The 72,089-nt window shown below is 35.0% G+C and overlaps 3 long non-coding RNA genes across 3 annotated transcripts; 2 read left to right on the top strand and 1 right to left on the bottom strand.

The window, feature by feature from the left end:
* Window positions 1–13,555: 13,555 nt before the first annotated feature.
* Window positions 13,556–51,438, bottom strand: LOC102157144. Its single transcript, XR_005357639.1, has 3 exons — window positions 51,351–51,438; window positions 17,249–17,349; window positions 13,556–13,931 (listed from the first exon to the last, which is right to left on the bottom strand). It is a non-coding gene; the product is annotated as an uncharacterized LOC102157144 (long non-coding RNA).
* A 48-nt stretch (window positions 51,439–51,486) lies between these two features.
* On the top strand, window positions 51,487–64,761 carry LOC111095722. Its single transcript, XR_005357638.1, has 3 exons — window positions 51,487–51,510; window positions 64,421–64,509; window positions 64,621–64,761. It is a non-coding gene; the product is annotated as an uncharacterized LOC111095722 (long non-coding RNA).
* On the top strand, window positions 51,517–52,576 carry LOC111095721. The gene is made up of 2 exons (XR_005357637.1): window positions 51,517–51,725; window positions 52,388–52,576. It is a non-coding gene; the product is annotated as an uncharacterized LOC111095721 (long non-coding RNA).
* Window positions 64,762–72,089: the final 7,328 nt, after the last annotated feature.

Below are 72,089 nucleotides of genomic sequence, written 5' to 3'. Positions count from 1 at the left end.
TTTCTGTTTTCTCTCTTTTAGATATCCCTCTTATCTGACCAATTTGAGATCCTCATCTATAGAACCACCTGAAAATCTTACTAGCATATCAGAGGAATGACTTGTGTGTCAGAACCCAAATCTGGCTCAAATGTGCAGTTAATGTGCCTGTAGATGATGTTATAATCTTAGTGCTAATTGGCATTAAACAATTTCTCTTGGCTATATTTTTTTTTCCACTAGTTGCTATTGTATACAGGTTGAGAATGATGATTTAGGTCCTTTGGTTTTTCTTTGTCCAGTTAATATCTTTACCTCCTGGTCAACTTATTGTCCACTGACAGTTCTATTAGCTAATTCCCAAATTAATCAATTCTGGTAGTTGTTTGATATAGTTTGGTGTCTGCCATAAGTTTGAGGGCCTATCTTATAATTTTAACATAGGGGACTTGCAACAAATTTGGCACAGGTAAAAGACATTAGAGCTCTAACCCTTCTCAAAATTCCCAGGGCTTATTTTAATGGGTTAGGCATAGTTCCACTGTAGAGCTCAGATGGAGCACTCATAGTTACTTTTACAGCTCACCTCTTTAAGAAAGAACCTTCACAATGGAAAACAGCACTGAGAGTTGGAAGACTTTAAAAAGGAAGCTGTTAGTGCAGCAGTAAAATTTGGCCAGGTAATTTTTTTTTTCTCTCTCCCTCATTAGGTTTCAATATTCTTTAGTATTATGACTTATCCAAAACAGACTAGCATTGAATCAGAGCTTTCCATTTTTGAAAAATTATGACATGTTTATCTAAGCTCTATTTTAACCTGAATCAGTGTTTTTGGGCTTGAACTTCAATAATTCTTTTATTAAAATTTTCAGGATAAGAACTTCAGAAGTCAATGCTTGAACTATGTCATTAGTTAGGTCTTCCAGAGATTTATTTAACTTAATAGAATCTCTTTAATAGCTTCATCAGTATAGAAACATGATCTTATGCTTATGTATTTTTCTTTAAAAAACTTATTATGTATCTTTTCAAACATAATGAAAAGTAGAAAGTACAATAAACCTCCATTTATCTATCACCTGGCTTACCATTCATGTTTTGCCATTCATGTTTATGTTTTAATAATTATAGTCACTAGGTATTAACAGGGAAGATCATCATCTGCTATCATTAAAAATGCTAGTAAGATTCTTCAGTTTGCAAAAAGATGACTTGGGGTTAATTTCATTTTAAAAAGTAGAATATTAATTGTAGAATAGTGATCAGATATGCTATATTGAATTTGAATAATTACTTCTTATTTCTGCTTTTTGTAGCTAGTATTTAAAATATCGATGTAGTATGAAGTTTTGTTTTCCAAATGTCAGCTGTTCCTTTCTCTATTCCTGGTTCAAAGCCAGCATTGTCAGAAGGGAGACAAGTTGGCAACTAGCCTAAATACCAGTGGGAATACATCGTCTCTTTTGGACTTATATTCTTAAATACCACCTTAAAAATCTGAGATAATTAGTGCAGCAATCTTGAAAATATTAATTAAGAAAAGAGCTAATAATTACTATGCTTCAAATTGAAAGTGATATAATTAGACTTAAACTGTGAGGTTTTTATTTGAAATTGATTAAGACCTTCAATGAATTACTTGGCAAAGAGAAATTTCCCATTTCTATTCTCTACTAGTTAACAGAAATATAAACAGTCTCAAATATTTGTTTACTTATAGATTCTCTCGTCTAATTCCATTTCATTTTAATTATTTATGGGTAAATGCTTTATTTCCAATGATGAGATTCAGCAGAACTGGTCAAATAATCCTGACAAAAAAAAATGAAGAAATTTAATTTTACTTTTAAAAAGCTCTATCCCTTGAACATATATTTTCTTTATTGAAATTTTAGAACATTTTCTACAAGTCTACTTTAAATTTTTCCCAAATCATTGTTTATGCATGTGAAACACTGCATTGAGTTTCTTTTTTCCCCTTTCTCAAAGAAACTTGAAATGGTGAATTAGAAAATTTTGAATAGCTTGGTGTTGACAGGCTGGGTGATAGTTTAGGAGTATGACTGCTGATACTACTCTTGCTCTTGTAGATGATGATATCCCTGTGAAATACACTGCCCTGATCTGCCTTCAGAAATCTTAACCGCATCAGTCAACCCCTGTCGCCTGAACCTATGAGGTCATCATTATTACTCCATTTTTTATTCCTATATAATCCAGGCTGAACTTCAGAAGCCTTTCTGCTTTTCCCATCACAAGTTATTACTCCGAAATATGGAAATAATCTGAGAGATCTTTTATGAAATATATACTCCTCCATTCATCCTAAGTATGCTATTGAAGCAACAAGCTAATATTCTCAGCAATAGATTCACCAAATCTAAATAAATTTCAGGTAAATCAAATAGCTTCCCTCCATGAAAATAATACTCAGGGCAAAAAAGACAGAGATGTAATACTAATGGAAGAGGGATGGTAGTACTGTGGGGAAGGAAGATAGAGTTTGATGAGAATGAAAAGAAATTTGAACAGAAACAATGAATGCATTAATGAAAAAGTGCCAGAGATAGCTGACATCACTAATTCAAGCAATCTAAGAAAAAATAGTGGATTCCTTCTAAGTGGAAAGAAAAGTCCATGAGTAGAAATAATAAATTAGGAAAAAATTTCTCAGGTAAAAGCTGGCGTATATAAAATATGGTGGATTAATGACTTATAAAATCAATATGGAGGTTAAAACACTAAAGCAGTAATATCAATTATATATACAAAAATTAATCAAGGTATACACAGAATAAAAAGATGTGGAATATGACATCATCTACATAAAATGTGGAGGGAGAAGTAAAACTTTAGTGCTTTTAAAATGTGTTCCAAATTAAGCAACCATCAACTTAATATATACTGCTATACACATAGGATGTTTTATATGAGCCCAGTGATAACCCCAAATCAAAAACCTCTAATAGATACACAAAAAATAATGAGAAAGTAATGCAAGCACAACATTAAAGAAAGCTATCAAACCACAGTGGAAAAGAAGAAGAGAAGAAAGGAATAGAGAACTATAAGTATGAGAAAACAATGAACAAAATGGCAATGAGTACATACCTATCTATAATTACCTTAAATGTAAATGGACTAAATGCTCTAATCAAAAGATATAGGGTGACTGATTGGATGAAAAAAACAAGACCCGTTTGTATGCTGCCTTCAAGATTCTCACTTCAGACCTGAAGACACATACACACTGAAAATGAAGGGATAAAAAAAGATATTCCATGCAAATGGAAACAAAGAAGAAAAAGCTATGGTAGCAATACTTATATCAGACAAAATAGACTTTAAAACGAAGAGTGTAGCAAGAGACAAGCACATTGTGTGATGATAAAAGAATCAATCCAACAAGAGAATATATTTATGTACCCAAAACAGAGCACCTAAATACATAAAGCAAATATTAACAGACATTGAAAGTAATAAAATAATAGAAGGAGATTTAACACTCCACTTACATCAATGGGTTAGATCATCCAGACAGAAAATCAACAAAGAAACAATGCCTTTGCACAACACATTAGACCATATGGACTTAACAGAGAAATACAGAACCTTCCATCCAAAACCAAGCAAATACATAATCTTTTCAAAGACACATGTGATATTCTCTAGAATAGAACATGCTAGGCCACAAAACATGTCTCAATAAATTTAAGAGATTGAAATCTTATCACGCATCTTTTCTGGCCACAATGGGGTGAAACTGGAGGTCAAATATAAGGAAAAAAAAAACACCCTGGAAAACACACACACACACACACACACACACACACACACACACAGAGGCTAAATAACATGCTACCACACAACAAATTGGTCAATGAAGAAATCAAAAAGAAAATTAAAAAACACAAGGAGACAAATTAAAATGAGACACAATAGCCCCAAATCTTTGAAATAGAGCAAAAGCAGTTCTAAGGGGGAGTATATAGTGATAGAGGCCTATCTTAAGAAACAAGAAAAGTTTCAAATAAATAACCTGAACCTACATCTACAGGAGCCAGGGAAAGAAGAACAAATAGAGGCCAAAACTAGTGGAAGAAAGGAAATAATAAGTATTATAGCAGAAATAAATGAAATAAAGACTAAAAAAAAAAAGATCAATGAAAGCAAGAGCTGGTTCTTTGAAAAGATATACAAAATTGATAAACCTTTTAGCCAGACTCATTAAGAAAAAAAGGGAGAGAACAACAAATAAATAAAATCAGAAATGAAGAGGAGAAATAACCAGCACCATAGAAATACACAAATGTATAAGAGAAAATTATGAAAAATCATATGGTAACAAATTAGATAACCTTTAAAGATGGGTAAATTCCTAGAAACATACAACTTTCCAAAACTGTATCAGAAAGAAATAGAAAATTTGAACAGAGCGATTATTACCAACAAAATCAAATCAGTAACCAAACCTCTAAACAAACAAAGGTCTGAGACCAGATGGTTTCTCAGGTTTCTCAGATGAATTCTACCAAATATTTAAAAGATTGTTTTTGTTTATTCAGGAGAGACACAGAGAGAGGCAGAGAGAGAGGCAGAGATAGGAGAAGCAGTCTCCATGCAAGGAGCCCAATGTGGGACTCGATCCTGGGACTCTGGGATCATGCCCTGAGATGAAGGCAGATGCTCAACCATTGAGCCACCCAGGTGTCCCTCTACCAAATATTTAAATAGTTCATTCTTATTTTTCTCAAATTATTCCAAAAAATAGAAGAAGGAAATTTTCCAAATTCATTCTATGAGGCTAGCATTATTCCCATACTAAGACCACAGAAAGTGACTGCAAAAAAAAGAAAACTATGGGTCAATATCCCTGATGTACATAGATGCAAAAATTCTCAATAAAATATTAACAAACTGAATTTATTTATTTATTAAATTTTTTTATTTTTTATTCATGAGAGACATAGGCAGAGACACAGGCAGAGACGCAGGGAGCTCGACGCAGGACTCGATCCTGGGTCTCCAGGATCCCACCCTGGGCTGAAGGAGGCGCTAAACCGCTGAGCCACTGGGGCTGCCCACAAACTGAATTTAACAATACATTGAAAGGAATCATTCATTAATGATCTAGTGGGATTTATTCTAGAGATGTAAGGTAGTTCAGTATTTGCAAATCAATCAATGTGATATATTACATTGACAAGAAGGATAAAAACCATATGATCATTTCAATGGATGCCAAATAATTGTTTGACAAAATGCAATATCTATTCATAATAAAAACTCTCAACAAAAAGAGTTGAGAAGGAACATATCTCATCATAATAAAGGCTATATATACAAAATCCAAAGCTGATAACATATGCAATGGTGAAAAACTGAAAGCTTTTCCTCTACAGTCAGAAACAAACAGGGATGACTATTCTCACCACTTTCATTCAACATAATACTGGAAGTCCCAGCTACAGTAATCAGACAAGAGAAAGAAATAAAAGGCATCTAGATTGGTAAGGAAGAAGTAAAATTGCCACTATTTGGAGATGATATGACATGATATAGAGAAAATTGTATAAATTCCACCAAAAAACTATTTGAACTAATAAATGAATAAAGTTGCAGGATACAAAATTAATATACAGAAATCTGTTGTATTTCTATGCACTAATAACAAAGTAACAGAAACATAAATTAAGAAAACAATCCCATTTACAACTGAACCAAAAAGAATAAAATACCTACGAATAAATTTAACCAAGGAGGTAAAAAACCTATACTCTGAAAACTGTAAGATATTGATGAAATAAATTTTGTAAAGATTTTATTTATTTATTCATGAGAGACAGAGAGAAGGCAGAGACACAGGCAGAGGGAGAAGCAGGCTCCTTGCAGGGAGCTTGATGTGGGTCTCGATCCCAGAACTCCAGGATCACGCCCTTAACGGAAGGCAGACACTCAACCACTGAGCCACCCAGGCGTCCCTTGATGAAAGAAATTGAAGACAAATGGAAATATACTAAACAAATGGAAAGATACTATAGGTTCATGGATTGGAAGAATTTTACTATGGAAACAAATAAACAAATGGAAAGATACTATAAACAAATGGAAAGATACTATAGGTTTATGGATTGGGAGGATTTTACTATTAAAATGTCCATACTACACAAAGCATTCTGCAGAGTCAATGCAATTTATCAAAATACCAATAACATTTCAGAGAACTAGAATAGTTCTAACATTTGTATCAATTATGAAAGATCTTGAATAGCCAGAGCAATGTTGAGAAAGAATAACAAAGATGGCAGATGGAGGTATCATAATCCTAGATTTTATTTATTTTCATTTTTTAAATTTTAGAAAGATTAATTAGTTAATTAATTAATTATCCATGAGAGACACAGAGAGAAAGGCAGAGACACAGGCAGAGGGAGAAGCAGGCTCCATGCAGGAAGCCCAACTTGGGACTCCCATCTGGGGACTCTAGGATCATGCCTTGGCTGAAGGCGGTGCTAAACCACTGAGCCACCTGGGCTGTCCATAATCCTAGATTTTAAGACATACTACAAAGCTATAGTAATCAAAACACTATGATACTGGCAAAAAAATAGACACATTGATCAATGGAACAGGAGAAAGAGCCCGGAGATAAATCCGCACTCAAATGCTCAATCCATGACAAAGGAGGCATGAATATACAACGGGTGAAACAATCTTTTCAATAAATGGTGTTGGGAAAACTGGACAGCAGCATGCAAAAGAATGAAACTGGACCACTGTTTTACACCATACCCCAAAATAAACTCAAGATAGATCAAAACCTAAATGTGAGACTTGAAATCTTAAAATTCCTAAAATAAAATATAGGCAGTCATCTCCTGGACAGCAACCATAGCTATATTCATAGATATGTCTTCTCAGGCAAGGTCAATGAAAGCAAAAAATAATTGGGACTATAAACAGTATGGAGTTTCAAAAAAAATTAAAAATAAAAATATCATATCATCTAGTAATTCCACTGCTGGGTATTTACCCAAAGAAAATGAAAACACTAATTCAAAAAGATATATGCACTCCTAAATTTATTCCAGCATTATTTACAATGGCCAGATAATGGAAGCAACCTTATAGTGTCCATTAATAGATGAATGAGTAAAGAAGATGTGGTACCTATGTGCAATGGAATATTGACTTGCAATGAAAAAATGTTGCCATTTGCAACAACATGGATGGACCTAGAGGGTATTATGCTAAGGGGAATAAGTCAGAGAAAGACAAGTGCCATATGATTTCACCTATTGTGGGATCTGAAAAACATAACAAATGAACCAACAAACAAAACAACAAACTCTTAAATACAGGGAAGAAACTAGCTGCTGTCAGAGGGGAGGGGAGTGAGGGGGGGTGAGTTAGGTGAAAGAGATTAAGAGCTACAAACTTCCAGTTATAAAATAAATAAGTCACAGAGATGAAAAGTACAGCATAAGGAATATACTCAATCATACCATAATAACGTGGTGTGGTGACAGATGGTAACTACACTTAGAGTTAAGGAGAGCAAGGAAACCTGTATAGAATTTTCAAATCACTCTGTGGCACACCTGAAACTAATATAACATTGTATGTCAACTACAATTATTAAAAAAAGGTGAATTTCTGCATCTTTTAAAATTGGTTAAGGGGATCCCTGGGTGGCGCAGCGGTTTGGCGCCTGCCTTTGGCCCAGGGCGCGATCCTGGAGAACCGGGTTTGAATCCCACGTCGGGCTCCCGGTGCATGGAGCCTGCCTCTGCCTATGTCTCTGCCTCATTCTCTCTCTCTCTCTGTGACTATCACAAATAAATAAAAAAATTTTAAAAATGGTTAAGAATGTGAGTTCTTATCTGAATAAAGTTTGACTGGAGTGTGAATCCCAACTCACCACCTGTTGCTAAATATCTTAGATCTTGCTTCCTTCTATGGCAATTTTTTATTGAGATATAATTGACAGAAAATTTTGTATTAGTTTCAGGTATATAACAAAATGATTCACTATATGAGCACACTATGAAATGATCACCACAAATCTAGTTAACACTCATCTTCACACAGTTAAGATGTGTGTGTGTGTGTGTGTGTGTGTGTGTGTAATGATGAGAACTTTTAAGATCTACTGTCTTTGCATCACCATGCTGTATGGGATTGGCAAGTTTTTTCTATGAGGGGCTGGAGAGGCTTTGCAGGTCATATTGTGTCTTTCACACCACTCAATTCTGATGTTGTAATATGGAAGCAGATATAGGCAATACATAAATGAATGAGGAAGCTGCATTCAAATAAAACATTATTTATGGATACTGAAATTTGACTTGTGTCACAAAATTTTTTTAAAGATTTTATTTATTTATTCATGAGAGACACACAGAGAGGCAGAGACGCAGGCAGACAGAGAAGCAGGCTCCATGCAGGGAGCCCAATGCAGGACTCAGTCCCAGGTCTCCAGGATCACACCATGGGCTGAAGGCGGTGCTAAACCACTGAGTCACCCAGGCTGCCCAATGTCACAAAATATTCTTTTGGATTTTTGTCATTATTCAAAACTAAAACCAATCTTGGCTTGCGGACTAAACCAATCTTTTCTAATGCTGGAAAAGAAAAAAAGAAAGAGCTCAGATGCCTGGATTTGGCCAGTGGGCCATGGTACTCCTAAACCTGATCCATAACAGCAGTTTCGAAGTGTGGTCCACATACCAGCAACACCAACACTGCTTGGGAACCTCCTCAAAAATGCAAATTATTGGGCCTTAAATGACACCAAGTGAATCAGAAACTCTCGGGGTGGAATGCAGCAAGTGTTTTAACAGGTAGTTTTAACTCCACATGATTCGAATACACACTCGAGTTTGAGAACCATTGATCTATAGATACTGCTACTTAACAGCTTTGAGTTCTTGTGAGAATTGATGAGATAGTGAATTAATAGTGTTAGCATGATGTTGAATGTCATCAATAGTGTGAAACACCTGTTCGCTATTATAAGCAAGGTCAAAGTAAGTTGGCTTTAATTTTGAGCATATTTTTTCTCCTTTTTGAAAAGATGACCAGGTACAATAATAGTCCTTTGTGAGAATGCTGTAACAAACTAACGCGAGGGGATATTAAGAATAGATCTTTCAAATCTTATTTGCCTAAATTGATGAAACATGAAGATTAAGAAAATTAACTCTGGACAATGTGACAGACTATGATTTTCTTGGAAAACAGAATGTCTTTAATGCTAATACTTCCTTTGGCCTGTTAGTAATTATAAAATGTTAGAAACAGAGCTTGTGGTGTGACAAATCTCGTAGCAGAATACATTCTTGAAAAAAAAAAGCAAAGTATGAAATTATACTTACAGAACAAAAGCATCTACTACACAGCATTTCTTGACTTTTATTTCTCCATCAGTGAGTGAGCACAAGGGATGTGGCTGGCCATTTCCACACGGGGTATGAGAATCACATGCTGTCTGACTTATCACAGGTTCTGGTTCAAATAGGATTGAGTAGGTGAAGGCAAAGGCAAAAATAATATTACCTCACAAAATAATTTATTTGTGCCTTTTGTAGAACTGATGTCATGGAAACCTGCTTTCTTACGGAAACCTCCATCATTACTGAGCTGAGCATTTTGAAATATAAATAACTAAAGGAAAATGAAAGAAGACTTATAGAAAACGACCATTTACATTTCTTTGACTTGAAGTTTAATACTGACTGTAAATGTTCCTAAATAATCCCAGGTGAACAGAAAACATAATGAAGTTAAGAGTTGACAGTCTTCATGAATATGGACTTCGTAGCAAGCCCTACAGCACACCACGTAGAGAAAAAAGGGAGATTCTGTTTTTCTCACAACTACCTGGATAATTTTTTTAATAATTATTTTAAAATTAAAATTTTTGCTATGATGTATCTGGATAGCTGCGTCTATGTAGGTTTATAAAAATGCACCACACAAACATCCTGAATTTTTATTTTGCTTTTATATGTGCATATTTTATTGCAGATACTCACAAAATTTCTTGGGTAATGGTTGGGCTCTTAATGTCCTCATCATGACCAGTGAATTTGCAAAAGCAGATGAAATCCTTCTGTAAACACAAGTAAACTAGGAGGAAAAAAAAAAAAAAAAAGCCTGGGCAAGTCCCTGGAATAGAAGTTGTGCTTTTTTTTTTTTTTTTTTTTTTTTTAAGTTTTCCTGTGTTTTGGTATTTTAATAAAGACCACATGATGTAAAGGTTACTTTTTGTTATTAACTTTGGTTGCCATTCCCATGATGGTATATAAAGATCAGACTTTTTTTTTTGTCATTGTGGCCAGGATTTGTTAGAAGAGTAGTAGCAGGAATGAGGTCGCAACATGCCTCTTTACAGCCTATCGATGCATTCTGGCAGCTGAATCATTCTGACCAAGAGAATATTAGATTTCACTTTGTAGATTATGTAACATTTGACACTTCAGTATATTTCTTAATTTAGTAAGCTATTAGGTACATCTTCTGCAAAGATAGCCTTAGTGGAAATTACTAGAAAATATTGTCAAGTCTTTCCTGAGCACAAACATGAAATAGTCATAGCTCTCAAGCAAGTATCATGTTGGGTTTAATCCTGAATGTAAATGACTACAATCCAGATGTTTCCTATTTTTCATATCTGCAAGTTTCCTGTGGTCATCAACTTTAATATCAAAATCAAACGCCTTGAGCTCTACTGTGGGAAGCCCAGAATCTTCCCAACTCTCTGGAGTTTTTCTGGAATGCCCGTGCTCCTACGCGAGCACGCATCCATGACTTCCATGCACCGTCGCTTACTCCTGACCCCTCCTGCGGGTGACCCTACCTGTCCTGGCCTGGTGTGGGGTGCTGCTCCTCTTCCTGCACCCCAGCAAAGCACCAGAGACTGGGGCTCCTATGAGTGGCAGCCTTGTACGACAGACTTGAGGGTTGCAGAAAGGAGTTGCAGGTCTGAAAATACTTCAACTTTAATGTCAGGTACAGATATGAGTGTTCCAAGTAATTTGTCAGCCAGCCCCTCCATCGGAAGTTTTTCGTGGCTGTGTGCCCTTGTGGGCTCCAGCCTCCAGCTATGCACCAGCAGCCCTCTTTATTATTTTCCTAGATCTTTCTGGCAACTCCCCTTTCTCCTCATTCCCAGGCGTCTCTCCCAGGCTGCCCGCAGCACAGCCAAATTCTCACTTAATTGTGTAGAGTAACAGAGCAGCTTCGATTTCTAGCTCACTCGTCCAGCCCCAAACACCTAGGTCAGGGACCTGACCTTTCTCAGTGAAAGGAAACAGCTTCCACCATGAAGGTGTTTTTCTTAAAAGAAGAGCCATCTCCCCAGAGGTTACTTATGCCGCATCGCTGAAAGGCAGAATCAGCTGTACTCCGTTTTTCCTTCCAGGAGTGATTGCTTCTCTTTCTGATGTGCACAGTATTTCCTCCCAAGCAAACCACAGTGATCCCTCATAGGTAGATTATTTTTACCTCCTTGGTAAAAATACTGTAGCCAGATGATCTCTGCAAAAGGTAATCCCATCGTGCCATTCTTTTGGTTAAACTGTGGGTAGCATCTCACTGCTCTCAGGACCGAGTTTCCAATCGGTGAGAGACCCTACAGAACTCTATGATCCTGCACCCGCTCCCCTCCTTGTACCGCACCAGCCCTGACTTGTCTGACTCTCTTTTTCCCCTGTTTTCTCTGTCTCTGAAGGCACTGGCCTTTTGGCTTCTGAAACAGAGCATGCTCCTTCCTACTTTGGGCTCTGGGTGTTGTTTCCTCTGCCTGGAAGTCCCTCCCCCTTCATCTAAGTGATTTCTTACCATTTAAATTTCAGCTTAAATGTTGCTTCTTAAGTTTTCCCTGATCCCCAGCTAAATTTAGGGGGATGTGTATTGTTTTTGCACATCGCACTTCTCTTTCATGGCACTAATCAAAATTGTAATTCATTCATTTTGAAATTAATCCATTTTGCTATGGTTTCTTTCATGCAGAGATGCCCAGGATTGTCTGTGTCCTTCTCTGAAGTTAGCTACAACCAGCTTTTTTTTTTTTTTTTCTATTCTGTTAACTGTCCCACTGGCTTCAATGCTCCTCCAAACTTGGAGTTTGACCTCCATCGGCCAACCCAGGGTGACACGTTGCTCAACTGTGTCAATCATGTTGTTCCCCACATTTCCTGTCTGTATTCTAGTTAGCACACTCCTAAGTCTTATCAAAAAAGAGAAGCCTACCTTAGCCCTGCTAAGGCTTCTCTTTACCTAAATTCTACTTATCCTTCAAGACTTATCTTACATTTTAGTCTTCTACAAAGATTTTCCTCACTCTCTATCCTCCTCAGTCCACAATAGGATACAACTGGCAGAATAACAGCCCTAAGTGATGTCCACATTCTAGTCCTAATCCCTAGACCTGTGTATATGTTATGTTACTGGGAAAGGGTGGGCTAAGGTTGTAGATGGAATGTAAGTTGCTAATCAGGTGGTCTTGAAATTGAGAGACTATCCTGCATTATTTAGGTGGGCTCAGTGCAATTGCAATAGACCTTATAAGTAGAATAGAGAGGCAGAAAATTCAGTGTCAAAGAGATGAATGTGAAGGAAAAAAAAAAAAAAAACCTCCTTTGGCCATTGATGCCTTTAAAGGTGGGAAGGGGAGACAAACTAAGGAAGGCAGGCAGCCTCTAGAAACTGGAAAAAAACAAAAGAAAACAAAAGATTCTTTCCTAGAACCTCCAGAAGGAACATAGCTCTGCTGGTACCTTAATTTTAACCCAGTGAGATACATTTCAGATTTCTGACCTCCAGAATTGTAATAGAATACATTTATATTGTTTTAAGCCACCAGGTTTTGACAAGTTTGTGACAGTAGCCATATAGGAAACTAATATAGTGCTCTTTCCAGGGCTTCCAGATTCTGTACTTCTTTGTCATAGCTTTTATCACCCTGTGTTACAATTGCTTATTAGCTTGTCTGATCTTATTTATTTATTATTATTATTATTATTTATTTATTTATTTTTTTAAGAGAGAGAGAATGCATGTGCACAAGAAGGGTTGGGAGAAAGGCAGAGGGAGAAGGAGATTAGAGAATCTTAAGCAGCCTCCACGCCTAGTGTGGAGATTGATGCAGGGCTCAATCTCAAGACCCTGAGCAAAGATTAGGAGTCAAACACTTATCCGACTGAGCCACCCAGGTGCCTCTGTCCTACTATTTTAATAGCCTCAAAGTCCACAAGACAAGAGCAGTGATTTTCTTACTTACTGTTGTATATCCAGATGATACCTGCAGTGTCTGGAAGATACTAGGCTTTCAGTAAGTATTTGCTGAGGAAATTAATGGCAGAGCTAGAATTCAAACACAGATTTTTGACATGATGCAGTAGCCCTTTAGTCCAGAAACACACGCTACTTAAGATTTTCTTCCCCCAGGAAATCCCCCTAGAGATCATCTGAAATCAGATGTAGGTTGGCCAAACTTAGTTATTTGAGAAAAATTTCCCAGATATATACAGATTCATTGTGCTATGGCATCTCAGTTACCATTGAGAAGGAAAACATTTGCAAAAGAATTTATTGGATCCCATTAACTTCTTGAAGCAGGAGGATGGAGCATTTCTCATTTGCCCTTAAAATACGTTACATACATATGTTTCCATGATACATTGTTGGGAAATGACCAGAAGCAGCTTGGTGGAGGAAAGAAAGACTGCAGATGGGACACACACTATGTTTCAGATTGCTCTGTTCACCGCATCTCTCTCTCTGGACACAGGGCAAACTTAGTCTCTTTGAAGGTTATTTCCTCAGGTGACATAAACACAGTTTCATCTGCTTGAGCCATTTGCACAACAAAACTGGAACATCTTAGCATTCCAGGAGCAAATGCTGTGGGGAAGCCTCTCTGCTCCATGAAAGTTCCTGGTTACCACCTACATGACAAAAGAGAAAAAAACTTGTTGGAGTTTTCATATGATAAAAACCAGACTTTTTATTATTTCCTTTTTGGTATTTCTCTCTAGTGAACAATTTGGTGGGTGAATATCAAAAGCTATTGGAACTCAGTACATTATCACTCTCTATGCCTTATATTTTTAAGATGGAATGAAAGGAGCAAAAAAGAAAAAAAGCCCTCCTAAATGATTCTTTTTATCTTTTCCAAATACAGTCACACTACCAACTAAAATCACTAAGAAATTAAAGCTGATTAAGGAACATTAGAAAAGCTGTCAATGCATTTTAAAAATCAGGGTAAAAGTTGCAGCGTTCATTAAGCCCTCAGGGGAGGAAGATATGTTCTTCCAAATCACAACAACTGAAATGTATTTCTATTATTTTTTTGCTTTAGACTCTTCAAGCACTTATCCTAAATTTTAGAGTGCTTCAACTTCAAACTGATAGTTAAATGCTATGAGAAATGCTAGTGTGTGAGCCAGAGAAGGAGAGACATTCTGGACTTCGAGCTGGCCGGCAGGTTATTTTGCGGAATAGAATTTTGGTAATGTTTAATCTAGATGACCCTGAAAATTTACCCACATTTTCTTTTGGACTAAAAAAGAAACATTTTGTTATAATATTGTGGGTTGAGGTTTAAGAAACCTCCTTTAAAAACCTGGATATTTATTTCCTATAGAAAGAGTCCAAATTGCAGAAAATTAGGAGATTTAAAAAGTAGTCAATCAGATTCTTTTGGATCATGGAGAAACTTCATCAGAAAGTTCTCCACTGCAGCTTCTGTGAAGACTATTTTGTGAGAAGAGCCAGAGACTGGGCTGCATGTGGAAGTGTAAAAACCGAAGCGTTAAACGGGCTGCGTGGACTCATCACAGCCTTCCTGAATTCCATCTGGAGTGTGAGCAGAAACCCAAGATCTGGCTCAAGGGCAGAATGCATATGGCTGGGTCTATCTGGGTTTCTCTGTGAGAGAAAACAGATCAGCAACTAACTTCAGATCAGTCGAAAGATTTTGAAAATCTTTGAAAGTTTGAAAGTGAAAGATTTTGTAGAATAGAATGGGAAGAAATCCAGAGTAAAACAGGAAGAAAAAAAAAAAAAAGCACCAGCACAAAATTGGTTTCCATATAAGAATTGACAAGGCAAATACCCCTCTGGTATCTATCTTGTATCTATTAGGATTTTACTACCTCCAGTCAGTCCCTGTTCCAGGGATTTGCAAGCATATACCAGAATAAACCAATGATTCCCAAAGCCCTCGTTTTACCTCCATGCAACTAGAAAGAATTTGAGTTGATTATGTCCAGATTTTAATGCAGTGAAGCAGTTGCATCTTTGTAGTGGTTGGGTCTTCCATGAATGCACAAAACACCTTCACACAGTCTTCTCTTCTATCCACGTCAGAACCGACCACCTACCACAATATACTTCACATGTTTTGCTGGGTCAAACCAGCCCGCTGCAGCACATCTGTCTCATAAACACTGCTACGTAAATGCAGTGTTGTAATCATGAAGAAATAATGTAACCCTCAGTGCTTTGAAAGCAGATAATTTACATCTTATTTGATTATAGTGGAAATGAAAAGAATTCGTGTAAAGAAGTTCTGAGAAAGCACCATGTTTGTAGAAAAGACAAGAAACACACAACTTGTGCTTTCAACTCACCAGAACTTGAATTTAACGTGAAATTTGGCAAATTATTTTGGAAGCCGGTTTCCTTGGAAAATAGAGGTCAGTTTTTCAAAATAGGAAAAATTAAAATGAATTTGTATAGGGATAAAAGTATATTACAGCAAGAAAAATCTCACAATAAATTCAATATTAGATATACGAGGAAGCACTTGTGAAAGTCCTTGCATATGTATTTGCCATGTCACTAAATGTTGGCTGAGTTTGGTGTCGCTTTCTCTGGCATTTCTGTTAGTATTTTTTACAGTAGGAAATTTCCTGATTAAGGAAAGCTAATTATTAATCAAAAGTGTAAGACTGTTTCCCTCTCTACTTAACTAAAGCCACGGACTGTCCTGTCAAGTTTTGAATTCTTGCCGTTTCTTTCTCATCCCCTGATATCAAAATGACAACTTGTTTTTGTCTGACATTTTCCTTTAAAATGACATAGGTATTTGCTGTTTTGGATTTGTTATAGGCTGCTTGAATTGCAACCTACCCAGTAATGGTGTGCCTGAGCGTTAATACTGCATTCTTTAATTTCTAATTTTTGTTATTTTTTCTTTTCTTAGAATACACACTTGCAGTTTACAAATAGGGTTTGTTGCAAAACAATATATACATTGTTTGGTGGAATGAAACTATAGTTTTCTATGGGTGTGAGGGTTTACTAATGGGAGTTTTTTTTTTAACCTTCAAAGACTATTTAACCGCATTATCACATTGTAACAAAGAAGATTCATTAAGCCACAGGCCAAACTGGTCGAGGGCCTGGGTCTTGAGTCCTTCCTCCACTCCACCCACTGCCAAATTTTACTTCACTCTTGTTGAGCTTCTTGAATTTGAGGGAGGCAAGGGCGAAGGTGAATGGTGGAGAAGTGGTGAAAGAACCTATGGCTGGAAGTGAGAGGATCCAATGCCATTACAAAGGTCTCCCCTGGCTCAGATTAAAGGGACAGAGGTTGGGTTAGGACCCGGGTGCAGGAGACTCAGCACAAGAAAATCTGCAGCTAGATAATGTACTCATAACACGTGATGATAAAACTTTGTTATTAGCTATTACTGAATTAAATCTTAATAAAAGCCTGAGCTTTTCCCTAATTAAATCAAAATGTCTTAAGAAGTCACGTATAATCTTGAATATCCTTTGAGCATATGTGATTTTCACTATAGTCCTTGTGGGAGTTGTGTTATGTACAGGACAGATGTGCTCTAAGTATCACCATTTAGATTACTTGTTCGTGGCTTAGAGACCCCACTGCAGTAGTCAGTGGCTCCCTATTCTAGGGGACAAAAGCTTAATGAGAATCAACACATAGGAAGACAACAAAATTAGTCACTCTTTCAAGCAAGTAACTTGACAATTGTGAAAGGAAAGAGGTTCTTTAAAAAAAATAATAATTGGAAGTTTATTTTCCAAATTGCAAGATGGCCAAATAATTAGCATATCTCATAAAACCTCAGTTTTAATTTAACACTCAAGGTGGTATCACCAATAGTCCATAGCTCATGATAAAAGCAATTCATCTTCTTATGTGTCAGTTTTCTTGTTTTCAAAATCAGTGATGGTTGGATTTAACCATCTCTAAATGATGTATAGCATAACTACAGATAATTGAAGATACCTGAATTTATTTCCCCGGTTTCCCGTTGGTTGTGATAAATCTTCAGCATACTTCAACTCTCCACTGAATCTTTATATTTAATTCAGGATCAAAGGGAACATCTTAGGAACAAAAGAACAAAAAAGTAGAAGTTGTTTCAAATTGGAGAGTGAGGAGGATTAACGACAGAACTAGATTCCTCCCTCACAACTTTTAGTTTTAAGAGTCCTTTCTCCTCTTCTCCCCCAGCTCTGTCTTCCACCTCAGGCCCTAGCTTTTTATTAACACTCAGTATAAAATCAGTTTGGGGAACAGGGAAAGTGAAATATATTTATTTAATAAAAATTACAGAAATAATTTGAGGAAAGTAAAAGCAAGTGCATAATTTGGAATCCAAAAAGTAAATAAAAACTTTTCCATTTCTAAAAAAAAAAAAAAAAAGTAAAGTGAGAAAGTCTTTATTTAGTATGACTAACAACGAGAATTATGATTTCATATCTCCTGAGAATGGCAACAGTATTGAGACATGTAAGAGTTTTTAGTGGCAGATGTAAAAGATATCTAAATAAAAGTCCAGCAAAGGAAGGATATTTTCAGAGGCTACTACCTAATTTTAAAACCCCATTTTGAAATTTATTAATTGAACATTTAATAAATTTATTTGGCTTTTACAGGTGTGACATATATACGGTCTCTTGATTTCTATAACCAAATTATAAGAGATAAAATAACATTAACAGCAATAGGTGATTTTTCAATGTGATAGAGAAATGTGATGAAGCTTGCTCACTGAAAAATTAAAGTGAGTGCAAGTGCACAAAGGCAGTTTATACAAGGTTTTATACTAAAGAATGATCCATTTAAATGGATGACATTTTACTATTTTTAATAGATGACTTGAAATGCAATCAATGACAAAATGTATATGGAATACCTGACTATATTTGATTTAAAGAAAGCTATCATAAAAATTATGATTATAATTCATTTTAGTGACTTAGCACAATGATTACAGTAGCTATTAATTAATGATTCCATGATGATCTACACAACAAATAGATATAAGAACAAAAGGTGACAGTTAAAGAACATACAGTATAACTTTAAAATGCTTTGACTTGTATAAACTTGATTTTAATTTATCAAAAATAGTGTGAATGTTAATTTTTAGTCATGTTACTTACAGTGATCTACCAAAGTATAAAATGTACCTTTTCAATTTTTACATTTCTAAAATTGTAGTTTTTATTATTTATGCATTCTCTCTGCACACTATTTTGAAGTGTCAAAATAATTGTCTAATAGAATAACATGGAGAAAGACTATATCACTAAAATGTATCTAATCAGAATGTACATAAATATATATTTATATGAATATAAATTTACACCCCTCCATAACACACAGCTCGAGGTACTTTCTTGACCATAATAATAAAATTGAATATTATAATTAATATGCTCTGAAGAATCATAGACAATAACATGATTGTAGGATTGTTATTGGCCAAGAAGTCCAATCATTTTGATTTTTGATCTTTTGAAAGGGCACACTGAAAAATATTTTTGAGCTTCATAAAATATGTTACATTTATTTTAGTGCAATGTAATTATAAATGATAAAAATCCAAAGCAGTCATTTTGGGTAGAAAAGTTATTTTCTAGATCACATCTATGAGTCACTAAGGTTACTTCACCAGATTTTAAAACTGAACATGTTTGAACAAGCTACTTCTCATCTTAATTTTCAAATTACAATAATGGAATGCCTTGCAAATCTTAATGCCAATTATTTCTGTCTGAATTAACTTGCAATCTTTATTGACACATGGAAATCCAGGGGGTTCTTTCCTTGCTGATGATTACATTGTTCTGGTTGTTAGAATTATAGTGTCTCTGTTTTGTCCAAAGCTAGTCAGAGCAAGTCTTTTGAACTTGGATTTATGACTCCTTAGTTGTGATCAGTCTATCACGACCTTAAGAGTTGTGGCCAGAGACTCTTCATCTTATATTTTAGCATATTAAAAGGGAAGGAACATCAACGGAGGGACCCTTGGTACAAACAAGGTTTAGGAATATTTATTTGTGCAAGAGAAACTGCTTTGCATTTATGTGCCATTTATTTAAAAAAAAAAAAAAAAAGACTTGCTGTAGCTTTCAGTTTTCTCAAATAGAAGAGGTAGACAAAGTATGTCCCCTGAATTGTATGATCATATTATGCCAAAGAAAACGAGCCAGTCCATTTTAGGGGATAAGAATTAAAGTATTTTTTGAGCAAAAATTTTTTTTGCAATAGTCTCCCTCCACCCCCCTGCCCAAGTCACTGCTTCTTTTCTTACACATGGATACTTTTCTATTGTGACTTTACCTGTCGCCTTCCCTCCCCCAGCCTTCTCTCTTTCTCTTTCAAAGCATTTTTTCAATCAGCACATGAGGTTCTGAAAGAAAATTATTTAGTCTTGGCTTTTCCCTCAACTTTATTCAGCAAAGCTACTGACTTGAACAAAAGCAGTACTGTACCTGCTCCTGGCCGCCAGAAACAATGACGAGCGCCTTGATAAGATTAGATGTAATTTTAAATGCAGCAGGGACAAAGCCTCCTTCCCACTAACCCCACTCGCAATCCCCTACTGTAATTCCACCACAGTGAGCAGTTGAAAAATCCCTGACCAGAGCCAGACTGCTTGGTAAGCGCCACCTAACAGACATAGAAACATGATCTGCATCATTTTCAGGCTTGGCAGACATTTTGTGCATAAAAAAGAAAAGAAAAGAAAAAAAAAAAAAAAGGCCATCTTTGAAACCAGACACAAGCAAACTTTATATATTCCCAGTTTTATAGTTTCGAGAACTTAATCTGAAATATCAAACAAAAAAAAAAGAAAAATATGTTGAAAACACATATCAAATCAGTTTTAAAATTAGTTTTCCTTTTGAACAGCAACTATCCCTTTTTGTCTAAGTTAAATTGTTCCGTGGATTGTGGAGTGTTTTGAATGATGGAAGTAAGCATAACTGTGTATGAATCTAAGAAGCAAGGTGCATTTTTTTTTTTACTCATCAAAATTTGCTTTTTAAATCAATGAAAGCACCTATGGAGCGTTAGAGTTCTTTCCTTTTCTTCTGTCCTTTGGGTTAAGAAATTTGACCTAATATATGTGTTTACCTGTATGTGTTCTATTTGTTCTGGCCACAAAACTCTGCTGATTCTTCTTCTCTTGTACAAATATGCATATAATAATGTTAATTTGTATTGTTAATCTTTTTTGTCATGTACTATATCTATCTATCATCTCGCTCTACCTATCTACTCTTTTCATAAATACAAAAAAAAACACGGATTTTAAGGGGAAAATTATATTGACAGCTGTAAAACATATTTGTTTCATTAATTGTACAGATGCAACTAACTTGGGCCACACAAATGCTTTTATAACAATATATTATTTCCATTTTTGTGAAACAAATCATTTAAACTGTGTTATATAAACTGTTTTTAATCAAAGCTAACCCGTTTGTAATGTGGATAAGATCTCCTTAATTTGTCAGTTCTAATGCATTTTTTTGTGTGTCAAATGTTCTTTATAGGGGGCATGACTGAATGCTGAAAAAGTCAGATGTTGAAACTGGATAAAGAGTCTTAACTGACTAAATTTGAGAGGCTTACTAATCTCTGAACTTCTGATCCCTTAGTAGTAGGTATTTTTGAGTTAATACAAGAGGGCAAATCTCTACACTGGCCTAGTTATGGAAATTAGTGGCATTTCGAGCATGGAGCCTACCCATTAACCTGACAAATATACTGCATGTGTGTGTCATGATTGTCCTTGTTTTTTGTCACAAAACTTCAGAAAGCTGAGAAAATACAGTTGGAATCTCAGTTTTTATTCCAACCTACCCTAAATTCATATGCTGTTTTCCTTCAAGAGAAAAAGAAACCTAAACAGAAATTGTGAAATCACAAGATTTCTGTTAATTAGACTCCACTCAACATTAATGAAATGTGCTATTATCCTTGAAAGTAATGGACTATATTGATTTTTTAAATTGTTTTAGTGAGAAAGAAAAGTTTTCTTTTTCTTTGTCTCTTTCCTTTATCTCTTCTTATTTGCTTTTGTTTGGGTTTTTGTTGTTGTTATTTTTGTTTTTATTTTGGTATTTTTTGATCTGCCAGGAGTGGAACCAAATATCTTCCATGCTCTTCTGTCTCTCTTTTGTGTCTACCTCCATCTGGTCCTGGAAAGATGTGGATAAAAGTGACATTGGGAAAATTGGAGAGACTTTCCTTCTGACAACCTCTTCCCAGGTGTTCAGCAGCCTCTGCATATTAGTGGATCCTCAGCAGTTTTCCTGAGTGGTTCTTTTTTTATCCCTCTCCACCCTCCTTTCCTCATCTGACTTTCTGCAATGCACTGGACACTGTCTTAGGGGCTGGGGATTAACAAGACATGAGTAGGATGTAGTTCTTGCTCTCAAGTTGCTCACTGCTTGGTGACAGGAGACTCAAGAAAAGAAGCAGTGTCTGCTTCCAGCCTTACCTTCTCACCTGCCCCTGATCAGAAGCAAAGCTTCCCAATTTCCCATTCCTTCTATAGGAAGCTGGGTGTGTGTGTGTGTGTGGGGGGGGGGGGGGGGGGGGGGGGCGGGGGGAACAAATGCAAGCTAACTTAACCCATAACTTTAAAAGTGTTCTCATCTCAGACAGCCTTTGCATTTTAACTCTTGCCTGCAAAAGTCGGGTAACTACTGAGGATTTTGTCAGCAAAGAGCACAGCTAAAAGGGAGGGATATTTTATAATAGAGAACCTTCCTCAGAATCTCTCAGTCATCACCAAAATGTATTTATACTAAGGTTGACCTCATCTTTTTGGTCCAGAGTTTATACAAATCCATCAGGATTCAAAGTCAGAAAAATTCATTACAATTGTATGAATTTACTATTTTTTCATGTTCATCACATTTAGTGCATACTTTATATAAAAGAGAAAGAAACCGAATTACTATTTACATGCCAACAAATTTTTATCATAAAACACATTTTGACATACTTTGAAGTATTGTTTTCTACATTACTAATAGATCTTTGTAAAACTTAGAGATGGTCTCCAGCTTCAGAAAGTCAATACCTGGCAACTCTCCCACTCTTTTTGGTGTGTTCCTGCTAAAAGCATTATTTTAAATCCATAAATAATACACGTTTGTTGTCATAAGATCACAATAACCACATAAACAAAAGGAACAAAAAATAAGAGAAAATAATACATTTTTACTATATTTTTAGTCCTCAGAGATATTAATTCTTAACACCTACTTTCAACTTTTTTCTACTCAAATATTTTCGTATTCTTTCACAAGTGAGATCACAGTGTTCACAGCAGTTTTAAATCATTTTAACTTAACAGTATATCACAAATGTTTAAATTCACTAGAAGGATTATGTTTAATGTTTCTAAATATGTTTCTATTTTTAAATATCTGCATTGTGTGGATGTCGAATTCATTCAAGATTATCCTTTGTCTCTTGTCTTCTTTCCCCTTCAATTATACTAATACATTCTCTCTTCTTTAACCTCCAGCCTCCAAGCTTTTTTTTTTTTTTTCTTATCCTGTTCCTTCCAAATGGAAAGTTCTTCCTTTCTTTATCGCTTGTCTGGAAATTGTATCCACCCTACGTGACTCAACTGCTAGGCCTTTTTCTCAACAAAATCTCCAATTCAGCTTCATCCTCTGCATTCCTATCATGCCTTTAGTATACTGGCATTGTGGAATTTATCACATACTATATGGAGTGGCATCGTCAGAGATCAGACTCTGTAAGGTAGGCAAGTGTCTTAACAATGCATTCTCCTATGGGTCTGCGTCAGATGCTCTGGGCAAAGCAGCCTCTAGATGGCACAGACTGTTTTGGGAGTTCATTGCTTGTCATGGAAAACAGAGGACCTGATGCAGCTGTCTGACTAAATTCTATAATCTGCATGGGTCTATGAAGCCATATGTGAGAGAATGTGAACCCAGATCATAACTGAGGCTATATTCTCTCACATGTGGCTCCATAGGCCTTCTCTAAGAGAAGGTCCCTCCCAATTCCTTCCCAATCCCTCACTCAGCCCACTGACTCCTGGAGGGATCCCAAGTGAAGATTGTACTTCCTCTAGTCAGATTGGTAGGGGTTAGGGTATGGCACCTAGTGTGATACCAATAAACACATTACCCTTGTATATTTCTAGCACTTAGTTCAGTGTCTTGTAGATGTCTAACAAATTCACTTATTTATTAGACCCACAAATATTACTATTGAAGCCTGATATATACCTGGCATTATTCTAAGCATTAGGACAAAAACGGTCAGCAAAAACCAGACATGGTTATTGTCATGGAACTAAATGTTCATTGAACTAAAATTTAAGCAAATAGGTTTACATTTCATTACTTTCCTATCTCTTCATGCAGTCTATTTTGAAAGATAATAACTCAAGTTTTATGTTATCTTCATAGTGTGCTCTTAAAAATGTGGAGGAGTAAGCAGTTCTAAAATATAAATAACCTAACATATTACAAATGATCCTTTATAGGTCTTGTTATGTAAATTAATACTTTGGAATATACATTAGTTTTTCCAAGTCACTAGACCCAAGTGACTTGCTTTGAAACCCTAAACTGTAGGGGAAATGTACATTTTGTGTATATGAAATGTCACTTATTTGGAACTGTGTTCCTAAATCTATTTTGACCTGACAATGAAACATAAAATAAAGATGGATAATTATTTTGAACTGGATTATTATTTATTTATTTATTTATTTATTTATTTATTTATTTATGATAGGCACACAGTGAGAGAGACAGGCAGAGACACAGGCAGAGGAAGAAGCAGGCTCCATGCACCGGGAGCCTGACGTAGGATTTGATCCCGGGTCTCCAGGATCGCGCCCTGGGCCAAAGGCAGGCGTAAACCGCTGCGCCACCCAGGGATCCCTGAACTGGATCCTTTAACAATTGCTATTAATTTCTTAATGTAAATAAAACAAAAAACAAAAAACAAAAATTTCTTAATGTATCCAAGATAGTATGCTTCCAAAAAAAAAAAACAAAAAAAAAACAAAGGTGAATAAAAGATTGGGAAAGTTGTCTTGTGAAAGAAAAAAAAAGTTGAATAAAAGATTGTTTCTAATGTCACTATAGTATAAAACTAGTAGATTTGACCAAAGATGTAGTTTTTCAAAATGAGTGAATTGCAAGATGCTACTGTTGCCCCACTGTGAACAGATCACAATCATACTCTATGGTGTTCAGCCTACGTAGAAGATGAGATATGTATGTAGTCCTGGATGCAGACAGCAAATGGGATTGTCCAGGCAGTGTGAAGTAGACTGAGTGCTTTCAGGCATTCATTTGTACATACTAAATGTATCCAAAATATCTCTATCCATTTCTCACTTGAGTTCTGTTATTTTTACAATCCTAAAGTAGATTAATTTTCTATAATAATCATAAAAGACATAATAATCAGAAAAAGAACAAAAGCTACCTGTTTTCAAAAGTCTTCTTCATTCTTCAGGCGACTCAATCACAAAAGTAATGTGTATAGCATTTCATATTTTATAAGGAACAGTCACACATTTAATTTTTAAAGCAACCCCATGAGCCCAGTTTATGATCTTAATTTTATAGGTGGCAAAACTGTGCCAAAGATATTAAGTAATTTTCCCAATTTGACTAACACAGGGCAAGAATTTTCAGTAATCAGAAAACACATAAAAATCACTTTTCTCCCACTTTGGGCAAAACATAATATATGTCTAGGTGGTTTGAGGGTATGCTTGTGATAAGGATGGCGTGACTTCCATCTACAAAGACTTTCTATTTGAATAAAGGTAAGGTAAAGAAACTCTTTATGTCAGAGACACAGCATCATATTAACAGTACAAAATAATATAGTGAAAGTTGTAGGAATAAATTCTGAGGTCTTCTGAAGTGATGCCATAGCTCAATTAATGTTAATGTCATTAATACTAGAGATATTGTTTTCTCAATGTTCAGGAAAGGTGTTGGGTGATTACCTCTGAGTCACTAGAATTTTATCATAAAATGATTGCAGAGAAACCAGGAAATAAAATTGGCTGTCTCTGAGCAGTAGAAGGTTTTCATGGAGAGACCTTTTACTTCATAATTTCTAATTTCATTAATATTAAATTAAAAAGACTGGAAATAAAACATAACTAAAGGAGAGAGGGAGAGAGAGGGAAATACACTCTTAGCTATAGAGAACAAACTGATGGTCATCAGAGGGAAGGTAGGTAGGGGGATGGCTGAAATAGGTGATGGGGTGAAGGAGGGCACTTGTGATGAGCACAGGGTGTTGTATGGAAGTGTAGAATCACTATATTGTACACTGAAACTCATATTATCTCGTACGTTAGCTATACTGGAGTTTAAATTTAAAAAACACTAAATTTTTACTAAGGAGATGATATTTTCCACATGAAAAATCCATTTGTATGTGTATGTGTGTGTGTATTTTACAAATAAATATAAAAGTTTATTTAAACACATCAGATATTGAGGCAGAAATTTTTAAGCCAGGGTAGAAAGATGGACTCCCTTTACTATGCCTTGTCTCTTTTCTCAGAAGGTGCTAGGAAAAAATTGTACAGGGATATATATTCCCTTTGAAGAAAATGTTGAAGAAAGAGAGAATGTAATACCTCACCTCCATGTAATGCAAAGTGATACTTCTTTGGGTAGAGGTTTTATTTTCCAGCAGACCTACAGCATATATTCCCCCAGGTGTAACACTGACCTCCACCGAGAGGTTCTGAGATATCTACTAATTAGGGACTCAAGCTTTTGAAGAGAAAAAGATTTGCAAAGAAAAAAGTTGCCTACATCTTTCAAGCCTCAGGGCAGCTACCATGTACAGGGCCAGTGATGAGTTATGCAGGCCAAAGCGTCTTCACTTGCTGTTCTTAGAGAAATAGTGGAAGTGAGTTTTGCTGAAAAAAATTTCTTTTTCCGTTTAGACTTTTTTCCTTACAGCTTCAATGGAAAGAAATCCTTATGAAGATTCTAAATAAGGAAGAATGTTTGAATTCAGACAGTTGATGTGTGACTTTTTTCTTTTATTTATTTTTGTAGAGAACAATTGTACAGACTGGTATTGCTTACAATGTCGATTAATTGATTCATTCTTCAGATATTTTGTCTACATTCTAGCTAGTAAGCCCCAGGGTAAGAATTTGTTCAAGTAAAACAGGAATTTCTCTAAACCAACATTTGAAACAGTATTTGCTTGAATCCTATCGGTATTCTGAATTATAGCCATAGAAGTGAATAGATGATTTTACTCACTTATCATTTGCTAACCTTAATAAGTTTTTCTTAAATTATTAAACTTATTAAACTTACTAAATTTCAGCCAAAATTGTTAGGAGCTCAACGTATTTTCTCACTATTAGGTTTCTGAAGAAATGAGGCAAAAATCTTTTTATGATAATAAACATGACCTGATATGATATGTACCATTGTCATTGTGGTAGCAGAATTCTTAAATATTTTTTAAAGGTTTTATTTATTCATTCATGAGAGACACAGAGAGAGAGGCAGAGACACAGGCAGAGGAAGAAGCAGGCTCCATGCAGGGAGCAGGGAGCCTGACGTGGGAGTCGAACCCCGGTTCCCAGGATCACATCCTGGGCCGAAGGTGGCGCTAAACCGCTGAGCCACCCGGGCTGCCCCGAATTCTTAAATATTTTTATTTTTTAATATTTTGGGCCTTAAAATTTTATTTCTATACCCCAATTTAAAACTAAGAGTCAAAAACAATGACCTGTATTATTGAGTGTAGTTACAATATTAGAAATCGAACAAAAGTTATGCATCTTTTTGCATTTGAATGACGCATTTGGAGGTTTTTGGCTGCTCTTGACCATTTGGAAATTATTTATTTTTGAAGAACTCACTAAAGCTCTATGCTAGGTTTTTTTGAAACATAAAACAAGCATTCAGTGCAGTTTTAAAGATAGTATTTTTAGAAAAAGTGCTTCAGCTGTGAAAACTAGTTCTAATGCACAAACATTGCCAAAGTAATTTTGTTCATTGTAGATAAACTTTAAAAAAAGAATGTGGAAAACTAATTTTTTGGGAAATCATTTTATACATTTATTCTATATGTTCATATTAGATAATAAAATGAAATAAGAGATAATGGAAATGTCCAGTGTAAACTCAGGTAGGGTATTCATTGGAAACAGAGAAAAATTAGCATTTATATAGGAATTAAAACAATGGATTTCTAGCTAAAAGTGAAAGGACTTCCTTTGAGTTGATAATAAAGGATATGATGCCACATTTACTCTTCCAATGGTTTAGAGTTAGGGTCAGAGAGTTAGAGATTCAAACCAGTGGAGTAATGGCATTTTTAGTACATAGCTCTTTCTGAGAAAATGCAGTAAGATACTATTTTCTGATGCTTTCTTATAAGGAGATATCATTCCACAGACATGCTTTTCATAGGGGTAATTATTTGTACCAGATTATGAGCAGACCCAAAAAGAAGATCCTTCTGACCCAAAAGAAGAATTCTGTGAATAGATGGTATATCATATTTTTATGAAAAAGGAACCATCATCTTGCTGATTAGATTCAAGTTAGAGATGCCCCCCTATCATAAATTCACAGGGGAAGGGAAATTTAGTTAAAATAAGTGTGCTTCTAGGGGGATTGTTCTTTTCATTGTTGGGCAGGAAGAAAGAGGGTTTACTTCCAACTATGACTGGAGAACATATTCCTACAAAAAGCTATATAAAAGTGCCTGGAAATCTAAAAGATAATTAGACGTCTTGACTTTTTCTTTTTTCCCCCATGTTTTTTTTGGTCAGTGTTAATATTGTGGGCATATTCTCCACAAAAAAAGGGGGGCTTTTCATGTATTAGACACTTAAAACTATCTCTTTAATGGATGTTGAATGGGAGTAGATAATACACAGCACTCAGGATTCTGGATTATTTTTACTATGCTGAAAGGCTAATGCTGAAAATCCCCAATTGTCCTTTCTATAGTGAATTGCTGATACATTCTTAAATTTGGCTACAAAATATTAATACTTGCTGTGAAAGTTAACTTCAAATAAAAAGAGGTATCTGTGTTAAACTTACAGATATTTAAGTTCAAGTTGAGAACCATTAAGATTAGAGGAATAAACCCACAATTATATGGTCAATTAATCTTTGACAAAGCAGGAAAGAATATGCAATGGGAAAAAGACAGCCTTTTCAACAAATGGTATTGGGAAGACTGGACATCAAAAAGCAAAAGAATTAAACTGGACCACTTTCTTACACCATATACAAAACTAAATTCTAAATGGGTTAAAGATCTAATTGAGAGACAGGAAATGATCAAAACCCTAGAGTAACACAGGCAGTAACCTCTTTGACATCGGCCATAGCAACTTCTTACTAGATATGTCCCCTGAGGCAAGGGAAACAGAAGCAAAAATTAACTATTGGGAGTACATCAAAATAAAAAGCTTCTGCACAGTGCTTTCTTATAAGGAGATAATAATCAACAAAACCAAAATAATCAACAAAACCAGAGGCAACCAATGGAGTAGGAGAAGATATCTGCAAATGATGTATCTGATAAAGGGTTAGCATGCAAAATATATAAAAAACTTATAAAACTCAACACCCCCCAAAAATAATCCAATTAAAAATGTGCAGAAGTGATGAACAGACAGTTCTTCAAAGAAGACATCCAGATGGCCAACAGACACATGAAAAGATACTCACTTAACAAGAGGGAAATGCAAATCAAAACTACAATGAGCTATCATCTCACACCTGTCAGAATGGTTAAAATCAACAAGAAACAACAGGCTTGGTAAAGATGTGGGTAAAAAGAACACTTATGCACAGTTGGTAGGAAGGCAAACTGGTGAAGCCACTGTGGAAAATAGTATGGAGGTTCCTCAAAAAGTTAAAAATAGAACTACCCTGCAAACTAGCAACTGCATTACTGAGTTTTTACCCAAATAATATACGAACAGTAATTCAAAGGGATGCATACACTCTTATGTTTATAGCAGCATCATTAACAATAGTCAAGGAAAGGAAGTAGCCCAGGTGTCCATTGATTTATGAATGGATAAAGAAGATGTGTAAATATACAGTGAAATACTACTCAGCCATAAAAAGAATGAAATCTTGCCATTTGCAACAACATGGATGGATGAGACTAGTGAATATAATGAAATAAGTCAGAGAAAGACAAATATATGATTTCACTCATATGTAGAATTTAAGAAACAAAACAAATGAGCAAAGAGAAAAAAATAAGAGAGAGAGAGACAAATCGAGGAGCAGATGCTTAACTATAGAAAACAATCTGATGGTTACCAGATGGGAGGGGAGTGGAGGAATGGGGGAAATAGGTGATGGGGATTAAGGAGCGCACATGTGGTGACCACTGAGCGAGGTATGGAAGTGTTGAATTACTATATATTGTACATCTAAAACTAATATATACTGTATCTTAACTAACTGGAATTAAATTAAAAACTTTTGAAAAAATAGAGTCAAATCACCATTTTAAAAATAAATGAACATTGTTTTAATGAATATGCCTATTTTACAAAAGTAACTGAAACAGAAAAAGTGAATGATGCTTATGTGCCTTTCTAGTAATTTTAATTGAGTTTTAAGCTATTTTAATTCACTAATGGAAGGAGACAAGGTGAAATACTGGCATGTTTTGTCTCTCTAGTTATTAACATAGCAATTTTCAATAAAATTATTAAGGTGAACTTTAATTATTTTTTAAAAAACATATTCTTATAAAATAATCTTAGTCCTCATGTATTGAACTAAAAATTATAATCTTTGTCCTCATTTATTGAACAAACTTATTTGTTTTTTGTAAAAATTCCAGACCGCTGCATTTCAGAATTATAAGGGGTAAATATGTCAGGTAAATGACTATCATTTATGAAAGATGGCTTGAGAATATAATCTTTAAATCTAAGTGAGGTTTGAAAAGTATTTTGATATATAACCTGGTTCATTTTTTTCACTTCAATTTTTGGAAATTAAATCACTGCCAAGAATAAAAGCATTTTGAGTATACTAATAAAAATAGAAAAAGACAAGCTAATAATTGGGTGGGTAAAAATCTACTTACACACACACACACACACACACACACACACACCTTTGACTGGCTATCTAGATAGCTAAGGCATTAAAAGGTCATCTTTTACTTGATCATAAACATTAGCTTCAGGGATTATTTGAACCTTCCCCTAAGGCTGCTGCTAGTTATGACACAGTTATTAAGCTAAACCCATTTGTCCTTTTTAGAACTGCTACTAAATATCTGTGAGTGATGGTTAGGTACTTATCCAAGTAGAAGCTAGGCACCTCAATTGAAAGTAATAGAACTAAGAGGGGCAAAGATTAATATCTATCCTAAGATAAACAAGCTAGGATATATTTTTAGTTTAATGAGTACTTTTACCTTAACTTTGGCATATATTACATATTTTTACCTGGAGAATATGCTTATTCTGCATACATACAATCTTGCACCCTACTGAGAAACTAGTCTTGTACATAAGTGATACCCACACTGCAGTAGTTTTAAGAGTTAAAATGACCAGAGAAATTAACAGTGCTGATAGTACTAAGCTACACATTTAGAAGTGACACCTTTGTCCTTTGATATCATTTCCCAACAAGGTTATCGTCGAAACTTGTTCCATTCGAAAGAATTGTATTTCTGACAGCTAAAGTAGCTGACAACACAGTGTGAGTTGACATGCTACTCTAGGTCCTTCCTTTTCTTTTTCTTTTTTTCTTTTTGGAATTCTCCTAAAAGATTTTAGTTATCTATCATCAGGCACAAGTTTAGATTCTCCTGTGCCAAAGCAGCTTGGAATGTGTTGGTGAAGAGGACACTCCAGACAGGACAATATGCTTGTCCACAGAGTGAGCGTGAAGAAGAATGCTGAGAGTCTGTAGCAGTATTGCTTTGGCTGGAGTGAGCCTTGGAGGAGAGAGTGGAGCCCCCGTGAATGAATCCTGGTGCTGAAAGGGTGCACTTCAACCTTTCAGTTTGTACACAAGCCTCAGAGCAACAGCACTCTCTGGCAATTGGCCTTCTTATGCCTAATTTCCAACCCACAAGTAGGAGTGAGGTTGTTGAGGATATCCTCACCCTTAGAGTTATTCACTTTGCATAATGACTCTACTTAGCACGTTAGGAGGGAGTGCTGATGTCTAAGTGCCCATCTGCTTCCATAGTCATTACTGTACACCCTTCAATTAAGCAGTCCAGATATGAGTTCTTTCAAGATAAACTGAAAGTGATTATGGTGGTGGTTACATGAGTATGTACATTTGTCAAAACTCATCTAACACTTAAAATAGGGGAATTTTATTGTATGTAAATTATACCTCAATAGACTTGATTTAAAAAAAAAGTTTAGGAATCTCAAAGTGTGAAGAACTGTTAGATAAAATAAGAAAGCTGCTGTCAACAGGGACATGGTAATTTCTGCTATTGTTACAGAAATAAACTTTTCTGAGTACAGAATACATTAACCATTTATAAGAAATAGCAAAACCAGCCTGTAATTGATGTATTTTGCAATGATTTTATGAAACCGCATGGCTCCCTTTTTTACCGTTGTATTCCCATGGATTATCTGGTGCACTGCACATAGTAGATACTCAATAAATACTGGTGGAATCGTTGATGTCTGGGTTGATATCTGAATAATTGATGTGCTGTGTCACGTAAGTCTCAGGTGTTTTGAATCATTCAGGGAAGCATGCTGAAGGGAAGATTATATCTTGATTTATGAAAAAGCCTTTACCAATTTGGTTGCTTTCACAAATATTTATTTTTCAGTCATTTAAATTATGAAATCCAAAGAGGGAAAAACAAGGTAGTTAAGAGGAATGGGTGAATTTCCTCTTTGGTTGAGGGAAGATGGTGGATGGTGATCACAGTGTTTGGAGGAAAATATTGTGTGTGTGTGGGGGGGGTGTTTTGGAGCCTTTTCTACTAATTTTGCAGCTCAAAGCAATAGTTAGGTTTGGCACTCAGTTGAGTGTCTGACAATTCACAGCACAGACCTAGAGATTATGCATATGGAGAAAGCAATGCCTTTTGCCTTCTGCACCGTGTTTAGCTCTCACTTAAACACAATAGGGGAAGAGACTGGAGCCATTAGCTTGAAGTGCTATATTTGAAACCCTGCACCAACGGGGCTAAATATTTAAAAGAATTAACTCAAAGTGTTTCTTGGAATATTCACAAATTAAGACTTTTGCCTAGAGTGTTTCCAACCTGATGTTACTTACGATTATATTTACCTTGTTTTCCTTTTTAAATAAAACATTTTATTTATTTATTCATGAGAGACTCAGAAAGAGAGGCAGAGAGATAAGCAGAGGGAGAGGCAGGTTCCTGGTAGGGAGTCCCAGGCGGAACTCGATCTCAGGACCCGGGGAATCACACCCTGAGCCGAAGGCAGACACTCAACCACTGAGCTACCGAGATGTCCCTTTACCTTGTTTTCTTAGAATAAACTCTTCTTTGAGAAAATTAAATCACTTTACTTAATTGTTATATGAAAGCCATGTAGAGAGAAAGGAGAGGAATGAAAATAGATAAGCATTGCCATCATCACGAACCCTTTGTGGCTCCAAGTTTGGACCTAATGTTCTCTCCTGCTAATTATGTTAACTTTCACCATAGACTCATTTCACTCATAGACACCATTTCATTTTGACAATTTTCTCCACTACACTATAAGCTGCGTCATGGCTGGGACAAGTTGAACTCTCTCTGCACTACCCACAACGTCTAGCACATAATACGATGCTCATTGAATATTTCTGGAATGACCGAATACATATATTAACAAATACTGTGACTAAACGCATCAACTCTTTCCATTTTCTCTTTTTTCTTTATGTTCCTAGACCCTCCAAGTTTACACGGAGCACACGACTTCTCACAGTTTCCATTTTTCAATTTTTCTTGAAATTTATTTTATTATTTTATTTTTTATCATTTTTTAAAGATTGTATTTATTTATTCATGAGCGACACAGAGAGAGAAAGAGAGAGGCAGAGACACAGGCAAAGGGAGAAGCAGGCTCCATGCAGGGAGCCTGAGGTGGGACTCGATCCGGGGTCTCCAGGATCAGGCCCTGAGCAGAAGATGGCGCTAAACCACTGAGCCACCTGGGCTGCCCTTTCTTGCAATTTTAATAATAATTCAGGCTACTCTGATATTATCAGAAAAGATGTCTGCAAAGTTTGATATTTCCAACTGAAGACAAACATTGGCCTTGGATTTCAACTCTTTTCTCAAGAACTGGAACTCTAACTTGATTGTGAGTCAGCTTTGAACATGCAGAGAAGGATGATGTTCTATGAAATGACAGACATGAAGATGGAAGGAATCTGAACCTATGCATGACAACTTGCAGCACAATTATTTTAGTCCAGATCACCAAAGGTGGGGCAAGAAAGAGAAGTAAGCATCTCTTTCTTTTAATCTATTTCATTTGGGACTTACATACCAATATATGTCATTTACTAATATGTACAGGTGAGTATGTAATATATACACTCAATGACATACCTCTACGAATTAAGAAAAAGGAAAAAAAATCTGAATGAACCTCCTAAAACAAAACAAAACAAAACAAAACAAAACAAAACCTCTCCTTTGTTATTACTTCAAAGTAATATGAACACTATGTAACATGAGCACTATGAACACATAGTGCTTACATAATAATTTGGCACTTTCCAGACTTAAAGATAGACTACTATACAATAAAGAGTTCAAAGTCAATGCCTTGATTTTGAATTTATGACTTAATCTTTCTGGGCCTCTTTTTCAAAATCTATGCTTTGAGCTCTAAAATTTTATTTATCTTTGAAATTCTACGAATTCTTCTTAATGTAATAGTAATATATATTTTTAAGAATTCTGATAAGATAACTTCCCAATGTTCTTACGCATGGCTAAAATATTTCCAAACTTCAGCACAGGGCTCATTAGAAAGAACTACACAATTGCTTAGAGTATTCCCTCTATGGCTAATCACGGATGTGCAAACTATATTCCTTATTTAGAGGAATGAATAACAAGATGCCCAGTGGTTGTCTTAATGAGTCTTTTGCCTTTGTGAGTTTGTTTTTGGACTTCGATCTATCTGTTCTCAAACTGCCTATTCCTTTTCCATTATTTTCAACCCATAAGACCAACCCAAGAGATTTTATACTAGTATAGATGGAAGAAAGACAGGCATTAAACTTTCCACTGTTCTCTTCTAAATTTTACTATTTAAAATTTTTCACGGGATCCCTGGGTGGCGCAGTGGTTTGGTGCCTGCCTTTGGCCCAGGGCACGATCCTGGAGACCCGGGATCGAATCCCACGTCGGGCTCCCAGTGCATGGAGCCTGCTTCTCCCTCTGCCTGTGTCTCTGCCTCTCTCTCTCTGTGTGCGACTATCATAAATTAAAAAAAATAATAATAAAATAAAAATAAAATTTTTCACATCTAGATTGAGAATATTTATTTACTATTATTTACTAATAATATTATATATTATTTAATATATATTACTATTAATATATATTACATATAATATATAATATATATTATATATTACTATATACTATTATTAAGTATATCAAAGATTTACATTCTTTGTTTTTAGTTCTCTCAAAATTTGTCATTCCAAAATTATTAAAAATTTATAAACGTTATAATAATTTTATGCAAGGCCACTGTGGTAGTTGAGTGGATATTTCAGACATGCTTCTGTCCATATTTCAGTGGACAGAGATTTCAGACATGCTTTCTATCTTTAAGGTGTCTGCAGACTCATGAGAAAATAGAATACATATGAACACACGCACGTACACAAATAAAAATGGAAGATCATATTATAGATCTTTTTACTTGAGGAGCTCAGATACAAGAGAGATACAAGTGAAATGGAGAAGCTTGTGGTTTAACAGTCAACATGCATTTTAAATAGACCATGTGGTACAAATAGGCCCTAACCAAGAGCTCTGAAGCATGGAACTAGGTACAGACAAGGTGGAGATGTTTACATCATATTCGCGAAGCCAGAAGTAGTCTGGTTTAACTGAAGCAGAGGGCTTGAGTAGGGCTTATGTGGAAAGTAGGTTTTGGGGATCATTTTGGGCCAAATCAATTCAGTTCTGCAGATGAACTTAAAAAATGGATTTTGCTTTTTTTTTTTTTTTTAAGAAGGTACATGAAAATCAGCTTCTTAGGAAGATTACTTTGAGAGCATTGTGTGAAAAGAATTAGAGAAGTCAAATTGAAGCCCAAGAATTAAATTGGGCAAAAATTGCAGTTAGCTAGGCAGAAGGAGAAATAGTTTTGAACTAGAGGAAATGCCAGAATGCAGGACTTTTAGACTCCTAATCTGTTGACAAAAATTTGAATTTCTTTCTTTCTTTCTTCTTTCTCTTTCTTTCTTTCTCTCTCTCTCTCTCTTTCCTTCTTTCATTTCTTCTTCCCTCATGTTTCTTCCAGGGCTCTTTCTTCGGGCTTGTCATTATTAACTTTGAATCCTTGAATCGTTCACATTAAGAATTCTTATTTAAGTAGTTATATCAGTAAAAGTAGAAGTAGTTGCTATCATTTGATATAACTTTTGTTGGTCACTTACTATTTGTCACGTTCCATCTTAAGCAACTTATATGTATTACCAAATGTAAACTATGTGTTAAACCATATGAAATTGCCATTTTTGCAGGTTAAAAATGATCAGAGAGTAGCAATTTCATATGGTTCACTTAACCCTCACACGACCATTTGAGTTAGTTACTATTATTATTTAAATTTACATTCAAGGAAACTGAGGCTTAGAGAGTTTAATTTGTGTAAGGCTATAAAACCAGTATATGGCAGAGCTAGGATTCAGACACCAACAGTGTTGCTCCAGAGCTTGTTGTCTAAAACACTGTTATCTGCTTACACTGCATACTTATATAATCTTCCCAATGATCTTAGGAAAATACACATTCTTACTTTACAAATGAGAAGCATGAGACACAGAAGAGTAACTTGCCCATAGTTATCCATATCAAAAGAAAAAATCCAGATTTGAACCTAGTTCTGTCTGACTCTAGAATGTTAATGTTCAACCTCTTCATGAGGAGACAGGAGACAAGATTGGAGTACCTCCTGATTGCCTATTGATATTTTAAAGAAATTATTCTAAAATCCTTCACATTATTTTACTTTCCTGTTTAATTCATGAATTTTGTCAATAACTCAAAATCTTCTACATCTTTAATCTTCATCCTTGACACTGCAACTTTCCATCATTCTGTCTCTCCTGTGTCTACTAACATTACTTTTGACTTTAAACTTACATCAGCTTCTTAATCACATTTTATTTAACTTGTCTCATGGTTTTTTTTTTTTTCTTGTTTCACTTCATATCCAAATCATAATGGATGCTACAGTCAGTTATTTCATCTCTACCTTCCTTATCATTTTCAATTTCCTCACCCATTGACACATTTGTTTCAGTTTGCCAGTGAATCCCCACCCTGGCTCAACCAAACTATCAATTTTCTCTAATTCTGTTCTCAGGCAATTTGGATAAAATTTGGAGAAAATTATAGAACCATGTGGACTGACTTCAATATAAATGTATGATTTCCAATCTAAGTTGGACCTTTGAAACTTAACACAGTAATCTTTTAAAAAAATCATTTAACTAATTTATCTCATTTTTATTCAAATTTCTAAATACACATGGGAGTTATTTTAAATAATTTCTTCTTGTTCTCAAACTGCCTATTCCTTTTCCATTATTTTCAATCTCAATCTCTCATTCATAGAAAAATGAAAACTTTGTACTCCTTCAGTCTTATGATCATGTTTGTTTACCTCATCTCCAAACCTAATAATATTTTATCCTACTCAGAAAAAAAGCCATTCTCATCTCCCCCTCCCTCCAAAGTCCATCTTTCTCCCAAAGTTTCATCCTCTTCTAGGACTTTGAGCGTTAGATTTCCTTTCTTTTTTGAATCATCAATTCTCACTCATTTTAAATAAATCTCTTGTTGCTGCTTAAAAACATACTCAAGGCTTCAGTCACTCCTTCCTAAAAAGAAAAACAAATCTGTCCTCAATCTGGATTCTGTGATGACTTCTATGGTTAAAGTTGCCAGCTCTGCCCCAGAGCCATTAAATGTTTTCCAATTTATTCCTGAACCCCTTTTCTTAGCTCTTTTCACAAAGTGCCTCCTTATTTTCAAATCTTTCCCATTTCTCATCTGGTGCTCTATTTGCTATTTGCAGCCTCATTTTGCTCTTCTCTATACCATGAGCTTAGCTTTGCATCTACTTAATCTATGTTGTTCTTGCATAGACTCCCTACTGGAGAATCCTCCCAGCCTTATGAGTGGCATGCAGATAATTCTTTCACTATCTGCCACCCTAACTCCTTTCTAAATGAAACTCTCAAATCCATCCCAAGTGTGGTCTACCTGTGTTGCCTACTCTTAATCTGTCTTTGATGTTTCATCCTTTTGTAATCTAATTTTATTCTTACCACTCCACTGAAACTACTCTTCCTATCATAATCAATGACCTTCAGGTTGAGTTCCCAAATCAAATTCTCTCATTTCATTTTTTTCTCTTCCTGCTCTGTGGTCAAATCATCCCTCTCCAAATTATCTCTTTTCTGGATTCTTTGATAATCCTGTCATTTATTAATTAATACTGTAAAAGAAGTTGAGCATGTTTTATATTATGGGCAACATACTAGGTTCCAGGGATTCAGAGATGAACCAGATACACTTCTTGTCCTCAAGAAATCCTTGTTCTAATGAGGGTGACAGATAAGAAAATAAGCATTTATGAACAATGTTTTAAGTGTCAAAATAGAGCATGAAGAAAACTATAGGGAATATATTAGTATAAAAAGGATGAAAGGACAGTTTCTTGGGTTGGGAAGGCTTCTTATATTTCTTCTTTTATCCACATCCACTAATTTATCTTCCTCTTCTGCTCACTAAATACCAGCACTCTCCAAAGTTACCTTTTCACCTTATTCCCCGTTTCTTTTCCAACACTACTTCATCTTTCCTTTTGAAATGTCACCCATGTCCCTATGTTAACTCATTTTAACATCCAACTCAATACTTGTATCAGCCAAGTTCAAGACCAGTTGTTGCCTTCTTGCAATCTTTTCAATATCTTGAAAATATTCTTATTTGATTTCCTACAAAATCTTTTTCTCTTGAGTTTCTTTTTCTGTATAATAGTCTTATCCATTCTGAATAAGACTATTCAGTCCCCAAGTTATTGACCTCACATTAATCTGGAATACCACACATTGTTTATATACTTGGATCCCCAATTAGGTAATGTGTTACTTAAATACAGACTCTTTTCATGTTTGATCCAACTCTGACTGGAGTATTCAGGGCTTAATCATGTTTATAAATAAATGTATGAAGATAAGGAAACACATTAAGAATTGTTAACAACATATTAGAAATCATAGGTGAGATTCAAGTTTGAGTCTTGGTAAGGGAGGAAAGGTCATGTCATTAATATTCAGTGAGGGAAAGGAGGAATATTATTTTTAGGTTTGATATAATGGTGAGGTTTGCAGATGGAGAGATTCAGGTTGTATTTGGAAATACTGTTCTGGAATTGCAAAGAAATTTGAGAACAATCACTGAAGAAAGGGATGGAAATGGCCTTTTTAGAACTTGGATGTAGGGAAACAGAAAAGGACAAATGGCTCAAAATCTTTAAAAAATGGTTAATAGTGGGATCCCTGGGTGGCACAGCGGTTTGGCAACTGCCTTTGGCCCAGGGCGCGATCCTGGGGACCCACGATCAGGTCCCACGTCGGGCTCCCTGCATGGAGCCTGTTTCTCCCTCTGCCTATGTCTCTGCCTCTCTCTCTCACTGTGTGCCTATCATAAATAAATAAAAAAATGTAAAAAAATGGTTAATAGCAACATTTTGCTACTATTAGGGACATAAAGATTTCTGGAGGGATTTTATATATACAATGTTTGGAGTCAAAGTTGAATATCCAAATGCAAAGCCCCTGAAGATTTGTTTAGACAACTCAGGAGAAGCAAAGAAACAACTGTTGAACTGGAATAGTGTCCTGTCACAAAAATCAAAGTGGATAGGAGAATGGTGTTTGGTTTGACTAATCTGGTAAATAATAGTGATGGTCCCCTCCTGACTATTGTATATAACAGCCAAGAAAATAGACTTTTGTAAGGAGGTAATCTATCACCTTGAAATAAATTAGAGCTCTATCTGAATAAGATGCAAAAGAAATGCCAACTGAATGTCCATTTGATTGAGTGATCTTGTGGAGCAAAGTTACAGTAGGATGATAGCGGTGGGAGTTGGGTAGCAGGTGCTTAAGGAGAGACCAATGCTGGAAGTAATGGACATAAAGCATACTTCCAGGAATTTGGCAGGAAATGGAGGGAGAATACAAGATACTTCCTTGAACAGTAACAAAGTCAAATATTTTAATTTTACCTTAACTTCCTTTGCTTCTTTCTTTTTCTTTGCCCCTTTTCTTTCTTTACTTTTATTTAGTGGGTAGGAAAGGAAATCCTACTCTGTTCATAGGTAGATAGAATGTAGGTAGAGTCGAAGAGAAAGGTGAAAAGAGATAATTGAGCATGAACCACATTTAATGAGTAGCTCTCTTGGAAGGTGCTGTTGGGTTAAACCTAGCCTGTTGGTGTTGGGTAAGTCTATTCATAGACCCAGGCCACAAATAATTTTTTTCTTGAGGGCATAATGCTACCTTAGTGATCTGAGTCCAGGATTCTAAAATGATTTTTTTTTTCTTAAGTTGGGGATGTTCAAACATGTAGACATCTAATCCCACCCCTAAACTTTATATACCTTAATTTGTGGTTTTAAGGAAAAGGGGCCAAGAGAGTGAGTAGTAACATGAGTCTCACAGTTTGGATGCTGGCTATACACATAACATGATTGCAATTTTGATAATTTCTTTGCTAACAATTTATTCTGGGAACACAAAGTTAGTAGTTGCTCAGGTGCAAAGCATAGGATTTTATCAAGTGTAATAAAATAATTAAAATGTTCTGCAGAAATTGAAAGAACTACATTTGTATATTTTACATTTACATATTTACGCAATTTACAAAGTAAATTGCCTTTGTAAATGCTAATTCATTGATGCTAATATTATCTATCACCTTTTCCATGTGAAGACCCTCTTACAAAACAGAATTAACTGTTATGTTTTCTTGCATTGGCAGCACTCCCGAATTTGTGTCTTCTCCAGTTTGTGAGAAAGTTTAAAAAAAATTTTATAAGGATTTATTTATTTATTTGAAACAGAGAGAGACAGAGCACAAGCAGGGGAGTGGCAGGCAGAGGGAGAAGGGAAGGAGGCTCCCTGCTGGAGGAGGCCCAGGTAGAGCTAGATACCAGGACCCTGGGATCATGGTCTGACCTGAAGGCAGATGCTTAACCAACTGAGCCATCCAGGCACCCCTAAAAATGTCTTTAATTAGTCAACAACATACATTTGTATGTTTTTTTCTGACAATTTCACAAATTCATTCCAAGATTTACATTTATTTAAAAATACCCTTTTTTAAAGTTAAAATTTCATTGAATTCTTAACGGATTCCCATAAGCACAACATATTTGAGTTCTGGCATCTTCAAGCCTATGTTTATGATTGGTTTAAGCATTTCCCCTTAGAAAGCTAACATAATGATACCACATAACGAAACGATCTTTTTTGCCTAATAATATATTCACATCCTCAAATTTGGTTGCAAATAAAGAAATTACAAGTTTTTTATTACTTAGAAAGAGGTGCATTTCTGACCCCAAAAAATGCCTAGAACTTGGTACAAACATTCAATTTTTAAATAAAAGTAGTTGTTTCTTGGTGCTGTCATCATTTGTAAAGAGATTAATAGAAGTTGACAACATGTGCCATTTATGTGTCAGGCTGGTTAGCAGAATCTTTTGATATGCAGAATTATTTGTCAGGTAACACATTTCTAGTTCTCTCTTCACCTTGAAGTAGATCTATCCAGTTTGGGTCATTCCTATCTGTTTCTGCCAGCAGGGCTTTAGCATAGCCCAGCCCCATGATTTTTTGCATTCCTCTTATTCTCCTTTCTTAACACATTGAACAAATCCTGGTGGCTTTTTTTTTTTTTTTTTTTAAGATTTAATTATTATTTTAGAGAGAGAGAGTGAGTGAGCAAGCAGCAGGGCGGGGCAGAGAGAGGGAGAGAAACTTAATTAAACAGACACCCTGCTGAGCACGGAGCCCCACTAGGGACTCCATCTCAGGACCCTGAGCTGCAACCAAGAGTTAGTCTCTTAACTGACTCCACCACCCACCCGCCCCTGAACAAACCTCAGTTTTAAAATACCTGTTAAACTTTCCTCTACAGCTGCAGAGCAAAAATGAGGTAAAAAATGGCACACAGTTCTAGTCTCCAACAAGAACATTTGGGCAATTAACCTCAATTACTTGTATAATTCTTTTAGTTTAGTATCTACTCTTATTTCCATTTAAATATAATCAATATCTACAATCAAATATATAATAATGTATAATATATAATGCAATATTGAAAATTTAAAAGTTAACTCACCAAAGACATTTTAGCTTCCAATTTTATATGAGTGTCTGACCCGAAGATAGTTTAGAACTTCAACATTTGACACACTAAACAAATCACATCAGCAAACAGTAAACAAAAGGACAGATTTCTTTTCCCTAATTCCAACTTTCTCATTTGCTATATGTTTTATCTTAAAGGTCCTTATGATTGTGCAGTTTTCTTAGTAGAAGGTAAATCCATGAATCTAGCTAAAAGTAATTTCTTTGGATACATTCCCTTTTTAATTTTTTTGGAGTATTTCTTAGTGAATTCAATCCTATGTTTTCTGAGATTTGTAATAACTAATGCAATTCCTGTTCATTATGAAAGTCACTACACTTATTTTTTGATGAAGTATAAAATTAATATTTTACTGGTTTTAGAAGTCTTCTGAGTTATATAAGAAGTCAGAAGGGAAAACATATTTTTAGACTATATTTCTTTGGCATTACTGTTTATTTGGAGAACTGTGTCCCTAATATTCTAATTGGTTATGTAAATCATTAGTTCCTCTGTTACTTTCTTTTTTTGTTGTTAAAACGGATAGCCCATTCCATATTTGGGAAATGACTGCCAATGACTTAATATTTTTGTAATAGTTTGTCACGCGATGTTTTTTTCTTCATCAGATAAAATTAAATTGTACTCATATTACTTCAATCCCATGAACTTCTAAAGCAGTCAGGCTACAAATTTTATATGAAAAGCAAAGCAAATTTTCCTATGTATTATAATATTGCAATTTTTAGAGCAGATAATTCAGGGGGAAAAATATACTTTATACCGGGGATGAAATATATTCGCCAACTTCTCAAATTCAGCCTTCCATCCTTTTTAGAACTTCATCTAATTTTGCATTAAATCTGATTTTGATTTATTTTATAAGTTACAGTCAGCTTTTAAAGAGAATTGTTTCTAGCATGTGAAAAATGCTTTTAAGTTACACTGATTAAGAGAGAGCTGTCTCTTGCTTTGCCAAACCCATCATGTCAAGCTGGCAATTAAAGGGTTATTTAATTGGAGAAGTTCAGAGTCAGATCAGCATTTCCCAGTGGCACGTATCTTTAGCAGTAAGTGTGGAAGCCAACTCGGAAGAAACACGTTTGAAGTGGCAGGACTAATCATGCAGAAGCAATTTGCGATTTTCTCTCTCAGCCTAGATAAAGCAGAGCATTATGACATTGGCTGCGCTGAGCAAGGTCAATTTACTGTGAAAAGCCAGCTATAGACTCCAACTTCAAATAGACTTTTATCCTGCATAGCTAAAAACAGGATTTACTCTATTGCTTACACTACAGAATGGGCAAAATGAAGTGGACAATTCAATTAGGATGCATCCGTGTTTGTCACTACTTTTTTTTTTTTTTTATTTTTTAAACTGTTTCAGATGATCAGCCTGTAACTCGATCTCAAGATTTCTCCCACCCCCCTGGGAGCGAAGTATAAATACTTGCAATAAAGTTTAGTTTTTAGTGTTTTTATATTTAGTCATTAAGAGTCTTCCAGTTACCTTTAAGAAATACGATGCTGGATCTCTTTTATTTATTTTTTAAATAAAAAAATTACAGTTTGGCTTTAAAATGAAAGATTCGTCCCAGAGATATACACAAAACTATCATTACAAAAATATAGCATATTAAAAGCGTGAAAGACCTTTTTTGGCTTAGCATTTATGTAATATGCTGTATAATGTTTAACTTATTCCTAATATGGGAGACACTACATAAAGAGGATCCTCCTTCTGTTGGACTAGATATGAAATTTGCATTAATTTTTGGAAATGATTATATTTATGGGAGCAATCATATATATTGTTTGGCTAATCACAGTGAATAAACAGTCTATTCCCTTAGCCATGGGGGAAAATACTCTTCTATCTTCTTTTTTGGCTGATATCCAGAGTAGATTAGTCTTATGAAAAATGAAATAAGAGTGCACCTTAATTAGCTGTTCAAGGATTCAGTCATCTGAGATATCCATGTTTTAGTGCATTTAACTTTATTAGGTGCATCTGATAGACTCCTTCGGTCACAGTTTATATTGATAATGGTGCCAATAATCAATTGTAGTCAAAATATCGTGAAAGTGGGATGGATGTTGTTTCCAGAAGCTGAGCCAGAATGTAAATGAAGATATGATTAAATGTCATTGTTATTATAGTTCATAATAAAAAATCTATACTTATGCCTGGGGTACAATAGCCCTACAAATTAATGTACTAGTCAACAGTTTTCTGGACCATATTCTGGTGCTCTTTTTAAAAATTTGGCAGGTGATGGAACTCCACAGTGCTGACATTCACTCCCAGAACATTGTAGAAGCCAGTCTTTTAATATTTTCATTGGCTTACTAAGATACTGAGGTCATGCAAAGCTCATTGGTCTCCTGCTTTTGCTTCCCCCATGATTGACAGTAATGTAATGTTCTTTTAGAATTTATGACTCTGGGTAAAGGACGGACTGAAATATGTGACTCAGGTCAAAAATGAGGATGAAGAATATCAGAGATGAGGTATTTGTTTTAAATAGAAGTATAGAATCAATTTTTAATTCTGTTTTAAAACTCTACCTCAAGATAATTAAAAACAGTTATGAATTTTTTTTCCCACAGAGACTAAGGTTTCTGTTTACTAACAGTCAAAACATTAAAAATTTTAAAGTACATATATGTAAATGAATTTTGCTTTGCATTTTTAAAACTATTTCCTTTTGGTTTCATAGGGTATTTATTCTTTTAGATAATCCTCCATAACTCAGAATCTATTGTGAACTTATAATAGTTAGGGCTGGTGGATTGTAAACCTTATGTTTCCATTGTATTAGAGCATAACTGAATTCTATTTTACATGACAAAATATAATCCAGTCAGTGATTTGCATATGCTATTTTTTTCACAGAAGTCCAATTTAAGATTTCTTAAAAGTAGAGAGTTTTAAAATAAAGAAGGTATCTCTTGAATAGAACCTTAATATATGCATATTATTCTGTAACTGTGATAGTGATCACCAAAATAATACTGTCATGTCATTGTGTCACATCACAGTGTTCAAACTTCATTGGAATCACCTGACTAGTTTCAAATTATATTGTGCTTGCTCTCCCCCCTGAAATTGTGATTTAATTGGTCTGGGATATTGCCTGACCACAATATTTAGAAAGTAAAACATGCCAACAGTTTCTTGGTCCACATAACTCCAACTTACTTGTTAGTTCACTGCAAATTTGGGAATGGATGTTACGAGTTCTAAATATATTTTTTCTATTATTTACTCTGATCTTTTCTTCAGTTCTTCATCTTGCCTAAGTATAACCTAAATTATAATATTTCTCTTTTGTGTGTGTACATGTACAATTGACGAATGTCTCAGAAATCAATTTTAATACAAACATTTCTGTATTGCATATAGGAAATAGTTTTAAATGCTTTATTTGAAATGCACCTATACAGATTATTTCTTTAAATTATTTGCAGTTTAACAATCATTGCAATGGAAACTTTACATTGAATACAATTACATATAAAGGGATATAATAGATGTGAAATGTTTTTAAGATTAAAAAGGTCCAAAAATAAAAAATAAAAAAAAATAAAAAGGTCCAAACAAATGTGAAGTATTGGTGTCAAGGTATTATTGTGTATCAACAAATATACTTAATTGAGAAGTCTATGTTCATATTCACATAATCCAAGCATTCTCATTATGAAGAATATTTTTTTTTTATGAAGAATATTTTAAGTAACTTCTTATGTAGTCTGACACTTTACACTTGTATTACTTGACCTATCAGTTTACCTAACTTTAGTTAAATTTCTTAAGGCTTTAGAGTTCAGGATATATGCGTGTGCATGTATGTGTGTGTGTATGTGTGTATCTTCAAAAAGCAATTTCAACTGTAGCACATATTTTGCATTTGGATAATCTAATCATGACAAGTTAATACTCTTGATTTAGTGCCCAAATAAGATACATCTTCAGGCTTAGTAATTATCAAACAAGTTATGAAATAGTTTCACTTTCTAACCTGCCATGGCCGAGACTTACATAATAGTGTAATTACACTTAAAATTGTACACGCCCCTTCAAAAAAACCAATATATCTACAAAAGAAGTCAGTAATCTGTGACAAAGCCAACTTTCTATTTTTTTTAAGATTTTATTTATTTATTCATGAGAGATACAGAGGCAGAGACATAGGTAAAGGGAGAAGCAGGCTCCCTGTGGGGACCCTGATGCGAGATTCAATCCCAGGACCCCAGGATCATGACCTAAGCCAAAGGCAGATGCTCAACCACTAAATGACCCAGGTGCCCCCAAAGCCAACCTTCTGCCTGTCATTGGCAAACTAGCAGAACAACAAACATGAATCTTGTTTTCTTGTTTACATTTTAAGGAACATATCCTAATTTCTTACAATTCAATTGACTGCATACTGTTTGTCAAGAGTACAAAGCAGCAAATGAACAAAATGAAAAAACAAAGCCAAATCATAATCACCTCACCTTTGCTCTCACCACAGAAAATATCTCTTTGGAAAACATACAAGCAATTGGGGTAAGTCAGACGGAGTACACTGTTCTTGAACATATCTGGCATACAATCACTTTTTTAAAAAAGATTTTATTTATTTATTCATGAGAGAGAGAGAGAGAAAGGCAGAGACACAGCAGAGAGAGAAGCAGGCTCCATGCAAAAAGCCCGATGTGGGACTCGATCCCAGGACTCCAGGATCACACTCTGGGCCAAAAGCAGGCGCTAAACCGCTGAGCCACCCAGGGATCCCCTACAATCACTTTTTTAAATTGAATGACAAAATATCCTTCTTAAATGCTTCATGGAAAGTTTTCAGTATTAGGTATAAAATTAACACTCCTGAATAATCAAATAGAAATATGTGAATAGCTATTTTGAGTGAAGGGTTAGTTTTGCATAGAAAGGTAGGAAAGAAATGACAGAGAGATATTAATTTAAGGGAAATTATAGAAAATGAGCAGAGAAGCTGATATTAGTGCTGTATCACAGCTTACTTTTTAAAACTTTGTAGGTAAATTTCTCCCCTTCACTTGAGATATTCAGCCTAGCGCGTATGTGTGTGCCTGTGTGTGTGTGTGTGTGTGTGTGTGTGTGTGAGAGAGAGAGAGAGAGAGAGAGAGAATGCTGAGTGCTGGGGGAAGAGGTGGATCAAAATAACAAGTGACTTTTTTAACAAGTGACTTTTTTTAAGCGTTATAACCAGAAGAGGAAAATGAAATGACCAATTGTTATACCTACAGAAAATTAGACTAGAAAAAATATTTGTCCAAAATGTTTAGAATAGGATACCTGCCCATTGAAATAAAAATTTGTCCATCATTTCTAAATTTCACTTTTGAACAGGTATAAATGGAATTTGTTTATTGAACAGTAGTGATTTTAAATATTTAATTGTCTTTGAAATTGAGATTATTCAGAATGCCAGGCAAAGAGAAATAAATCAGAAAATGAATAAACAAGCAAACATATAGACCTTCTTTAATTTATCTTTAAGCATTCATATCTCTTTTTGGTTCTGTCCAAAAGTAATCCTAGAGATATCTCCCTTCATGGGGATCTTTAAATCCAGAAGTTTACAATCAGGTGGAAATGTCATCTGCTTCCAGTGTATTTGAAAACTGGGGTTACTAGTATTATTTTAATTCATTATTAAAATAATTCATTATTTAAATTAATTATTTAATTTAATTAAATTATAAATTTAATTATTAAATTAAATAGTATTATTATTAATTCATTATTCATTATTTTATTAAATATTATTGATGTTTTCTTTTTTTGTACTCATTTCCACTGCTGTTTTGCTACTGTTCTGGAAAGCCAGCATTTCACTTCTGAGAACTGTTCATGTTTAACTCTTTATCTAAAAATAGTTGAAAGCATTTTTTTTTCTTCTTCCACATGAAGGATACCAGAGGCACCACCAGTACAGCGATGAAAGGAGATGCAGGCCCTGGTGCCTTGGCAAGTGAGGGAGCAGGGGTTCAGTAATGCCAGGACTCTTGGGGGTGGATGAGAGGTGGGCGAGGTACTGACCCTGATGGAGTAAAAGAATGTTGAGTACTCTGATTTTCATATTATGAAATTACACAGTCCTAGGAGTTAAGGATGGTCTGCCTTGGAATCATTGGTGTTTATATTTGAAAAGTTAATATTTGAAAATTAATATATTATATTAATTTTGAGACTATAAAGAAATGAGAACTACAGCACAGTCAAGTGGGAAGGTAAGTGATGAAATGTCGGAAGACTGGGAGTCTGGCTTTGACCTTGTAGTAAGGCACAAGCAAATGGATTTCTCCATGTCCAGTGTTTCCTTCTGCAGAATGAGATTTTATTTTTTTTACCTAGCACAAAGAAGTGCTATAAATATATGTAGATCCTTTTAAATTAAATTAATTAATCTTTTAATTTAAATTCATTTTGCCAGCTAGTATAACACCCAGTCCTCATCATATCACATGCCCTCTTAATGCCCCTCACCCAGTTACCCCATCCCCCCATCCACCTCTCTTCTCCAGCAATAGTATGTTTCCTAGAGTTGAGAATCTCTTATGGTTTGTCTTCCTTCCTGATTTTTCCCCATTCAGTTTTCCCTCCTTCTCTCCTCCCCTATTTCTTCTATTCCACATATGAGTGAAACCATCTGATAATTGTCTTTCTTCTACTGACTTATTTAATTCAGCCTAATACTCTCCAGTTCCATCCATGTAAATGATATTCATCCTTTTTAATGGCTGAGTAATATTCCATTGTATAAATAAAACACATCTTCTCTATCCATTCATCTGTTGAAGGACATCGTGGCTCCTTCCACAGTTTGGCTATTGTGGACATTGCTGCTATCCACATTAGGGTGCGGGTGCCCCTTCATTTCACTACATCTATATATTTGGGGTAAATAACCAGTAGTTGTAGGGTAGCTCTATTTTTAACTTCTTGAGGAACCTCCATATTGTTTTCTGCGGTGGCTGTACCAGCTTTCATTCCCACCAACAGTGTAAGGGAGTTCCTTTTTCTCCACATTCTCGCCAACATTTGTTGTTTTATGTCTTATTAATTTTAGCCATTCTCACTAGTGTGAAATAGTAACTCATTGTGATTTTGATTGTATTTCCCGGATGACAAGTGATGTGGAGCATTTTTTCCTATGCCTGTTGGCCACGTTTAGGTCTTCTTTGGAGAACTGCCTGTTCATGTCTTCTGCAGATCTTAAAAACTGTTTGAAGATGTTTTGCTTAAGATGGTCAGACTTGAGTCAGCTCTGCATTCTCCGTGAAGTATTACTTGGCCTATCAGTTTCTCCTTCTTCCCCTCTGTCCTCCTTTCCCTCTTCTCCTGGGCTCCTTTAGTACCAACATACTAACCAGGACTTTTGTGTACAGTTGTGCAGGATGAGTGTTAACACAGAGGGTGCTGAGTATTTATTTAGACCAGTGTATTTATGCATTTATTTAGACAAACTTCATGTAGATGGCAGTAAATCTTTGTTTCAAAGATGTCTATATATTACCAGAATATTCTGGTAGATGAAAGTAAATTATTTTCATAAAGGTTTTTCTTCTTTCTTTAAATATTTTATTTATTTATTCATGAGAGACACAGAGAGAGAGAGAGGCAGAGACACAGGCAGAGGGAGAAGCAGGCTCCATGCAGGGAGCCCAACGTGGGACTCGATCCCGGGTCTCCAGGATTACACCCTGGGCTGAAGGCGGTGCTAAACCGCTGAGCCACCCAGGCTGCCCAAGGCTTTTTCTTTTTCAATAGCACAAAAACATTGTTTGAGTTAGCAGTGATCCATTCTATTCTATTCTATCTCTATTCTATTTGGCTCTAGGTCTGCCTTCCTTGGTAGACAGTGTCTTCACCAGGGAAGGGATCGTTTCTTATGTAATTGTCTCTCTTCCACCTTTTCTGAAGCATATGAGGGACACTAGAACCTAATAAAAGTTCTAGTGGGAGATGGCTGAGTGAAGTAGGAAATGATGACTAAGTTTAAGGTTCTAGGTCTTTATGAAAGTTTTTACATAAATCTACGATGATATTACTAGTAAAGCTAAGTAGCTCCAAGGACTCCAATAACTCTTAGGATGTTATAATTTAAGTGTTATTGAGTGTACTGTATGGTGAAACTATGTAAGAGGAGCCTGGAAAGACCTTTTGGTTCTTGTTTTTTTTTTTTTTTTTTTCTCAATATTTTTGACTCTTCTGCTTCCATAAATATTTTAATTACTCTTAAGAGCTTTTTAGCAAGTTTATTCATACTTGGAGTTGATAGTCTATGCAGTACATGGGGTAGTTGTCTTCTGAGAATTAGAACATAAATTTGCTCTCTGAAAGTCAAGCTATAAATTAAGATATGATGGAACAAAGCAGATATTTTCAAAAACATCTTAAAAAGAACCTAGCAAGACCTGGCTTTAACCTGATGAAAGACAGTATATCTAAAGAAGGAATGTGCCAATCAGGATGGGGCTTCGTCACCTATGCAAAGTCAAGAAAGGAGGGTCCCATAGGCAAACTTCTGCCTCTCTTGGAAGAGTCCATACACCTTGCTTCTCCTGGGTTAATGCACAACCTTCTGAACTTGGCTTCTAGGCCCCTGTGTCCTATCCTCTAAAATCCAGAGTGAGCCCTTCAATAGAAAAATAAGATTATGCCATGACCATGCTAAAACTCCAGTGACTTTCTATTGCATTTAGAACTCCATATCCTCCTGCAGAGTCCCACATCATACTTTCCTGCCCATGTCTCCAACTACACCTCTGCAGACACTCTGGCCTTCTTGAGTTGTTCAATAAGCCACCTCTTTCAACTAGAGGCCTTTGTACCAGCTGTCCCTTCTGCCTGCAATGCTCCTTTCAGGGAGAACCTTTCTGAAGCTGTCAGTTTCTTTCTTTCTTTCTTTCTTTCTTTCTTTCTTTCTTTCTTTCTTTCTTTCTTTCTTTCTTTTTTTCTTTCTTCTTTCTTTCATTTTATTTATTCATGAGAGACACACAGAGAGAGAGACAGAGACACAGGCAGAGGGAGAAGCAGGCTCTATGCAGGGAGCCGATGTGGGAATCGATCCCGGGACTCCAAGATCATGCCCTGGGTCGAAGGTGGGTGCTAAACCACTGAGCCACCCAGGCATCCCTGAAGCTGTCAGTTTCAAGGTCATTCCCTCCACGACAGCTTCCCCACACCATCTAAACATAAAGAAACTCATTACTCTTCCATACATTAATCTCTTGTAATTAGCTCCATAATTTTCAGGCACTTATCATTTTCTGATCGTTTGTTTGTTTGAGGTGGACACTGCTTAGAAGTCACCAAAATGTGTTTATTCTTCTCTATACAGCAGGCGAGGGAACATAGCAAGCAGCTTACCACCTAGTTGTGGAGACAGATCAGCGAGCTTGCCTCCGGATCAGGATTATGGGCAAAAGTTAGAGTTGGGCAATCCAAAGAATAGTAGAGAATCATGCAGATGTCACAGAAGGTATGACCTCCTGGGATTCCAGGAGTTCGAGTTTCAAGGCAAGGTTGGGTAAGTTCTTCTGGGATGGATTGGAGCTTCACACTTGGGGCAGGCTCCATCTAGGACTTGGAAGGGGAGGCCAAGACCCTGTGCTTAGCAGAGGGCCTGAGCAGAATGCACAGTCTCAACCTCAAGAAATTTCTCCAATGAGATTTCACTTTAGCTCTCAAAACACTTCCTGAGAAGACAAGAGTAAATCCCAGGCTGCAGGCTGACTTTGGCAAGTAAATAAACATTGAGCTTAGTGCCCAACTTCATGTTTTAACTCTGTAACATTTTCATATAGTTGTAGGATGGGTCACATTTTGTCCCCTTTACTCTGGATCTCCAGGTACTCATGCAGCCTTTCAAACATGTCTGAACCCGATCCAAACTTCTTCCCTTTAACTCCACTCCCCTGGATCAAGTCTTCCAATGCCTGCCTAGGATTTTATCTAGTAGTTGCAACACTGTAGTTATGGAAAACCAAAACACAACCTCAGAACCTTTGTGTATATGTCTGTATGTTTATTCCTCCTCACAATCTCCTTGATACCAGTGTATAACAACAGGCATGATGTTTTTCAAATTCAGTTCAAAACCTGTCTTGTTTTGTTTTTAATTTTGACTACTGTGAATTCCATCTTAACTGAGATTAAAGATAGCAATAGGAAAAAGTTAAAATTACAAGTCAGTCGACTTAAAAATCAGGAACCTACACGGAAGAAAGTTTGTAATTGCTGGCTGATAATCCCCATGGCATCTCTTACTGGAGCACACCAGAACGCTGCAGGGGAGTAGTCAGAATGAGAATCAAGACTTCAGCTTCAGGCTAAAAAGTCAGGATAAGCTTGCGACTTACATTGCCACCCATGACTCAAAGAACATCTATTCTTTCAAATGACAGGTTTTCTAGTTTAAAGCATACGCATGAAAAGGAACATGCCTTTCACTGATGCATCATTGTTACTGTGGTTTAACTTCTTAACCCCTCTTCCTGTTGAAGACTCCGCCATAACTGAAGTGTCTACAGCTTTAGCTGCTAATTACATTTCCACCTACGAAGCTTGGAAAAATAAAATTTAGGAAAACTGTCTCCTTCCAGGTGTGCACTGGAATTTGTTTTAAATGAATTCATATTTTGGGTGATTGTGTAAAGGGCAAGTTCTTTCTGACAATTCAAATAATTAGTCAAATCATCATTTCTTGGCAAGTTCTATTTTGATTTATTAAAATCAATATATGCCTTTAAAAACAACTATTATTAAGACTCATTCGTTTGAATACTTTCACATTGTATACCAGAAAAGTATAAAATTGCTCAGACCATGTAAACTTCTGTTAGTATTTACAATTTATTTTCCTGTATTGTATTTCAATTATTAAATGTTATTGCTGCCTTCAAAAGGAATTTTAAGGAAAAATATGATTTTATATATTTTCACCCAGATTAAAAAAGCCCCAACATCCTGATGTTATTTGTTTCATGTATCTTACATACCCTTTGCTCAGCTTCCCCTAATGTCAACATCCTATACACCTTGGAACATTTATCAAAATTAAGAAATTATTACTGAGACATTCCAAGAGCTAAAATACAGAGTTTATTTGGATTTTGCCAGTTCTCCCACATGTCATTTTATATTTGTCCAAACTCTTACAATGTTCAACACCAAGAGAAAACTGTAGACCTTAGGTAATTTGATATAGGTTCATCAGTTCCAACAAATGTGCCACTTGGGCAGGGAATATTGGTAATAAAGTGATGCTTTGCATCTGTATGTGTGTGGCAGGGGTACAAGTGAGTAATGACAGTACCTTCCCCTCAGTGTTGCTGTGACACTTAAGCTGCTCCGAAAAACTTTAGTTTTAATAATAAATTCATTAATCATATTCCTATGTGTCAGTTTCGAAAGTTCCTATAATGTGCCATTTGATATATGCATCTATCCTTCTGCCACACTATCTTGATTATTAAAGTTTGTAGTACATCTTGAAGTTGTGTAGTGTGAATTCTTCAGTTTTGTCTGTTGCTTTAAGGATTGTTTTGACTTTAAGAACTTTAGTTACTTTTCATTTCCTGAGATGTCAAATCTATCACTTGTTGTATAATTTGGCATCAAAATGATTTGGCATAATTTGGCATCAAAATGATTTGGCATAATTTGGCATCAAAATGATTTGGTAAAGGAGAAATATATGTGCTGTCAATTAAAATCATGTATGTGAATGTGAATAAAGGTTAAAATTGTAGGTTGAACAAGAAACATCTGGCTTTTGGGATGGGGCTGCAAATTAAGCATACTAATGGCACATTTTTTAAAAAGTCCTTTAAAAAATGAATTTAGGGACCCTGGGTGGCACAGCGGTTTAGTGCCTGCCTTTGGCCCAGGGCGCGATCCTGGAGACCCGGAATCGAATCCCACGTCGGGCTCCTGGTGCATGGAGCCTGCTTCTCCCTCTGCCTATGTCTCTGCCTCTCTCTCTCTCTGTGTGATTATCATAAATAATTAAAAATTAAAAAAAATGAATATAGATGCACGCTATAAAACCAAAATGATATAGATGTGGAGAAAAGTTTTGTTTAAATAACTCAATATGATAAAATGTATCTACCTTGCCATGTTTTAAATTAATGTTCTATAATGTCATCTACTATTTCTTGTTCATTCACTTGGTATCTTGGCTACTTAATAGGGAAGCCAATTATCACTTCTATATTCTTGACCCAAAACATACTATAATTTTGAATATTGACCTATTAGTATACATATATCTTCTAAAAACTGTATTTCTCAGTAATATAAAACTATAACTAAATGTAGATGTTTATAAATAACAATAAAAATCTGCAATAGTATTTTACCAGCAATGTAATTCTTAAATTATCTACAAAAGAATTGACTGCTGTGGTACTTGTAAGTAAATTTTACACAAAGCATGCATAGGATATGAAATGATGCAAATATGGTAGTGTTGCAGTAAGAACTGTACTTTTATTACTACACATTATGCTATCAATAGTTACATTAAATCCTATTTAAGAGGCTAGTTCTAGTGTATGTACCTATTTCAAATGTAACTTCTTAAAATTTTATAGGCAAAGTCCCTCAATGAGCAATGAAAAGATGATTAAAAAAAGACGGTTGAATAGAAAAACAGCCGGCAACAGTAATTCATTTTGGATACAGTTTTACTTTTTATGAATAAGTCTGCAAAATATCAACATAAAGAGTGTACTTTTTTTATGAATACAGCCTTAATACTGAAAGCCAGTTCAAATAGTGAACATTTAAAAATTCTTATGACATGGGATTACACCCTTGTGGTTCACACAGCACATGTTGCATTGGTTTGATTTTTACTACTCAAAGAAGGGGAGAGTACAAGGCAAATAATTTGGTTTCTTTAAAAAGAATCTATGCCATTTTATTTTTCTATGCTATTTAGGAAATGACCAGGGTAATGCCATACAAAAGAGGTATCTGTCTTTATGGGCATTTCACATTTCATGTGTATTAAAATATCATTATCATTAATAAATGCTCACTTTATATGAGGTACTATCCAGAACCACTAGAAAACATGATACTTGACCACAAAGAACTTTGTGATTAAAGCAAGAACAGTATAAGGGATATTTACTAGCCTATATAAACATTTTACCAGCTCATTCTGCCCCATGGAACTAAAGTGAAAAGAATTAGCATTTGTAACTGCTGTCTCCTATCAGGGATTAGAGACTAGTGAAGTAAGCATGACTTTTGTTTCTCCTAGTTGAGAAAACAGGGCAAAAAAATAAATAAATACATCAGAATTTTGCCCTCTTCCTGACATTGTCAAGTCAGAGACACAAAGTAGTAGAGAGTCTTTCTTTGTACTATCAATGAACCAATCAAATAAACAGGCAACCTAAGAAAAACAACAAAACAAACAGACAAAAAACAAAAAAGCAAAACAACTTCAAGATATATTTTGCAGTTTCTTTATAAAGAAATTTCACAGCCGTTACTGTATCCCCAAAAAAGTAAAAAGTAGAAACAGAATCAGCTGTCCAGGGAAAATAAATTCCAAAGTATTACTATTTGGGTAGACAAGTAAGATTTCACCAATGAGAATCAAATAAGTTTGTTGTAACTGAACCCAAATAGTTGCAACTGTAAGTTATATAATTCCTGAATTCTTACTAAATTCCTGATTTAGACTGTACTGATAAGAGAAAATGCACTGTTTATTAGAAAATGAAATTATATTAGTAAGTTGGTAGAAAAGATCTTTATGGAGAAAGATCAAATCCTGATTACAGGGCAGCTCCAGTGGCTCAGTGGTTTAGCGCCGCCTTCAGCCCAGGGTGTGATCCTGGAGACCCGGGATGGAGTCCCACGTCAGGCTCCCTGCATGAGCCCTGCTTCTCCTTCTGCCCGTGTCTCTGCCTCTCTCTCTCTCTCTCTCTGTGTCTCTCATGAATAAATAAATAAAATCTTTTTAAAAAAATTTTTATTTATTTATGATAGTCACACAGAGAGAGAGAGGCAGAGACACGGGCAGAGGGAGAAGCAGGCTCCACGCACCGGGAGCCCGACGTGGGATTCGATCCTGGGTCTTCAGGATCACACCCTGGGCCGAAGGCAGGCGCTAAACCGCTGCGCCACCCAGGGATCCCAATAAATAAAATCTTAAAACAAAACAAATCTTGATTACATTTTTAGTATATTTAAATTTGGCAAATAACAGTTCAAAATTTGCATATTCTTTTTTTAAAGATTTTATTTATTATTCATGATAGACCCAGAGAGAGAGGGAGGCAGAGACACAGGCAGAGGGAGAAGCAGGCTCCGTGCAGGGAGCCCGATGTGGGACTCGATCCTGGGTCTCCAGGATCACACCCTGGTCCAACGGCTAAACCGCTGAGCCACCCAGGGATTTCTCCCAAATTTGCATATTCTTAATTTGTTACAGGTGACGCTTTCTTGTGGCATTCCTGTTTCCATAAATACGTACTTGAAATAAGACCAGGCATAATAAGCTTCAGCCAATATAAATTGCTTGAGTAAAGATGGTCAGAAGAGTCACTTAAAATAATGGCACTAACTTCTATCTCTTAAAACTTTACAAAAATAGTAATATTGATTAATTATAATAAGGAAATGAAATATAGAAAAAATGTAAAGAATTTGAGATTATTTGCAGTTCTTCTAGAAAGAAGTTGGGTTGATAGTGTACTCTTTCCAATTATTCTAAAGACGATATTTACATAAACATAAATGTTATATGTTACTTATTTAATAAGACTGAAACCATGCTATATCTATAGCATCATTATGAATATTGCCTTATATAATTAAATATTTGTTTAAATATAATTTTTAATTGCTCCATAATGTTTTCACTTTGTGGATGAATTTGAATCATTCTCCAATTCATGAACATTATTGTTGGGTCGTTTCCATTATAAATAGCTCTACATAAAAGTGAGTGATCTTAAACATAAATTCCTGACTAAATCTTTGGCAATGTTCTTGGGAAAACAAGTGGGTTACTGGATAAAACATTGTGACTATTTCAAATGTCTTGATCTATATTTCCCAATTGTTTCCTAGAAAATTTGCTATCACCACATCTCTAAAGTCAATGAAATTATTCATTTCATCTCACTTTTGCCAAAATTAAGTATTATCATTTTGGTGTTTGCCTTTTAAAGATATAAATAAAACATTAGTAGTTTAGTATTTTTTCATGTACTCAATATTTATGTGAATTTTTCAAATTCCTCTGCCTTTCCTAACTTTTCTACAAAATTTATGATAACTTAATTTTTCTTTTGATCTCTATTCAGGTTTTCCCCTTTAGCTAATTTATATGTTATAATAAATAAATTTTCTTCCATTCCTTTACAAAGTCTCTTTAGTTATTCTGAATTATTTTATGTAGTCACTACCATATTTACTTCAGGAATTTCTATTAAATTCACTTTAGGCAATAAGTTGAAGTGTCTGTAGTATTCTTTATTTGTTCACCTGCATCATATTTTAGATTTATGACTCCCATTAAGTTAATTTGAAGGCTTTCAACCATGTTTGTATGTGTGTGTTCTAGAATTATTTTTATTAAAACATAAAATATGTCCAATCACTGAAGCTTGAAAATATTTTCTCTGGGAAGCTATCTTGTCAAAAGTTTCATTAGAAGGGAAGTCTGACAATTTTTCCATTTCTTTTTTTTTTTTTAAGATTTTATTTATTCATGAGAGATACAGAGAGAGAGAGAGGCAGAAACATAGGCAGAGGGAGAAGCAGGCTCCCCGCAAGGAGACCAATATGGAATTCGATCCCAGGACTCTGGGATCATGACTTGAGCCAAAGGCAGACGCTCAACTGATGAGCTACCCAGGTGTCCCAATTTTTCCATTTCTATTCCAGTTTTGTTTCACTTAGCTATGCTTTTGGATGAAATCAAAGAGAGTAGCTTCAGAAGGTAAGTGAAAGAACTGAAGGAACTGAAGAACTGAACATAAGAAGGCCTTCTCTGGAATAGTGTTTCAGTAATTACACCTAAAATGCCAGGCAGTTGCATTAGGTAAACTCTTGCAGAACTGTTTTCATTAGATCTTAGGTAGGTAAGCAGGGAAGAACACCAATGGTTAACTCTCAAAACCAAGAACTAGAACAGGATGGATAGATTTTGATAGAGCTTAGAGGCAGTGAGGACATGAAGCCATGCTTTTCTTATGAACAGTCCAGTTGGGAGTCTGCAGAGCTAACTCATGGGGGCTGCTGGAGTAGAATGAGGCCATTGAGTAGCAGAAAAATGGGAAGAAGCACGAAAAAAGCAAGTGGGTGATGTTCAAGAACAACTTTTCAGTTATGCTGGTGTTATATTTATTAATTTATGTTTATGTTTTCTCCTCCATCATCACTCATCATCATGTTGTCATGACAATCTATAGTATCACAAATCATATATATTAATTAATGTATCATATATTTAAATGACCACTTATTCTGCATATATTTCCATATAAGGCATTGTGGAGAATACCAAGGAAATGATCATCACAATAGCATATAAAGTATATTACAGTTTATATAACAGCATCTTTTCATTTATTACCCAATTATAATTTGTTTGGAATTGGGTTGAGCAATAAATCCTGAGGACATGTCACCATGAACTGGTGAGGAAGGCATCTCAGAGGAAGTAGGATGTGAACAAGCTTTGGAACAGAGCATCTTACTAGGAAAGAAGTGTTTCTTTGACACTGCTGTATCATTAAAAGAGGTAGGGTAACAAAGTGGCATGCTAAAACTAATGTTGGACTATTAATCTGAAAGTCATTTGTCAAATGAAGTATAGAGGGGGAGATCAGGGAAAAGCAAGCCAGCTGAAAAACTACTTTTAATTATCTAGATAAATGATTAAGTGTCTAGAATACAGAAACTTTGCAGTAGAGTAGAAAAAAAAATCACTGAGTTCTGCTCAGTCAGAATATCTAAAGAGCTCTAGAATGTCCATCTTTTCTTCATTTGTAAAATGGAAAGTTTGGATTATCTTGAGGCTGCTTTCCATATCTAAAATACAGTCTTCTCCATATTCTTCTGAAAAGCAATGGAGGAAAACAGTCATATTTAATTAAGCCTTTAATTAAATCCTTAGGGTTTGGACTAGACCTTTGGTTGTAGCCTCCATCAACAAGATGTCAAAGCTTTCAGTTCTTACCTTCAGTTCAGTCAAAACTTCAAAAAATCATATGGATGAGTGGGAAGAAATATGTTTATGATCCACCTGGCCATGGAGTTTAACATCACACAGAGAAAGTCTTAAACACTTCTGAGCATTGCTAAAAAATGTATTTATATATGGACTTTTACTTCTGAATTCCAAGAAGTTTTTATTCCTGCCTTAGATATTAACATATTTAAGCAATAAGAATTTGGATTTTAGGAAACAGAGCTAGATAACAATCATAAAATATTAAAAAAAAAAAAAAAAAAAAACTTTCCATGTATTTACTCTTCCTTCCACTAGGAGTTCTACCCCTCACCCACATCAGGTGGCCCTAGCAATTAAGAAACAAATAAAAGCAGTAGGAGATGGTAACTCTGCCTTCCAGGAAATAGATGCAAATAAGGTACATTGTAAAAGAAAGGGTTGTAGAGAAGAAAGATGTACATTAAACTTTTATTCCCCTTTCTTAGACTCCCTTGTCCATTTCCTTTATATCATAGTCATTCTATTTTCCACTCAACCACAAGAAATATTTCCATAATGAAAACATAAATCAATTTTTGAAGACCTTTTAAAAATTAAAATGCATCCAGCCTGTGAGAGACAGAATGAATGACATGGGTTTCCAGGAGCAACAAGGAAGTTCCAGGAAATAAGGATTTTGAGCAGAAGTATCAGGTCATACCCTTCCAAAAGAAAGGAGGTTTAGTGTCCATGAGCACTAGAAAAAAGTAAATGTTTTCAATGGACAGATTGGTTGGCAAATATCAAGGATAATTTTCAGCTGAAATAAAATTCCAGGTTAGTTTTAGTCTTTTTTTTCCCCCTGACCTGTAATCATTTTTTCCCTCAACTCTCGGGACTTGACAGAAACAGAGCTAATAGTTGTACTTGATTTAGAGGAGTTTCAAAACCTGCACATAGATGGGAGCAGCGAAGTTTGTAGTTTCATTGATACAGAGATGTAATAAAGATTTAAAGGTAACAGCTGGTTCCTCAGGAAAAAATAGATGTCAGGCAAAGAGATGCAGGAGAAGTGTTTTCAAGACAAAAGAATGATGGTAGATTTCCAATCATATTAAGAAATAGTTTAGGGATGTCTGGCTGGCTCAGTCCATAGAGCATGTGACTCTTGATCTTGGGGTTGTGTGAGCCCCATTTTGGGTGTGGAGATTACGTAAAAATAAAATTTTTAAAGAAGGGAAAAATTTATAAAAGGCTTTTATGTAAACAATTATATGTGGAAAAGTGAACTTTAAAGAAAGGCAGACTTGCAAACAATGATACAATACAATTAATTATGCCAGGTTTTGTCACACTGTCTTTCTAAAGGTTAAATTTAATCCAAAAGTGTCACACTTGATGTTTTGAAATTCTTTTATCATTAAAGTCAGTGATACAGTGTGAGTCATACATCCAAAATTAATATTTTAGACTATTATATATATTTCTTTGTATTAGGATTCAGCTTTCCACTCAATGAAACCCATAACGACTTAGATGTTACTAGATGTAAGACTTGATAATATTTCAACAAACATTTGAGCTGATTTTTATAAAGGCATTTTTTGAAATTTTATGTAATGTTAATAATGTAAAATTCATTCTTATTCTGAAATGGTGTTAGTTCAAAGGCTTTGGAAACCAAAGTGTTCTTTGAAGTGCTTTGAAAGATTTTAAAAACATTGTTTGCAAACAAATTTGTTTTTTACAGACTGCTCTGCTCATTGACACACCAAGACACCACTTCAAACGTGATAGCAGAGCTGTAGACAGGCAGGAAGTTTCCCAAGCCGCCAGGGCTGTACCTAGACAGACAAGTTGCAATCCCAGGGAAAGAGACTTAAAAAAAAAAAAAAAAAAAAAAAAAAGGAAGGAAGAAAGAAAGAAAGAAATTCCAAGAATCTCTCAGACCAGAGGTTTAAAGTCATTCACCAAGTACACCAGTTTCTGTAACCAGAGCTTCTAGGTCCAAATGTTGTGCTATGGAGAGTGTGAAAACCAACGCTGCACACTATTGATCTCTGCAGCTAAAGCTGGATTTCCAAAGCAGAGCATGGTTCCTACAGCAGTGTCTTTGAACTTGGGAGATTAGCAATTGGTTTGCTCATCAGTAAAAATCTATTTTCAGGTACATTGTATCAACCATATGAACTGAAAATTAGTAGTTCCCACACTTTTTAAAAGAAAAGACCTTTTTCTTAAAATAATAATTTAAAAAATCCCATTTAATCCTGTGAAGTTCTCAGTGCATATTAGTTGAGAAAACATACAATATCCCAAACTAGTAAGAATGTATAATGTCTTCAATAAACTTCAATTTTGTCAATCATGAAAGTATTTACATCCTTTGAATTTGATATATATCTATATATATATAAAATATATATATAATTATAGTTTATTCATACATCATTTAGAGCTTAGGACCTCTTATAATAGCTATGAGGTTTGTAACATGGGAACAACTAACCACTCTTCTCTAAAATTTTATTTTGGCTCTTTTACATTAAAGCTTACTTACGTGGGATTTCCAACTAGGAATGTGGTTCAATTTACAGGCTTCTGAAAAGATATTTTAAAAATAAAGCAATTTATATTAAAATGCAACAGGAGAGTTTATTGTTAAGAACTTCATTGTAAATATTTGGATCAGGAAGGCTTTTTTATAAACAATGTATATTTGCAATACTTGACATGTTGTATGTTGGACAACAGACAAGAATTGGTCTGTATATGGAGTTATCAGACACGATATGAAAAGGAAGATCTTTAAACCAGTAATAACTTACTGTCTGGTTGGTAGAAGAGTAAATGTAATAGAGTTAGGATAAAGTAATCATAGATTAAATGCCAATTTAGGTATTTTTACCACACCCATATGTACAACATTTAAGAAAAACATACACAAAAACATGGCATTTGGCATAAAAATGATTGGGGGATCAGAAGTAAAGAGTGGCTCACAGAACTGCTTTGGTCAGAGGAAAGAAAATTACAAAATGTATTAACAATTAGCAGAAGTGGACGGGAAAAGATAGGCAAATATTGCACTTATATCTGAGTCACTGAAGAAGAGGTATGTAGGGTTCATATTAAAATTAATCAGTAAGAAGATATTTATTTTTAGGATCATAAAGACAATTATAGTAAAAATTCTTATTGTTGAATGCATAAGTAATAATGATGAATCTTAAAATGATAATATGCCTCTACCCATAAAAAGCCAGGGAGGCTACAAATCAATCTACTGGAAACTCCCTTCATTAACTCATTGACTTTATAAAATATAATTTGTGACTTAAAACATTAAAGGACATGAAAAATACAAATTTAACCATTAAAAATTAGAAAATAATATAATGATTTGTTTCATCAGTAAAAATATGAATAGCTATAAAAACTCAGGCACAAGAACTAAGAATTCACAGAGAGTGACTTTAAAACTTAGGAAAAAGGAAAACAAAAAAGTGTTGGAGGTGATCATGCTATAAAAATAAATCCTTTGTTATATTTTACTCAGAATATGAAAACTTTCTTTGTCCATATAATCTTTAAAGATGTTATTACAGTTCCTGTATGCTTAAGATTTGAAATAGAAGTATCTTTAAACATCTTATGGCTATTTGTTACCATAGTGAATTAAATAAGACATATTTTCATAATAACTTTTTTTCTTAGCCTTCACCCACCACTTGCTCAGCAACTTCTACAACACATATTTTGGGGGCATCTGAGTGGCTCAGTTGGTTAAGCATGTGTCCTCTGCTCAGGTCATGATCCCAGAGTCCTGGGGATGAAGTCCCACATCAGGCTCCCTACTCTGCAGAAAGCCAGCTTCTCCCTCTCCCTCTGCCTACCATTCCCCCTGCTTGTGCTCTTGTGCATTCTTTCTCTTTCTGTCAAATAAATTACATTAAAAACATATATTTTGTACTGTTGTTGTCACATATGATAATCAACTTCATAGAACTGCACTGCCTTTAATGCAGGCTCATTTTTGGTGGTTGAAGCAGTGTTACTGGAAGAAATCATCTTCAATTTCTGCTTACTATATTCCTAAAAAATATCTGTCCCCTGTATTTTTTGAGAAAAAGATACCAATATAATATCAACATTAAATAAGTGACATAGGTAGAATATATATCAATATTAGATTTCCATGTTAGATTACTTATTTGTACTTTTTCTCCTACTAATGTATAAAGATTCATACAATCTTTGCTTTCTTAGCAATTATCTCATCATGATACAAAATAAGACCAGTAGAAGAGAAAAAGTGCTATTGGAATGATAGTTAAGGAACCCATTAGGGATTAAAAGTGTGCCAGCTATTTATTTTTAAAAAGAAATGCTTAAAAAGACTTAGATAAATGTCAAAGGCTCAGGTGAACAAAATATGATTTTATTTTTCATCCTGTATATTATGAATTATTCGTTGTTGTTTTTTTTCACAACCCAGTGGAGAATGGAATACCTGTCTCTAATATAGAAGCCATTGCTCATAAACTCTCAACTCCCTAGGAGTTGATTGATTGGTTTTTGCACTTCCATTACCAACAATGGCTATCAGAAAAGACTCAGTCTTTGTGACTCTGAAAAAGGATTTTTGTTTATTTTTGTTTCTACAGAATGGAAAAAAAGCACACATGTATATAAATAGCAAATACTCAAATTGAACTTGAGATTTTGATGAATTTATACCAAGCATCACAATAAAAGGGCAAATAAGAAAAAAATTGTGAAGAAAAAGGCAGGAATCTTTTATATTGCTGAAAATATACATAGAGTTTTCTATGAGAAGACTTGGCTTATAAGGAAAAGTCTGGGTAAAATTTCAGGATTTAAGAGAATACCAATAAAGTGAAGATTGACATTAACCAGACCAGGCTATAAATACCACACAAAGAGACCAAACAAGTCCTCCCCTGACAGGTCTGGCCACCTCTCCCCTTCAGCACAAACCTATAATGAACAACACTGGAATAAATCCTGTTGTTCTTTTAGGATCAGCGAAACTTAATATGTTAGTTAAAGCACTTTTGTTTTTGGATGAGTTCAAATTTGTGTATTTACCTCATAACTGTGTTAAGTGTAGGTTAAATCATGCAGCGTAACAGTGCAGTCAAGTCTCGGCAAATGTCATCATTTAATCATCTCTATTATCTTTCTTGTCTTATCACTCAAACTAATATGACTTCTTTTCTCTCAACAGCATTTTGATGTGAAGGAGGAAACTCCTCTCATGTTTAAGAAAAATTTCTAATTACCTGTGCCGAGAAAAAGGAAAATATTAACATGGAAGTAAATATACCTCTTTTTTCTGTTCTATACTATACCCTTAAAAAATACTAGTGTGCAGAGCTTATTTTATATTAAAAGCACTGGCTTATATATATTTTTATTTCCTTTTAGCCTATGAAAATCTCTGTTCAATAATCTGTGGAGATAGTTTAAAGGTGACACGATGTTTAAATTAAAATCATGATGAGAATCTAGACTGTTCTTTTTTATTCCAGTGTGAAGCACAGTCCTAGCACATGGTAGGTGCTCAGTAAATATTTATTTCTTTACTAGTGATGATAATGACAAATTGGCCAATATCCTGTATACATTCAATGATACTGAACCCCAATAAACTCAAAGAGTGACAGCAGAAAATTTAGTTTTAGTTGTTTCTTGTCTGTTTCTTATGTTTATGATTGAGTTAAATTTGGTGTGCTTTTGTACTAACTTTTGAATTTTTAAATTTTAAGTGAAATTATATTCCTCGAAAGTATATAATTAAAAAGGGAAAGTTTAAAAAATAAATTTAACAATAAATTAGACTATTCAGGATCAAAACGGGACTAGTGGAACATATTTATACATATCACCTAAATATGCAGCCATTACTATCATACTGATAAGCACACATCCAATGAAGCAATGTTCTAAAAACGCACACAAAATGAGGTGGAGACACAAGTCCTTCATTATCTTGGCCTACTTTTTAGAGGATAAATGGGTCTAGAAGTACCTAGCTGGCTCAGTCGGTAGAGCATGGACTCTTGATCTCGAGGTTATGAGTTTGAGCCCCATGTTCGGTGTGGCAATTACTTAAAAAATAAATAAAAATTGAAAATTAAAAAAGAATCTTTAAAAGGTTAATGAGTCTAGCATAATAACATTTGACAAAATTGCCTATGGTTCATTTTTAAGCACAAAGAAGTATAACAATGATATTACTAGTAATCTTTTGGCATATATTAAACAATATAGTGTTATAATAATGAATACAGCAAGGTCTAAATATGTCAATTGATATGCATTCATAGATCTTGTCAAAGTAACTTAATCCATCAGAAACAGTCACATGCTATTAGGAAAAATATTTATTAATCCTTCCACTATGGACATTACAACAAGTATGTTGAGAGTAGAAGCAGTGATGCAAATGCAATTGATAGTATTGTGACATAATCTGGAGATGATCCAAAAGTCCATATCTAAGATATTATTAAATCAAAGTCTAATGTCATATGAAATATTAATATAACTAGGAAAAAGGAGGGATGTTACAGATTTCCCCATAATTTTTGTATTGCACAGGCCAATATAAAGAAGGTCTTTCGTGAAAACATTAAAAAAGACATAAGATGGAAAGAATATTTAAAGTTTCTGTCACATCATTAAATATGTTGGCAAAGACCTACTGATTACTTATAGTGACTGAGAAGACTGGCAAAGAGTGTAGAAACAGTGGGTTTTCTAAAACCTGTTGCAGAAAAATGTATTCAGGTTTTATCTTGTTCGGTGTACAGATAAACAGAGTAGTTCTTAAGGTGCATTACCTTTATTAAAGTGATAGATAAGGGCACCTGGGTGGCTCAGTGGTTGAGAGTCTGCCTTAGGCTCAGGTCGTGATCCCGGGGTCCTGGGATTGAGTCCGACATCGGATTCCCCATGGAGAGCCTGATTCTCCCTCTGCCTATGTCTCTGCCTCTCTCTGTGTCTCTTATGAATTAATAAATAAAATCTTAAAACAATAGAGTGATAGATAAATTTTATACAAGCTATATATTTTATTAAATTCTTGACTTTCAATTGCAAATTTTTCAGAGGTATACATAGTGATACATTTTTTACAAAGTGGAAATTTACTGACTCCTCCATGGCAGGGTGTTAGCACAAATATCTCAAATGAGACAAGAAACGCTATTTTCAAATAAACACATTTTGTTAACTAAAATTAGCTCAGATATAACATGGCTTTCTCATCATGCATATCTTGCTAATATTTGGAGCAAGCCAAAAACGCTCCACTTGGCCGTATATCAGCGTCATTGTACATAATGAAAACTGAAGATAAGGTATTAACAATCAAAACAGAACTTTAAAGTTTTGATTGGAAATGCTAAGCAAAATATATTTATTGATTTAAAACTCTGAATGAGTAATTTAGCTAATTTTGGAAACTGACATTGTTGAACACAGAATGGGTAAAAGATACATTTGAAAATTATTTTTCAAAGAAAGGATGATTTAAAATGGATGTGGACTTGCTCATCACCAATTTCAACTTGAAAATTTAACAATTAAGGATAGAAGCAGATGTTGGATAATGTTAGTGATTTAACCTTGAAACAATTTTCTGCAATTTCTCTGTTAGTCTTCTAGATGAGTTAAATTGAAGAGCCTCACAAAATTGCAGGATGAGCCATTAAAAAACTATAATTTGCAATTGTTTTAGGTAATGCAAAATTGTCTTTATATGATGCAACCCAAAATAAAATATAGAAATAATTTGGGTGTTATAGCTGCTAAAGATCCTAGCTCTCATTTACAATTCTCTTTGTAATCTTTTGCACTGAAAATAACTTTTCTATTCTCATTGCGTGCCTTCAGAGTAAATACTGTTTATTAAAACTTTAAAAAAATGCATACAAATATATTATCATTTTATGTATTTACTGTTTGTGGTTCTATGTTAATTTTAATTTAGAGAAAAAGTTTGACCTGCTAAAAGTGTTTGAAAAGTAAGTCCTAGATGTCCTATTCAAGTATTAATATCAAGGACATACCTCTAATTTCCTCATATAAAATATGGTAATTGTAATTACTTGACTGCCAAGGTTGTTGTAAGAATTACAGGTAATATGTGAAATATTTGAAGATAATTTAGGGAGCACTATTTAAGCACTGGGCACAGTGTCTGTCCTGAAATAACCATGCTATGCTATAAATTCTGTTATTATTATTACTGAAGGAGGTGCCCTGTTTGTGAATGAAGGAGAAAGGATTCATTGCATTGGGAACATCCTGGACTGTTTGGGAATTTCTGGCTTCCAGATTACAGCTCAGCTACTAATATTTCTTAACTTGTCATAGTTTCTGTTGAAAACCTAACAAAAAGCTGTAGGCATTCTCCCACGAGTATAAACTTTTGTATTTTTCCAATGATCACAGACTTCCCAAAGGATCTAGTGTATCCTGAGAGTCCAGATTAAGATCTCTTCCTCAAGTTTGGTCTTAGAGATCGTGGTAATGCAGCTAGTTCTTCGCTGAAATAAAACCAGGATTTTTTTTTCTTCAGAAATACATTTGACAAAGACAACAATTACAAGATTACAGAATTTACCTTATTGATTTATTGCTTTGTTGTTTGCAAAGAACACTCCTATGGCCATTAAATTGACCACTTGCAGACCTAAGCTCAAATTTCTGCATAGCCCCTTCTCTTCAAATGGAGAAGATGACTGGGGAAGAAGAAAGTAAGGACTGGCTTCCCTCTTGTTCTGGTAACAGGCCTAGAATTTTTGGAACTTCTTTCCTCAAGCTCCAATATGACACTCATAAAAATGGAAACATGAGTATCATTGATAAGCAAAAACTAAAGGAGTAATACAAATGAGCTTTTAAATTGAGTTAATGTTTTAACTTAGATTATTAACTTATATTTACCCAAATTACAAATTTTGTTAAGTGAGCCAAAGGGAATGCAACTCCTTTCTTTTATATTCTGAATGTTTTAAAAAGTTTTTTTCAGATAAAAGCAAAAGGATTTTCTCTCTCCTTTCTCTTAAAGAAATAAAAGATGTGGATGATTAGCATTACAGTATATCGGTTAGCGTCTCTGTTCTCTTCCTAATATATCAAATGTCAAAACTTCTCTCTTTAGAATAACAAAAATGACCTTTTGGTGCCATCAGCTCTGGCTGACCTTTGAGTAGCCATAACAGTGGCAGAGAAACAATAAAGATACATCAAGCGAGAGTTCCTTTTTGCCACTGGGATACTCAGGGCAGGAACCAGAGTACTCTACGGAATTTGAGCTCCTAAATTTTTTAAGTAAAAATTAACGAAAGGACTTTCTATTATGAGAATCAACTTTATGACCTTGAAGTGGTATTTAAGTATTTCAGTTAACATAAAACTTACAGCAGTCTGCACTTTAGAGAAAGCACCATTTTCAGAATATGCTTTAGTGAGTGATATAAACATCAACATTTCGAAAGCTACATATACAGCTTAAAGTAAATTTATTAATGGAAAATCTGGTTTAAACACAAGAGCTGTGTGGCATAATTTAAATAATTTAATACGGAATAATAGTTTTTTTTATTTTACTCCCTCCCATTAATTAAAATGTTAACATCAGCCTGTCACAGAGAAACAATTTCTTTTCAAAGGACTTGGAACCACACACTGGCTGATGTTTGAAATCCTGTATCTATATGATTTATCTGTAGGCCACCATTTGAACATTTATTATTTTTGCTGTCCAGACTTTCTAATTTTGTTTATGTTTTTCATGAAGTGTGGAATCACGATTATGAATTTATATAAACCCAAGCTCAGTAGTTCAATAAGATGAAAGACCTGAATTACTTCAGGACATTCCAGTATGTGCAAATTGGAATTCTGGTTACAATGAAGCTCCCTCTTTCAGTTAAGTTGGACAGAGGGAGAGGATCATTTCATCAAAGGGAATTGACCCTGTGTAAGAGAATTTAGCCTGTCAAACAACGGGTTCAGCCCATCAAATAAGGTTTCAGTAATTACTTATTTGCATGTTGCTGTTTGTTCATCGAAAGACACCTGTAATAATATTTCTCTTCTTTATTTTTGCTGTGATCTCTTAACTTTTTTTTCTTAGTTATCAGCTTTTTTAAAAAAATTTGACCAATCTCGAAGTCTATAGCAAAATAACTTGGAATCTCTCTTAAAATAATTAAACAGTTGTTCACTTTTCTCTTAGGCATTGGCATTTAAAGTATCTTTTAAAACAATGTGTTCTCTTTTGCAGAAATTTGCCTCATATAATTAAAATTTAGGTTTAAATTCATAGTAACTTTTGTTAGAAGACTTCTCGTAAAAAATTCTTGGTTTCATTCATTTATTCAGTGGGCACCTATTAAATATCTACTATGTGTTGGGCTCTTTTCTATGCTTTTGGAAACAAAAATGAATAAAACAAAGAACACATAGAATAAATCTTGTTGAATAATGCTGCATCTCTATTTCCTCTCCAATTCAGCTCTATCATGCTAAAGTGGTTGGGGGATTTCACAAAAACTGTTCATTACAACATCATTGGAGGAGGGGATGATGGGAATGAGAAAGAAAACAACACAAGCCATATAGTCAGTGGTTTTGAATAGAAACAATTTTATTTTCTTAATTTTTAAAAATATTTTATTTATTTATTTATTCATGAGACACAGGAAGAAGGCAGAGCCATAGACAGAGGGAGAAGTAGGCTCCTCACAGGGAGCCTGATGTAGGACTCAATCACAAAACTCTGGGATCACGTCCTGAGCTGAAGGCAGATATTCAACCACTGAGCCACCCAGGTGTCCCAAATAGAAGCAGTTGTAAATCTAATCTTCCCTTTCAGACTGTCTCTCCTTGCTGTCACCCCAAATAGAATTCCTCTCTTCACTTACCTTCCTTGTAAGGCTCAGGTGAAGACACAACCTTTTCCATTTCCAAGCAGCCATCCTCTCTTCCAGTTCTTAGTGTGCTTGTGGAACTTTCCAAGGTACTTACTCCTGGTACCACCCATTTGATATTAGCATATGTAACTATGAATTATCTCTTTATTTAGTGTTTCCCCTAAACTTGTTATTGGGATTTAAATACTGAACAGAAGGATTCATATCTTCTGGGGTTTTGAGTTGCCAGTGAGGTGCCCTAATTATATGGGACACTGAGGAAGTGATTATGATGATATTTTTCTTTATTTGTAGCCAAATATAGCACCTCATTTATTGGTGGTTAATAACAAATATACTTTTACCCTAATGAGTAATACACACGACTATAAGAGTGAAAGGAATAAATATCAAAATCTCAGGAAGCCTTTAGTAACAAAAATAATGCTAGCTTCTATCTTTCAAGAGTCACTGTAAGTATGACAGAGAGTAAAGTGATGAATATCCGGATAGGGAGAATTTTAACTGGCATCTAAATTAGAAACTGTTTTCTTCCTACAAAAATGTAGGAAGGCTTAATTAACAAATACATCATGCTGTGTAGTTGCAAAAGTCTCCAACTTTATGTCTTTCTAATCTGTTGTCCAAATGGCCACGCCTTTAAAGCTGAAATCTGAGACTTTCATGTTTCTGCTTAAAAATTATTTGGTAATCCCCTTTGTATTCTGATGCTCCAAATTCTTAACATGTCATACACAAGGCTTCTAATGGATGTCTCCTGACAAACTCTAGATTTCATTTTAGTATTTTTTTCTCATCATCCCCCTAATGTTTGATAGGCAAGTTGAATTACTGGCTCCTTATAAGATCATCTGCCTTCTCCTCTGGGCCTTTGTAAGTGGTACTTATTTTTGGAATAAACTTCCTCCTTATCTTTCCTGGGTAAATAATTCCTTAGGTGTCTTCTGTAAAGACTTTCCTTCCCTCCTATCAGTGTCCCTCTATCCAACTCTTCCCTCCCTCCCCCTGCATTTGTGCAAAGCTATGCACAGTACTACTCAGTTACCGACCCCAGGGCCACTGTTCGCATTTTAGTCTCTTCAAATTGCACTGGGAAAATCATTTACCTAGAATAAAGTGTGGATGTCACACAATACTGATGCCTTGTCTTTTACTAGTTTTCAGTCCACTACTAAGATCAGAGTTTCTAGAAGTAGAGTCTAAGTTTGCCATGTATCACTGCCATATAGGTGTACTTATAAAAACTGAAGACTGACTAAATTGGCACAGCAAAGTCCAGTGGCTAGTCTTTGGGTCTGGCCATTTGTTTTTTAAACAAGCTACTCAGAAGATTTCTTTGCCATCTCAGTGTAACTATTACAGTTGACTTGAAACTCAGGGGGCACAAAGAGTGTCCTAGCTACTTCTATATCTTCAGTACATATTGTGGAATGTAGCAGCATTTAATATTTAAGTGAAATATATTTTCCTGAGTATGGAAATAATTTTGTATCCTACAAACACTATAATCATTTATAAATTACAGGAGGTTTTTGTCTTTTCTTTGGGAGTTTCTACATAGACAATCATGGCATCTGCAATCAGTTTTGTTTCTTCCTTCCCAGTCTGTATACTTTTATTTCTTTTTCTTGTCATATTACTTTAGCTAAGACTTTCACTATTTTGTCGAACAAAAGTAGAGATAGGGGACATCCTTGCCTTGTTCTCAGTCTTAGGGGGAAAGTATCTAGTTTCTTATCCATGAGTATGATGTTAACTACAAGTTTTTGTAAATATTCTTTATCAAACTGAGAAGTTCCTTCTCTATTTTTAGTTTTCTGGGTGTTTTTTTTTTTTTTTAATTTTGAATGAATGTTGGATTACATCAAATGCCTCCTATACATCTGTTGAAATGATCATATGATTTTTCTCCCCTAGAATGTTGATGTGCAGGATTATATTAATTCA

The sequence above is a fragment of the Canis lupus genome, chromosome 4 (assembly GCF_011100685.1).
Source record: "Canis lupus familiaris isolate Mischka breed German Shepherd chromosome 4, alternate assembly UU_Cfam_GSD_1.0, whole genome shotgun sequence".
Lineage (NCBI taxonomy): Eukaryota > Metazoa > Chordata > Mammalia > Carnivora > Canidae > Canis > Canis lupus.
Note: the sequence above shows the minus strand (reverse complement) of the source record. Positions and strands in the feature narration are given on the sequence as shown.